The 72,089-nt window shown below is 40.5% G+C and overlaps 1 protein-coding gene, 1 long non-coding RNA gene and 1 pseudogene across 4 annotated transcripts in view; 1 reads left to right on the forward strand and 2 right to left on the reverse strand.

The window, feature by feature from the left end:
* Positions 1-30,579: 30,579 nt before the first annotated feature.
* LOC121979636 lies at positions 30,580-37,694 on the reverse strand (annotated as a pseudogene).
* Positions 37,695-38,258: 564 nt separating this feature from the next.
* LOC121980592 lies at positions 38,259-45,467 on the forward strand. Of its 3 annotated transcripts, none has more exons than XR_006111607.1 (6): positions 38,259-40,528; positions 41,828-42,674; positions 42,752-42,849; positions 43,645-43,723; positions 43,845-45,104; positions 45,183-45,467. It is a non-coding gene; the product is annotated as an uncharacterized LOC121980592 (long non-coding RNA). The 3 variants fall into 3 exon arrangements; XR_006111608.1 differs by having other exon boundaries at positions 42,583-42,674; XR_006111606.1 differs by lacking the exon at positions 38,259-40,528 and adding an exon at positions 41,124-41,731.
* Positions 45,468-71,632: 26,165 nt separating this feature from the next.
* The window catches only part of LOC121979637 (F-box protein At1g47056-like), a 2,067-nt gene continuing 1,610 nt past the window's right edge, over positions 71,633-72,089 (reverse strand). The window contains exon 2 of the mRNA XM_042531630.1: positions 71,633-72,089. This exon is cut by the window's right edge and continues 78 nt beyond it. Coding sequence (XP_042387564.1) covers positions 71,633-72,089 — 457 coding nt within the window.

A 72,089-nucleotide genomic window follows, 5' to 3' on the forward strand; every position in this document is an offset into this window, starting at 1 on the left:
CGGGCCACCCGTCCGGCTCGGGTATGGCGGTGGCATCTCCAAGCAATCGGGCGTTCCGGGAAGCAGTGAGGCACCAAAGGATATGGAAGAGCTTGTCCGATCGGGAGGAACAAGTCACCGCTCGGAATCATTACACAGAAGAGTAGCTGATCGAGCGGAGATGTCCTGGCCGAGCGGCTGCCACTGACACCAGACGCGGTCGACATGCGGATCGTATGACAGAAGCTTCTACTGGTTAGGTATGCCCTATTAAGGTATGTTGTTAGATACACTTTACTGATATGTTTTTCATTAGATATAGTAAGAGGATGTGACCACGAATATGTTGGAGAACGTGTCCAATTGGAGAACGTGCTCATGAACATATTTGAGAATGTGCACACGTCTCGAGAAGCATGTACGTCGCCCACTAGGGCTCTATATAAAGGGGGTCCATCACCAGAGGAGGTACGCGTTATCTACTGTTTACGCATAATTCGACTGTTGCTTCGCTTCTTCTCCATATTTCAGTGACTAACTTGAGCGTCGGAGGCCCAATGCCGGGGATCCCTTCCCTGGCTCTACACCGACGTTGTTTGTTTTGTAGAGCAAAGCGGAATCCATATCTGGTCGGCGAAGCCTCCACTCTCAGCTTTCCACTCACCCACTTTCAGACATGATCATTTTGGCGTCGTCTGTGGGAACTTAGCTTGTATCCAAAACGAGGAGATGGAAGACGCTGGATGACTCGCCACGGTGATGTTGACGCAAGAAGAGCTCAACAGATTGATACAAACCCGAGCTACGAAGATAGTGGAGCAACAACAACAACAGGTGTTGGCTAAGCGCCAAGCACAGGAGCCTGTAACATTAGTCATAGGTCGGGCGGTCGAATGAGTGGATCAAGCAGAACAAATATTCGCTCAGGAGCACCCCAATAAGTCGATCGACGCCTATAGGGAAGCCCCTAATACGTCAATCTCATTCCATCGAGTGCTATTCCGGACTCCATCAGAAGAGAGGTGTCGAGCGGATAGAGACCGACGATCTTCTTCGGATGATGTGCCGGTCTGGAGCGCACAAAAAAGAAAAGCGCCAAGGGAAGATGATTCATCGGAGAGGTTCAATCAACAGTTCTCATAAGGGATTTTGGATGACCCTTTGCCGAAACATTACACCCCACTAACGATCGTGGAATATAATGGAGTGGCTGACTCGGATGACCATTTGGTCAAGCTTGATAATGTAGCCACACCACACCGATACATGGATGGGGTGAAGTGTCGGGTCTTCCTCACCACGTTATTTGGATCGGCGCAATGTTGGTTCAAGCAATTGCCGAGCGGCTCGATCCACAGCTTCAAGGACTTTCGAGCAACCTTCCTACATCACTTCATCAGTAGTCACCGCCACCAGAAGACAAGCGTCAACTTGTTCACCCTGAAGCAAGGGCCCAAGGAAGCGCCGTGGTCCTACATCCAATGCTTTAATCAGGTGGCGATGGACATCCCGGTGGTCTCCTCGAACGTGTTGGTGAAGGCCTTCACCCAGGGACTCACAGAAGGGGAGTTCTTCTGATCACTCATTCGAAGGCTGCCATAAGACTTCAAACATCTTTAGAAGAAGGCCACAGAATACATTAACGTGGAAGAAGCACAAGCGACGAAAAAAGGGAGACGCCCGCCGAGCCAGCAACCGCATCTGATCAGAGGCCACCGAGCAGCCATCAAACTCCGAAGGGGCCCCGATCGAGTGGAGCCCAACCCCACTAAGAGCCAAGGGCACATGTCGTACAACATATGGTGGCTGGTCGCCCGAAGGCCACAAAAGCCAAGGAATGGACGCCACTCTTCTGCTCCTTCCACCAGTCGGCGACACACAACATGTAGGGCTGCTATGATCTGACGCAGATAGCTAGTAGACCAACCCCAAGGAGATATCGTGGTCAATCACCATCTCCTGATCGACGACACAGATGCCGATCTGCAGGGCAATGGGAGGAGGAAAGGAGGATGGCTGAGCCACATCATCAACCCCCACGAAGGAAGAACACAAGTCCCGCTCGAGCCTTTGCCAAGAGGATTAGACCATCGGAACGGGAGGAGGAGAACCTAAGTAACACCGCTTGGGGAGAAATAGAAATGATTGCCGATGGGGCTGACCGACGGTGATTCTAACTGAGCGAGGAGGTCGCACGCTCGACGACTCAAGATCCATGCTATCGGCTACAACAAGGAGAGGGTCGAAGGACCCAATATCAGTTTCGGCCCAAGAGATTTAGAGGGAGTGGAAATCCCTCATGATGATGTGTTGACCATCCGAGCGGTAATCACCAATTATATAATTCATCAAACTTTTGTTGATACAGGAAGTTTGGTGAATACCATATTCAAGAAGACGTTCGATCAGTTGCAAATTGACTGGAGTGAGCTGTTACCGATAACGGCCCCACTCTATGGTTTCATGGGCAATGAAGTGTTGCCGATCAGCCAGGCCAGGCTGGCTATATACTCAGAGAGGAGCCCCTGAAGAGAACAAGGACCATAAATTTTATTGTGGTGGGCGCGCCTTCAGCCTACAACGTCACCTTGGGCTGATCGACACTCAACGAGTTCTGCGCGGTGGTGTCCATGTACTGCTAGAAGATTAAATTTCTGGTGGATGATAAGGTGGCAGAAGTCAAAGGGGACCAGCTGGCTATTCAGCGATGCTACGTCGAGATGGTTAAGTTTGAGGCAAGGGCTGCTAGAAAAAACCTGCACCTGGAGGTGAATGCTATTACGGAGAAGCCTCCTACGCTGGTTTATGAAGCAAAGGAGGAGATCCAAATCCACCCCAGCCGGTCGGAAGCAACCACTTTCATTGCCGCCGATCTGGAGAGCAAGAAGAAGGCAAAGCTGTCCACCTGCCTTAGGTGAAACCATGACGTGTTCGACTGGTCGACCCATGAGCTCTCCGGACTCTCGCCGAACGTGGCTCAGCATGAGCTTCATGTCCAACCGGACGCTCGGTCAGTGAAGCAAAAGAAAAGGGACTTTAGTGAGGAGCAAAACCTGATCATCCGGGTGGAGATAGAGAAACTGCTGGAGGTCTATCATATACGGGAAGTCCAATTCCTGAGCTAGTTCACTAATGTGGTATTAGTCTCCAAGTCGGGCAACAAATGACGGGTCTGCATAAACTTTCATGATTTGAATAAGGCGTATCCAAAGGATTTCTATCCGTTGCCCAGGATAGATCAGATGGTGGATTGCACAGCGGGTTGTGAGCTGATTTGCATGCTCAACGTGTATCAGGGTTACCACTAAGTACCACTCGCCCGACAAGATCAGGAGAAGGTCAGCTTCATTATAGCCAATGGAACATACTGTTGGAGGATCTTGCGGCCGGCTAGAAGGGGGGTTGAATGGACGGCGCCCCCAATTACTTGCTTCCTACGTATTCGTTAGTGCGCAAGCGGAATAATACAATACAAATTACGAATACGAAAGCTAAAGATAAAGAAAAGAACAAGCAAACCAATGCACGTCAATATAACGTGGTTCGGAGATGATGCTCCTACTCCACAGCTGTCCGTAAGGTGGACGATCCCGATCCTTCGGTGGATTATCCCCCGACAAACTCCGGCTACTCAAGCAACTCCTTGTGGGTGGAGAAACCTCACCACAACACCAACCAAGAACACTTGGATACAAGAGACCTTGAGCACTTTGGTGACTACTAATTAGGCTTTAACCAAGTCTAATTTCGTCAACTTGGCCGGTCATCCCAAGCTCCTTCTTATAGAGCTTGGGGAAATCTGCCTTGCTGATTTGCCCGTTACCAGTCGACTGGTCCATGCACTAGTCGACTGGTGCCAGCCCAACGGCTCTCTCAACGGCTATCTACCAGTCGACTGGTCACAGGACCAGTCGACTGATCCCAGCCATTTCGGGCACAGAGAGCTTCTGTGCTCACCACCAGTCGACTGATCCCAGTATGAGTAGACTGGTACAACCCTATACCTAGGGTTCCCATCTCGAGTACATTTCTCTTAGCACTCAGATCGTCACGACTCACTTGACTCTTCTTTGCAGCTTTGACCTCTTGCCTTCAAGCTTACTTCCTTTGGCTCTCGTCCCTCGGATGCATCCAAGCCCGCGGCTCGTCCCCAATGCCATCCTTCGTGTATGCCTCGAAGTTGCTTCCCTCGGCCCTTGTCCTCGCTGCCTTGCCCACGGTCCCTCAGATGCTCCATCCTTCACCGGACCCGAAGCCGTCAACCTAAGTCACATGTGTCACCTGCAGTCCTGCACAACTCAAGTACACATATCAAACAACGAGGGTAAACCTAACTTAAACCCTTTGCCCAAACACCAAAACACATGGTCCCGCGGACCATTGGGATTACTCCAACAATCTCCCCCTTTTTGGTGTTTGACAATACGTTTAAGTTAGGGAAAACATATAGCAAATAAACATGTCAATAACAAATGGATTTACGTCGCCAAGGCTGCACACTTGGACTTACACCGCCGAATGGACTTACATTGCCAAGGCTACACACTTGGACTTACACCGCCGAATGGACTTACATTGCCAAGGCTATACACTTGGCAACCGCTGAAACAAAATGCAACATGCATTGGAACCTATCACAAGTCTCCCCCTACACCTAAGCTCCCCAATGAGTTAGGATTTTCCCACAGGGATTTTTAAGAACCTATCACAAGGCTCCCCCTACGCAAAGGCACTTTAGGTTTCCCAACTAAACCTTACTTCTCCCCCTTTGCCTAACATCCAAAAAGTTCTCCAACAATATACCAATTGATGAAAACTTATCATCCAAACTGACCCTAAACTCATGTATTTATCCCCCATGGATCTCATACATCTAAACGAGTTGACATGGTCAAGATCAGCGCTGGAAAACACTTTCAGGCTGGTATCAGTCGACTGCCCCAAGTGTCAGTCGACTGCCCCCTTCGACACAACCTTACAGAAGCATTCTGTGGTCGAAATCTACTGTTACCAGTCGATTGGTATCTGAACCAGTCGACTGGCATCCTATTTCTACAAAAATCAACCTTTTCAGGCCAACTTCAGAAATGCACCAGAAATTCCCTAGACCTCCAAAAATCCCCAAATTTTGTAGAGAGGTCTATTGTACCCTTGTCTACTTGGGAAAAATATATTACAAAATGTATCTATCACTAATCCCAAGATTGACATAAAATCTAAAACTAGCTAAATGGTTCAATTGAACCTTGACCTAAAGTCCTAGTTTTGGCTTCCTCTTGATGTATTTGCCCATACCAACCCATAATGCATCCCTATCATTGGTTTATATGGCATATATACATCCAAAACCAATTTTCATGTTATATGACCCCAAATGTCATATTTCTTGCATGAAACACAAACCTTGTGTGCCAAATCCCTAGGTTTAAGACTCAAGTCCGTCTCCAAACCATTTGGCACACTCCATGGCTCCTCTAGACTCCCAAGTAGTACCCACTTGAGATCCATTGGTCATGGGTCCCAATTTGACTCTTTGAGCTCCCCCTAGAGCTCTTAGCCTTAGCCACCTCCCTAGGTGACTTATCCACAATCGCTAGGCCACATCGGTGCACCTCCGGTGACACTTGACCTACGAACCTAACTTTCTTAACCTTTGACACCTTGTCCTTGGTTAATTTCCCCTTACCTTTAAATGGCTTTCCCTTTCCATTTATTGGCTTCTCCTTACTATAGTCATATGCAACCCTAGCATACGACTTTCCCTTAGCATTGGAGACACTAGATCGGTATCTTAGACCCGATCTATCATTGTTGGGTCTTTGACTACCCAACACCATACCCAAACCCTTAGATCCAACATTGAATCTTTCTAGGGATTTCTTCAATTTATCAAGCTTTGCCTTCAACGCTTGATTTTTCCTTTCTAGGTTCCTAAACCTAGAGTCAACATGTCCACTATGCACATTCCTAGACCTACCCATTTTTCTAGGCATATGTCTCTCCTTCCTGGGATTAATGCTTTGGGTCTCCTTAGGTCTACAATTTCTAGAATTATCATGAATTGGTCTCCTAGGGTTATGATCTACAATTATCCTATTCCTATCATGATATTTAAATCCAAAATTATGCATGGGTAAATAATAGCAATTATTCCTAGCATGCATGGAGGAATTTAAATTTGACTTCAAATTTAAACTAGGGTTTACCTCCCTTACCCTTAAAGCTCCCCCTTGATTTGAGCTCCTCTTCTTCTTCTCCCATTTCTTTAGATGTGCAAGCTTCTTGATTTCCCCCTTTTGGGGGCATTTGTTGTGGTAGTGTCCCTTCTCCCCACACGTGAAGCACACAATGCGCAATCTCCTCCTTTGGGCTTCTTCATTCCTACAACCCTTGTTAGTGTTTAAATTAATTTGAATGGGTTTAGGATTTACCTCTTTCTTACCTAATGGACACCTACTCTTGTAGTGTCCTTTTTCATTGCAACCGAAGCAAATTATGTTGTTCTTTGACTTCACTTCGGTGGAGGTGCTTGCTATGTTGACTTCCAAGACTTCTTCTTCTTCACTTGTCTTGGAATCTTCTTCAATTCTTGAGGATGTAGATGATGCCTCATCTTCCTTCTCCTCCTCAGATGTTGAGCGTGACTCAACTTCCGTTTGCTCCACCTCCTCTTCTTGAGCTACTAAGCCCATCTCCTTGGGCTCCGCATCCGATTGGTCCTTCTTCTCCTCTTGGACCACTTCATCAATTTCTTCGGACTTTTCTTCTTCTTCTTCTTCTTCTTCTTCTTGTGTAGGCATAGGCTCTTCCCATTTAACCTTCTTTATCTTGCTCCACAAATCGTGGGTGTTCTCATATTTACCTACACGATTCACAACATTATTAGGCAACATATCAATTAAAATTGATATTATCTTTGATTTTGCCTTTGATCGTGAGATTTGCTCCTCCGTCCAATGTCGTGGTCGGAGCTTCTTCCCTTTCTTGTCTCTAGGGACTTCGAACGGGTCTTTAATCACCATCATGGTGTCCTAATCCATGTCGAAGAAGATCTCCATCTTCATCATCCAATATGTGATGTCCCCAAGGCTTCCTCCTTCAAACTTTAGAGGTTCAATTAAGCCGGTCATCTTGTGCTTCCTTGGCGGTTAGTCCAACGGAGAGCGTCCTCGCTCTGATACCACTTGTTGGAGGATTTTGTGGGCGGCTAGAAGAGGGGTTGAATGGACGGCGCCCCCAATTACTTGCTTCCTACGTATTCGTTAGTGTGCAAGCGGAATAATACAATACAAATTACGAATACGAAAGCTAAAGACAAAGAAAAGAACAAGCAAACCAATGCACGTCAATGTAACGTGGTTCGGAGATGATGCTTCTACTCCACGACTGTCCGTAAGGTGGACGATCCCAATCCTTCGGTGGATTAGCCCCTGGCAAACTCCGGCTACTCAAGCAACTCCTTGTGGGTGGAGAAACCTCACCACAACACCAACCAAGAACACTTGGACACAAGAGACCTTGAGCACTTTGGTGACTACTAATTAGGCTTTAACCAAGTATAATTTCGTCAACTTGGTCGGCCATCCCAAGCTCCTTCTTATGGAGCTTGGGGAAATCAGCCTTGCTGATTTGCCCGTTACCAGTCGACTAGTCCATGCACCAGTCGACTGGTGCTAGCCCAACGACTCTCTCAACGGCTATCTACCAGTCGACTGGTCACAGGACCAGTCGACTGATCCCAGCCATTTCGGGCACAGAGAATTTCTGTGCTCACCACCAGTCGACTGATCCCAGTATCAGTCGACTGGTACAACCCTATACCTAGGGTTCCCATCCCAAGTACATTTCTCTCAGCACTCGGTCCTTCACAACTCACTTGACTCTTCTTTGCAGCTTTGACCTCTTGCCTTCAAACTTACTTCCTTTGGCTCTCATCCCTCGGATGCATCCAAGCCCGCGACTCATCCCCAATGCCATCCTTCGCGTATGCCTCGAAGTTACTTCCCTCAACCCTTGTCCTCGCTGCCTTGTCCACGGTCCCTCGGATGCTCCATCCTTCACCGGACCCGAAGACGTCGACCTGAGTCACATGTGTCACCTGTAGTCCTGCACAACTCAAGTACACATATCAAATAACGAGGGTAACCCTAACTTAAACCCTTTGCCCAAACACCAAAACACATGGTCCCGTGGACCATTGGGATTGCTCCAACACATACTACTACAACATCATGTCATTCGGTCTAAAGAACGTCGGCGCCACCTATCAGAGGCCGATGAGCAAGGTGTTCCGATGGTAGATCAGCCGTAATATGGAGATATATGTTGATAATATCTTAATAAAGTCCCTCTGATCTATCGACCTTTGTGCAGATAACAATGAGACCTGCCAAACTCTGAGGAACTATGGAATAAAGCTAAACCCAAAAAAATGGCTATTCGGCACAAAGAGCGGTCGATTCCTAGGTTATATCGTCACCGAGAGGGGGATCGAGGCAAATCCGAGCAAGGTGAAGGAGCTACAAGACATGCCTCCTCCGTGCAGCTTGAAGGAGGCCTAACGATTGACCGGATGGATCACAACATTGTCCAGATTCATATCCAAGTCATCTGACCAAGCCTACCATTCTTCAAGGTGTTGGGTCGAGCGACAAAATTCCAGTGGGATGCAAAGTGCGACCAGGCGTTGGAAGAGCTCAAGGAGTATCTTAACTTCTTTCACGTATTATCTAAGCTGAGCGCTGGGGAGCTACTCTGGATCTACCTGTCGTCCACCGAGTATGCGATTGGCTCGACATTAGTTAAGCAGAACAACCATGAATAATAATTCATGTATTTTTTAAGCCATATATTAAAAGATGTCGAGTCCCACTACACTAGTCTTGAAAGTTAGCTTATGCATTGGTACTTGCCGCTCGTAGACTTCGCCCATACTTCCTCGCACATCTGCTCTTCGTGATGACCAACAACACCTTAGGGAGAGTCCTCCTTAACTCGGAGGTGTCCAGACAGCTGATCAAATAGACAACTGAACTAAGTGAATTCGACATTCAATACCAGCCCCGAACTGTGATTAAAGCTCAGGCTTTGGCTAATTTCATCACAAAAGTCCAAAACGTCAAGACAGAATCAACTTGGAGAATATATATTGACGGGCCATCCACTCTGCAGGGTAGCGGGATTAGCATCCTACTCATTTCACCATGAGAAGACTGGATGCAACTTTCTATTCGGCTGGATTATCGTGCCACCAACAACAAAGCCGAATATGAAGTCTTGAGAGTTGGCTTACAAGCAACATGACATGTCGGAGCCACAAAAGTCCTCATTCACTCAGACTCTTAGTTGGCCTCCCAACAGCTATCGAGGACATTCGAGATTAGCAGCTTCCGACTCAAGTTATATACAGAAGCCTTCGAGAAACTGAAGGAAAATTTTCAAGAAGTCATTATACAGAAGATCCCCCAATCGGATAATCAAACAATGGACGAACTGGTTAAGTTAGCTAGTTCATTATCACAGGTTGTGATAAGCCAACTGATCAAATAGGTTTCACTGGTGGCGCACATCGATCGTATGGAGGGGATAGTCTCCCCGAGTGACTGGAGGACACTGTTGGTTGAGTTCCTCCGATTAGGTAGTGCACCGGTCGATCCAGAGGCATCTCGACTACTAAAAAAGAGAGTCATACGATTCACCTTGATTGGAGACTAGCTTTATAAGAGATCTTTCTCGAGAACGCTGCTCAAATGTGTGGGCCCAGAGGACATGGAGTATATACTCCAAGAAGTACATTATGGCTCCTGTAGAAGTCATCCGAGCGGTCGTTCGCTGGCCCGAAAGATTCTCTTGGTTGGATATTTTTGGCCCACGCTCCAAGAGGATGCCACTCGGATAGTAGCTAGCTGCTTGTCCTGCCAAAGGTATCACAACATCCCGCATCAATCGACCGAGGAGATGAAGATATCCACAATGTCTTGCCTGTTCGACCAATGGGGAATGGACATCATGGGGCCGTTTCCCATGGCAATCGGTCAGCACAGATTCCTACTCATCGCAGTGGACTATTTCTTAAAGTGGATAGAGGTCGAGCCACTGGCAAAGATAAGTGAGCTGATGGTCATCAAATTCATCTAGCAGAATATCTTGTGTCCTTTCGGCATCCCCCACCATCTCTTCTCGGATAACGAAAGGCAATTTATCAATCGGAGGATCAGGGAGTGGTGTGAAGGCTATGGCATTCGGTAGGCCTTTACCTCAGTGGCCTACCCCCAAAGTAAAGGCCGGGTGGAAGTCACAAATCGGGAGATCCTCAGAGGTCTGCAGGCTTGGCTCGACCACACTGGAGGGAGTTGGGTCAGTGAGCTCCTAAGTATCCTATGGGAACTTCGCATGACTCCAAAAGAGGCTATCGACATAACACCATTTCAGTTGGTGTATGGAGGTGAAGTAGCGGCCCCGTGTGGAGTCCGATCGGGTACAACTCTACGACGGAGGGAACATTGAGAGGAGGCTAATAGAGCTTGACTTGGTGGACGAGGGGAGGGATAAGGTCGTCGTTAGACTGTTGGCATACCAGCAGTGGATGAGGCAGAACTACAACTGAAGGGTGATCCCGAGATCCTTTCAGGTCGGCGATCTGGTGTGGAAAAGAGTAAAGTCAGTCGGAAACGTCACCAAGCTCAAAGCTCCATGGGGAGGCCCCTTCATGGTAGTGCAAAAGCTCTGCTCAAGATCATACTACTTGCAGGACGAAAATGGCAGACAGCTTGAGTGGCCATGGAGCGCAAACCATCTCTAACCCTAGAAGACCGGATGAGAGGTGCGCAAGTGAATATTGATGTAATCTGTATGTGTGTCTTCTTGATGCAGAACAAATATTAATAAAATCACAAGTATTCTAAACTCTTAAGCCGATCGACCAAGTTAAAAGTCGAGCGACGACTATAAACTCCTGTCTACGCAATGCGACCATCGAGCGATGACGTTAAACCCCAGTCTATACCAACCGTCGAGCAGCGACATTAAACTCTTGTCTACATCAGCTGTTGAGCGGCGACGTTAAACCCAGTCTATACCGACCATCGAGCGGTGACGTTAAACTCTTGTCTATATTAGTAGTCGAGCGGTGATCTTAAACCCATGTTTATATCATTCAACCATCGAGTGACAACGTTAAACTCTTGTCTACATTAGCAGTTGAGCGGTGACCTTAAACCCATGTTTACATCATTTAACTATTGAGCGGTAACATTAAACTCTTATCTACATCAGTGGTCGAGCACCGACCTTAAACCCATGTCTACGTCATTCAACAGTCAAACGACGACCTTAAACTCATGTCTATGTCATTCAACGATAGAGCGGTGACCTTAAGCCCATGTTTACGTCATTCAACGGTCAAGTGGAGACCTTAAACCCATGTCTATGTCATTCAAAAGTTGAGCGGCGATATTAAACCCGAGATTTCGACAAAAAATAGTGTATATCCTAAATTGATCGATGGGCTATGAAAATGTAAGTCGATCCGAAAAGCAAATGCCGAACGGTGACACGGAGATGAATAAACAAGAAAAACTCGCCGAATGGGGAATTATGCATTAACACTTGCGAAAATTCTTACAAGCTCTAGAAGGGCAATACAAAATAAGGAAAAACTCGCATGAATAGGATCACTCAATATAATCCAAACAATCGTCAGGCAGTGACTCGACCATCTTGTCTCGGCTGATGACCTTGTTTGTCAGCGTGGTCGAAATGTAGTCGCCGCCCTTCAGTTGGTCGAGCGCCCTGTCAATCATAAGGTTGAAAAGGTAGAGTGCTCAATCGGTGACCTTGTCATTAAAGGCGTCCGGTGGAGGTAGGCCCTCTTCATTTGCTCGAATCTGCTAGATTCAACTCCCTAATAAGTCTCTAGGGCCGCTCGGGAGGTCTCCAACTCCACCTTCAACATCGTCAACTCCTCATCCTTCGCAGTGAGCTAGGTCTTTACGGTAGTTTGCTGAACTTCTTGACCCTCCCGCTCGGCCTTCAGTGCGGCTTCAAACTCCTTCAAGTTTTGCTCCAGGAGCCAAGCCTCCATGTTTTTGATCTCCAAGTCTTCGATGGCTCGGAGCTTCCAGGTGTTGGCTGAGTGGACCTTAGACTTGAAGGTACTAGCCTGTTTATTTAGCCAAGACAACAAGGTGGCCTGCTCGGCGCTTTTTCCCCTCTCTACCTCCAACTGCTCGGAGCTCTTATTCAGATTGGCTCTTAATTGAGCAATCTCAGCGCTCATCTGCTCCAGCTGCGCCTAAGAAGTAGACGATTGACCGTTCGGAGTACGTAGCTGCTGGACTTCATGCTCCAAGTAGGTAAGCCTTTGGCACATGGCCAGACTCTCTACCTAATACTGTAGTACACCGGGACATTATGACGGCTAAACAGAAATAAATAGGTACACATGAGGGATAATTACCCCAGTGGACATCTGGCTATGACTATTGGTGAGAGCCCAAGGAGGCATGACCACCATACAAGCCCGGGTATTGGCCCATATCTGTGCGAACGCCCCTTGAATAATTATTTGGTGCTCGGGGGTCTGGGATGCGGCATCATCGGAGTCGCGCAACTCGTCTATTGGCAAATGGATGGCTGCCGTTATGTGGAACTGGCCGCTCGGGTCAGATGGGGTGGAGGTCACTCGGCCGACAGACTGAGATGCATATGCCGGTCGGATGCGTGATTTCTAGGTCGCTGGCAAAGAGGGAGGCGGTATGAAAGTGACCAGCGGCACACAAATGGTTCCTTGTGGCAGTCCGGACAAGGACGACATTCGATCAGATGAAATCAAAGTATGGAGGATGGCAACCGTTTGTTCGGGAGGAGCAGGTGTAGAGGTCTCACCGTTCTCGGATGGAGGGCGTAAGCTAGCTTGGGTTGGAGTCTGCATAGCAGAAGTAGCAGATTGGGAGGCAACCTCCGTGCGGCTCCTCTTCCAGCTTATCAGAGGTTCCCCAGAAGAGGTCGACTCTGAGGTTGCGTCGACTAGAAGCGCCGAAGACCGCCCTGGTGGGAGATTTGCTATACCAGCTGCCCCACTGCCAGCTGTCTGGTTGGCTCCTCCTTCACTCACCTGCAACGATGCTCCCTTGCTTTTGCCCAGTGGATCCTCTTGGGAGCCGACCGGCTGTAAGCCTTGGCTCTCCAACTTGGCCATGGTCGTAGCGTTTATCTCTATTTCGTCGAGCTTGCATTTGCTAGCCATACGACCATGCAACATGATTCAGGCTGCAAAAGAAAGAGAAAATTAGTTAGATTCAAAGGTTAGGAGAAGAAAGAGCATACCTAGATTGGTCGGGAGCTTCGTACGAATCGGGCTCAAGCCAAACACATAAAGGATGCCTTGCAGCAACAACTTGTGAATATGGTACTTCTGGCCAGCCAAACTTGAGGTTGTGTGGAGGTAATCTGATTGGCTCTTGTACTTTTTGAGCGACAGGGGGTTCGCCACTTTCAGGTGCCAGCCGGTCGGGAAATCTAGCCTCTCAGGAAAGCAAACGAAAAAATAGTAGTCCTTCCAATATTTATTGGAGGATGACATCTTATCGAAGAAAACCAAGCCCACTAGGGCTTGGAATAGAAAGGTTTCTCGCTAGAACAATTTAGGATAATAGAAGTAGTGGAAGAGCTGAGGGGTCAAAAGAATGTTGTGCAGGCAGAACAGGACGACGACCCTGCACATCAGCCTAAAGGAGTTCGTGACTAACTGGTGGAGAGAAATACAAAAATATTTACAGACTACGAAAAAGAAAGGGTGGATAGGAAACCTTAAACCGGTGGTGAACTGATCCCTAATGAAACATACATAACCTATTGGCGGTTCATTTTGCCGGTTGGTAAAAGATGGAAGAGTGATTTGATAGTCAGATGGAATTTCGTAAGCGGCTCTCAAACTCTCAGTGTCATCACTATCGAACCTGGACTCGGTGGAGTTGTACCAGAGCCCTGAGATGGAGACGAGGGGATGTGAGGAGCTTGCCATCGAAAATGAAGAGATCAAAGAAGTGAAACGAAAAGATTCGATTGAAAGGAGGAGGAAGCTTACAAAGAAGATAGCCGAAGAGGAAGAAGAAATGGAGCGTCGCTGGGGAGCTTGAAGACAAAGGTACGCGAAATGAAGGAGACGGCGTCGTATGTGAGGCTTATAAACCTCAAAGCTGATCGACCTGGGTCGTCCGATCTAGGGTTACGAAAAACTAGGAGAAAATCCAGCCGTTGAATTCGAAAAGTCACCTGTCACGTCATCAATGGATATTCGCCTGTCACGTAAAACGTATGGTGACAGAAAGTGGGACGCGTGGCGCCCAGTCACCAGAAGACATTTAATGAAGCTTAATCAAAGGGTATGACTATAGAGATATGTCCGATGCGGTGTGTGCTAAAACACTTTTCGTAAACATACGCAGTGGAAAATAAAATAATAATAATTCCTAAATTATTACATTACACGCACCACAGGCATACAAGGATACAACATGCCAAATATAATCATACAATTAAATTTTTACGAAAAGTAAATTTAAGCTAGGTGTACCTTACTAATGACTTGTAATGAGAAGGGCATCGACATTGTCGAACCTCGCCTCTATTCGTATCCACGTCGAGCTCCTCAAGACAACTCCTTGAGTACAAGCCTCTCCTTCTGAAGTTACTAGCCACGAGCGAAGAAGATAGATCAAGAGGAAGAGGAAAAGAAGCACACAATGAAGAGATTTCTTCCTTGTGGTGGTCACAGCAACAAGGAGAAGGGCTTCCCCTTGTTGGCGACGACAAAGAGAGTGGGGAGAGGGAGAGGAGAAGAGAAATTGAGTTAAGATTTTTCAAAAACCTTACAAGCCAATTATTGATCTCATGTGTATAATTTTCTCTTAACCATATTAATATATAGCCCTCATTAATGAGTTGGATTAGAAAGTCCAAATCCAACCCATTATCCCTTAATCAAAAATTAGTCCATTAACCCCTTGGTTTGGTTCACAACTAAACCAAGTTGGTTCATGACTAATTCATGATTAAACCAAATATGGTCCAACTCTTCCATAAGAGATGTGGCTCATCCGCGCTTCCATTTCGACAAATATTTCTATATTTGTCTTATGTATGGTCCAACCAAACATTTATCTCTTAATCTAAAAATCTTATTCTTTAACTTGTTTTACGTCTTTTAGAGACTCGTTAGTGCGTGTGACCCAATAGGTTACCGATTTATCTTCGTCATCCATAATTAATTACTTAATTATAGAACGATCATGAGTGGCAGCTAGTAGTACATCATGATCCCCAATTAGTCAGAAAATCATAGTTGATCTTAGAATTAATTCTAAATCCTTCAGCAGCTACAGTGAGTTGTGTCTCGTTCCTTTCACTCGTCTTATACCCACTTGGTTCAGGACATGGTCTTTATGTCTTGTCCCCACTAGGCTAACTACGTCACACTTAGCCCAAGTAATACTTCCTCATTTTGAGGATTCAAATTACTCGTACATGTATACAAGAGTCTTGCACTCTTAACATGTGATACTTTGACCAAAGACTTTGAGTAATAATCTTAACGAGTGGTCATAGGATATACGTCTCCTCACAAGGAGCAGTGAATCCTCTGTGGGCTATCCAAACACATTCGGGTACTTCAACTTATACCCAATAATCCTAGGTCCACACCTCAATGAGATGTGGAAGTATAAGTCTCCATGACCAAGATGACTTGTATACCTCAAGTTGAAGAAAACTTGCACTCGTGCTGAAGCAATAACTTTATAGACATATCTATATATATGTAGTGAATCATATGAAGTCTTACAATGAGTCACTCCAATGAACTAGTTACCATAACCAGTATCCACGTTTAACTCTCGACATCCAATGCCTCCAGCCAGTGAGAAGGCAGCTACTTGGATGAACCAAGGAGTATAACCCATTGCTAGTCTTACAGAATTGATGATGCCTGAATGCATCAATTCGACGACTAGGGAAATTTCAATATATTTATAATTGCATATGTAGAGATAATTACTAGTTGCGATCCAATCACAAATTCTCTCATGTTATGAATTATATTATGGGAATTTAGTAAATGAGTTTAAGACAATCAAACATATAATATGCACTCAAATAGTGAATTTATACTTATCAAATAAATAGAAAAAATCATAAGACGATTGCCTTAGGACACTCTTAAATTCTAACACTCCCACTTGGCCTAAAGCCAATCACCATGGTGTCCTAAACCGTAAGCATAGACGTGACTCTCAAACTTGATTTGTGGTAGAGACTTTGGCAAAGGATATGCTAGATTCCTTTCAGTGGAAATTTCCTTGAGTTGTATTTCTTTCCTACTAATGATCTCCATGATCAAATGATAATAGCAAAGTACATGTTTTGATCGCTGATGAGACTTTGGTTCCTTTGCTTGCACAATGGCTCTAGTGTTGTCACAGTAAATAGGTAATGCTTCAACAATGGATGGAACCACTCCAAGTTCAATAACGAACTTCTTGATCCAAACCGCTTCCTTTGCTGCTTCCAAAGCTGCAATGTATTCCACCTCATAAGTATAATCTGCAACAGTATCTTTTTTGGAACTTTTCCAACTAACTGCGCCTCCATTTAATATAAATATGAATCCAGACTGGGACTTGGAGTCATCCTTGTCCGTCTAGAAACTAGCATATGTATATCCGCATATGGTCATATCACCATCTCCATAAACTAGAACATATCCTTAGTTTTTCTTAAGTATTTAAGGATCATCTTGATAGCCACCCAATAATTCATTCTTGGATCAGACTAGTATCTGCTCGTAACACTCAGAGAATATGATACATTGGGTCTTGTACATAACATAGCATACATGATAGATTCTATTGCGAACGCATAAGGTATCTTATCTATGCAAATCCTCTCATCTTCTGTGTGTGGGCACATAGACTTTGAAAGTTGAATTCCATGCCTCATAGTTATGAAACTTTTCTTGGATTTAGACATGCTAAACCATTTTAGCACTCTATCTATATATGTCGACTGTGAATGACCAAGCAACCTTTTCGATCTATCACTATATGTTTTCATCCCGAGGATGTAAGTTGCTTCTCCCATGTCTTTCATGGAGAATGTATTGGACAACCAAATTTAACTAACTATAGAACTGGCACATCATTTCCTATAAGTAATATGTTATCAATATATAATATTAAAAATATGACTACACTCCCACTAACCTTTTGATACACACAAGGTTCATCTGAATTTTGTGAGAAATCAAACTATTTGATCGCCTCATCAAAATGGATAATCCAACTCCTGGATGCTTGCTTTAGTCCATAAATGGACCGTTGAAGCTGGCATACTTTATTCTTGTTGACAGATGTGAAGCCTTCGAGTTGTGTCATATACATATCCTCGAGCAGATTTCCATTAAGAAAATCCATTTTCACATCCATCTGTCATATCTCATAATCATGATGAGCTGATATGGCCAGGAGTATCCGAATGGATTTAAGTATGGTCATAGGTGAAAAAGTTATCATAGTCAATGCCTTGCCTTTGACGATAGTCTTTCGCCACCAACCTTGCCTTGTAGGTAATAATATTACCATCCATGTCAGTTTTTTTTCTTGAAACCCCATTTGCACCCTATAGGCGTAATACCTTCAGGTGGGTCCACCAAGTTCCAAACTTGGTTTTCATACATGAAATTCATTTCTGACTTCATGGATGTAAGCTACTTGTCATTTTCTGAACTATTCAGAGTCTCTTCATAATCAGTAGGTTCCTCATCCTCAAAGAGTAACACATCATTCAATTATCTTATAAGAGATCCATATCTCTCAGGAATATTGCGTGCCCTACCTGATCTACGAGAAGGTTGTGTCATAATCGGTTGTGGTTCTTGACTAGGCATCTTATTAGTGTTTATTAGAGTCTCTTGAATTTTATCAAGTTCAATCATACTCCCACTTGCTTCCTGTAAGAGAAATTCTTTCTCTAGGAAGGTAGTATGTCTTGAAACAAACACTTTGTTGGTGCAACATCCCCTGGGTCAAGGTCAACCAGTTTAACTAAGCTTGAGTTGACTCAAGCTTGAGTCCAGATATTTAGATTTTGATGTTTGACAATACATGGAGATTGCAAGTGCAATCATTCAATTGGATAGATTGTTGGAGCAATTCCCCTCTGATCAAGGTTTGACCAGGTTGATGTGAAGAAGAGTCAAGTAGGTTAAGGTTGACTGGATACTTGACTGGAAAGCTCTGGTGAGTGAATCTAGGTAGATTGAAAGTCTTGGTGAGTGAAGTTAGGTAGATTGAAAGACCTAGTGAGTGAAACTAGGCAGTTGGAAATCCTGGTGAGTGAAGTCAGGTGAAAGACCTAGTGAGTGAAGCTAGGCAATTGTAAAATACCTAGTGAGTGAAGCTAGGCAGTTGAAAAATCCTGGTGAGTAAAACTAGGTGAAAGTCCTGGTGAGTGAAGCCAGGCAGGTAGAAGTCCCGGTGAGTGAAGTCGGGCAATGGAAAGACCTGGTGTGTGAAGCCAAGCACGTGGAAATCTAGGTAGGTCAAGGTTGACTGGACACCTGGCGTTGGAAAGTCCAAGTAGGTCATAGGATTGATCGGATACTTGACACGTGAAAATCTAGGTGGGTCAATGTTGATCGGACACCTGGTGTTGGGAAGTCCAAGTAGGTCAAAGGGTTGACTGGATACTTGGCACAAGGAAATTCAGATGGGTTAAGGATGACCGGGCATCTGGTGGAAGGAAGTCCAAGTGGATCATGGAGGACCGGACACTTGGCACGAGACGGTAAGTCCAAGTGGATCAAGGTTGATCAGACACTTGACAGGAGGAGAAAAGTCCAAGTGGGTCAAAGGATTGATTGAACACTTGGTGAAGAAGTCCCAACAGGTCAAGGTTGATCGAATGTTGGAATTGGGAACCTTAGACTTGAGTTAAGCAAGTCCAAGGGAGGCCAATCTATCAACCAATCGATTGGACTGTAGTCCAATCGATCAGTCGATCGATTGGCTGTGTGCGCGATCGAAGGTTGGCCCAATCAATCGATGGATCGATTGGGAAGCAAAATCGTACACACAGAAGCTTACCCAATCGATCAGCCGATTGATTAGGCACCACCAATCGATCGGTCGATTGGGGAGCTGGAAATCATGCGAAGTCGTGATAGAGGCTGAATCAATCGGGCAATCGATTCAGGGCTTTTCTAGTAAGCATAGAGGCACTCTGAATCGATCAACCGATCGATTCAAGCCTCCCCAATCGATTTATCAATCGATTGGGATGTGACCATTGTGAAGGAAGCGTCGAGTTTAAAGTCATCTTCCTCGTAGTGACTCCGACAACTCTTCTCCACTATTTTCTCATGACTCTCACAGGTTTTCTCCGCTAGTTCTTGAAGCGTCTTGGAGTAAAGTGTTGTTGCATTTTCTAAGGTCAAGAGGCATTCCACAAGAAGAAGAAGCTAGGGTTAGGGTTTTATATTGTAAATCTTGTAAGAGTTTACCTATATTTGCTTCCTTTTTCTTTCTTCTTATATTGAGAGTTTGTACAAGGTTTCTCCACCTTCGGTAGTTACCAAAAATGAGTGTTTTTTATAGTAGAGTGTGTGTCGCGTGTGGATCCTTGGATTAGTCACCTCTTCTTAAGGTGGATACCAAGTAAATCCTAGTGTTAGCATTGTGAGTCTTGTTTCTTGTTCATTTCGCTGCACATCATCACCAAGAAGCAAGCAACCGGAGCGCAATGAGCTACTCACCCGCCCCTCCTCCTCTAGCAATCAACCCTAACACACTTTTTATTCCAAGGGATGATAGAATTGGTAACCCTTAGTTTCCTTAGGGTATCCAATAAATAAACACTTATCAGACTTGGCGTCCAACTTATCTGATATAGTCCTCTTCATATAAGCAGAACATCCCCATATCTTCAAATAAGATATGAGAGATTTCTTACTAGTCTATACCTTATATGGAGTAGTTGAGATTGCCTTCATCGGAACTCTGTTTAGCAAGTAAACAGTTGTCATGAGTGCATAACCCCAAAAGGTCTTGGGAAGATCTGCACGATTCATCATTAATCTAACCATGTCTAACAAGATTCGATTACGTCTTTCCGATACACCATTATGTTGGGCCATATAAGGTGAAGTCTATTGAGACAATATACATTATCCCTTAGATAATTTAGAAACTCTTGGCTTAAATATTCACCACCTCGATCAAATCAAAGTATCTTAATATTTTTACCAAGTTATTTTTCTACTTCACTTTTGAATTCTCTAAACTTTTCAAAGGCTTCAGACTTGTGTTTCATTAGATACACATACCCATAATGAGAGTGATCATCAATGAAAGTAATGAAGTAGTTATAACCTCCTAATGCATGAGTTATCATTGGTCCACATACATCGGTATGTACGAGCCCAAGTAACTCATCAACTTGTTCACCCTTTCGAGAAAAAGGTAACTTTGTCATCTTACCTTTTAAACATGAATCACATGTATCAAATATATCTAATTCAAATAATTTGAGAACTGCAATTTTTTGCAATTCGAACATACGTTTCTTGCTTATATGGCCAAGACGACAATACCACGAGTAAGAGGTTAATTGATTATCTATTCAGGTGTATTTATTGCTCTTTTTGATATTGAGTACTTCACTAGATATATCTAATGCATAAATGTCATTGTATAAAGTTCCAGTGCCATAAAGAACGTCATTTAATGTTATATAACAACAATTGGTATTACCTAACAAATTAGAAATTTTTTTAAAAATAGAATATTTATTAAAATTTTAGAAAATTCCAGAAATTATAATTTTTAAATTAATAGAATATTTCTAAATTTAATATTTCTAAAACTATATCAAAAAATTTTTAAAAAAAATTTCCTAACAATTTAGGAATCTTTCCAAAAATAAAAAATCTTAATAATTTCAGAAAAAATTCTAAAATTAATTACAACACAAATTACGAACTATAAAATAATTTTATGATCATGTCGAATCACGATCAGGCTCTGATACCATTGTAGGGATATGTCCAATGCGATGTGTGCTAAAACATATTTCATAAATATACGCAGCGGAAAATAAAACAATAATAATTTCTAAATTGTTGCGTCACATGCACCACACACATACAAGGATGCAACATGCCAAACATGATCGCATAATTAAATTTTTATGGAAAGTAAGTTTACGCTAGGTGTACCTGACGGATGACCTATAACGAGAAGGGCATCAATCGTAGCGACGTTGTCGAACCTTGCCTCTATTCGTCTCTACGCCGAGCTCCTCAAGACAACTCTTTGAGTACAAGACTCTCCTTCGGAAGTTACTAGCCACAAGCGAAGCAGAGGGATCAAGAGGAAGAGGAAAAGAAGCAAACAAGGAAGAGATTTCTTTCTTATGGTGGTCATGGCAACAAGGGGAAGGACTTCCCCTTGTTGGCAACAACAAAGAGAGAGGGGAGAGGGAGAGGGAAGAGAAATTGGGTTAAGGTTTTCCAAAAACCTTACAAGCCAATTAATGATCTAATGTGTATAATTTTCTCTTAACTATATCAATATATAGCCCTCATTAATAAGTTGGATTAGAAAGCCCAAATCCAACTCATTATCCCTTAACCAAAAATTAGCTCATTAACCCTTGGTTTGATTCACAACTAAACCAAATTGGTTCATGACTAATTCATGATTAAACCAAATATAGTCCAACTCTTCCATAAGAGATGTGGCCCATCTGTGCTTTCATTGCGACAAATATTTCCATATTTATCTTATGTATAGTCTAACCAAACATTTATCTTTTTATCTAAGAATCCTATTCTTTAACTTGTTTTATGTCTTTTTGAAACTCGTTAGTGCGTGTCACCCAATAGGTTCCCGGTTTATCTTGGTCATCTATAATTAATTACTTAATTATAGAATAATCAAGAATGGCACCTAGTAGTACATCATGATCCTCAATTAGTCGAAAAACCATAGTTGATCTTAGAATTAATTCTAAACCCTTCAGCAGCTACAATGAGTCGTGCCTTGTTCCTTTCACTCTTCTTATACACACTTAGTTTAGGACATGGTCTTTGTGTCTTGTCCCCACTAAGCTGACTATGTCACACCTAGACCAAGTAATACTTTCTTATTCTACGGATTCAAATTACTCGTACATGTATACAAGAGTCTCGCACTCTTAACATGTGATGCTTTGGTCAAAAATTTTGAGCAATAATCCTAACGAGTGACCATAGGGTATATGTCTCCTCGCAAGGAATGGTGAATCCTCTAGGGCTATCCAAACACCTTTGGGCACTTCAACTTATTCCCAATCATCCCAGGTCCATGCCTCAATGAGATGCTTGCTTAAGATGTCAAAGTATAAGTCTTTATGACCAAGATGACTTGTATATCTCAAGTTGAAGGAAACTTGCACTTGTGTTGCAGTAAGAACTTCATAGACATATCTATATATGTAGTGAACTATATGAAGTCTTACAACTCCAATGAACTAGTTACCATAATTAGCATCCACGTTTAACTCTCGACATCCAATGTCTCCAGCCAGTGAGAAAATAGTTGCTTGGCCGAACCATGGAGTATAACCCGTGCTAGTTTTACAGAATTGATGATGTCTAAATACATCAATTCAACGACTAGGGAAATTTCAATATATTCATAATTGCACATGTAGAGATAATCACTAGTTGCAATCCAATCACAAATTCTCTCATGCTATGAATTATATTACAGACATTCAGTAAATGAGTTTAAGACAATTAAACATATAATATGCACTCAAATAGTGAATCTATATTTATTAAATAAATAGAAAAACTCGTAAGGTGATTGCCTTAGGACATCCCTCGACCATAATGATCAGAGATTTGCACGATTTTTGAGAAATTTAGATGATGTCAACCGAGACCACACTCACCCAAGGAAGCACAAGGAGAACTTTTGCCAAAATATTCCTGCCTATCATCCCGATCATCATAGATAACGGGTCACAGGACTGAACATCCTATGCACCATCTGCCCTAGCCATGGCCCGAGAGAGATAGAGGCTCAACCCGGTAAAATAAAGCCAAATGGCGTGGTCTTGTGGGTCAAGCAGTGATTAGGGATCATGCACAGTTTGATCAGACGTAGAAACCACCGAGGGCACAACCTATCCAGTTAGTTGGACTTGCAGCTTTCTTCGACTAAACTTGAGGGGGAGACTTGTAATGCAACGATGAGAAGGAGCCCACTTGGCACGGGTCAACTACCACGGTGGAGGTCAAAGTCAAGGTGGTCAATGCTAGGGCTCAAAAAGGCTCGTCCGCGTCGCCCGAGTGGAAGGTGACTGCATTGGCTGACCAGATACACTAGTGCCCAGCCGGCAGGAGACTCATCCGAGCAGACCACCCATTCGAGCATCGGGTGTTCCGGGAAGCAGTGAGGCACTAAAGGGTATGGAAGAGCTTGTCCAATATGGAGGGTCAAGTCACCACTCACCACTCGGAATCATTATATAGAAGAGTAGCCGAAGCTGATCGAGCGAAGATGTCCTAGCCGAGCAGTTGCCGCTGACATCAAGCGTGGTCGACAGGCGGATCGTACGACACAAGCTTCTACTACTTAGGCATGCCCTGTTAAGATATGTTGTCAGACACACTTTACTGAAAGGTCTTTTCATCAGACATAGTAAGAGGATGTGGCCATGAACATGTTGGAAAACGTGTCTAATTAGAGAATGTGCCCACGAACATATCAAAGATCGTGCCTAAGCCTCGAGGACTGTGTACGTCGCCCACCAGGGCTCTATATAAAGGGGGTCCATCACCGGCTGAGGTACGCATTATTTACTATTTGCACATAATTCTACTATTTCTTCGCTTCTTCTCCACATTCCAACGATTGACTTGAGTGTCGGAGGGCCAACGTCGGGGACCTCTTCCCTGGCTCGGCACTGATGTTATTTGTTTCGGAGAGAAATCCACATCTGGTCAGCGAAGCCTCCACTCCTAGCTTTCCACTCGCCCGTTTTAGGATATAATCAATTATTATTATTATTATTATTATTATTATTATTATTATTATTATTATTATTATATGTCATATTTAATATTTCCATTATTAGTTAAATAATTTGTATAAATAATCCCTTTGGCTTTACCAATAAGATTATCCAGAAATAATTATTTTCTATTTCTTTTATTTCTATCATGATATCAGAGTCATGATCCTTTATACCTATTTCTTCTTTTCGTCTCTCCTTCGTTTCGACATAAGAACAAAAAAAAGGAAAAGGGTTTTCCTTTTCTCTGTCGCCCACCACCTCTGAGGCTTGCTGATGCCAGCCTCCTTCTCTAGCTTATCTCGTGGCTCTAAACTTGGATCGTCGAACAACAAGGAAGGGCAGGTGGAAATTTTATTTCCCCATAATTGCTTGTTGCAGCACCCGCCGCCACCTCTTGCTACCCACCGCCAGCAACTATTGACCACTGGTAAGTTGTCTGTCGGTCAACACAACGCGGAGCACAGAAGCCCCGGCTGAAGCTCGCACCACCGCCCAACCAAGAAGTTGTGGGCTCCTTATGCAGCCACTGCCCGAGAAAATCCAGCCAAGGGAGTGCCTGGACATCTTTATTGTTTTGCCACCACTATTGATCAACAAGGAAAGATCTCCTTATGTCGTTGGACAGTAAGGTTCCAGCGCCAAAAATTATTTCCAGCTGCTAAAAATTGTTCTAGTAAGCTACAATAGCAAACTCCAGCCAATTTTCCCCTTTTTTCTATTCGTGAGTAGTAGTCTGGAGAAGCCAAGTGACGAATTATTTATTTTCGATGTTAGATACTCAACGATGTCAAGATAACCAAAAGCAAAGTTTAAATCGATGTCAAATTTGTCACATCATTGGTTATACTGGTATTCATTACTTTAGAAGATTTGATTGGTCTTATAGTCAAAGAAAATGTCAAATTTATCTTAGAGTTGAACATATTGGTATTCAATATCCTAAAAGATTTGACTCAAATGTTGTTGGTGGTACTGCAGCATTAGGATAACAAACTATTTCACAAGGAGAACCTACATCTTCAAATCGACCACCACCTTCTTGGTAATCTACAGCTCAGTCATCTCATTCTGGGGCATTCTTACTTTCTATCTCTCCTAATATAGTTTCATCAACTCTTGAGAACATAGGATGACATCCAAATTATGGAGTAACTCATCATGTTACATCGTAATATGATATTCTCATAGAAGCTTTGCCTTATCATGGGCTCGACATGGTACAAATAGGTATTGGCTTAGGTTTACAAATTACTCACCTTGGAAACATACCCTTTCACTTATGTGGTCAAACTTTTCGTATGCGTAATACTCTTTATGTTTCTTCTATCACCAAAAACTTACTTTCTGTGCGTCAATTTGCTCTTGATAATAATGTGTTCTTTGAATTTCATCCTCATCATTATCTTGTGAAGGATCTCACAATAGGAACTATTCTTCTCTGAGGAAACATTAAAGATGACCTCTATCATCTTCAACCCACCTATACTAATGCTTCTGTTGGAGAACACACTAATAAATTTTTTGTCACGCACGTCTTGGTCATTCTTCTCTATGTTTTGTTCAGAATATTATTAATTAGTATGGTTTACTAATTTCATTAGCCTTCTCATCTCATTTATGTGAAGCTTGCATGAAAGCAAAATCTCATAAATTACCTTTTATGTCTTCTATTCACACCTCTAGTTTTCCTTTAGATATTATTCACTCTGATGTATAGGGTCCTACTCCTATTCTATCTAATTAAGATTTTCTTTATTATGTTATTTTTATTGACAATTTTAGCAAGTTTACTTGGATTTTTCCTATGAAAAGAAAATCTTATCTCTTTGATATTTTTTGTCATTTTCAAAAGCATGTTGAGCATTTTTTTAATCGTAAAATACTCTCTCTTAATTCTAATTGAGGAGGAGAGTATCAAGCCCTTCATCGTCATCTTATCTCCTCAGGTACTTTCATCGAGTCTCTTGTCCTCATACTTCTGAACAAAATGGATTCGCTGAGAGGAAACATCTTTATATAATTGAAACTATCTTAGCCCTTCTTAATCATGCCTCAGTATACCTTATCAATCGCTTGCTCACTTCATTTCTTCAAAACAAAAGCCCCTTGGAAAGACTTTATAATTACTCTATAGATTTCTCATTCTTCTGTATCTTTAGTTGCACATGTTATCTTAGGTTGAGACCTTACTCTAAACATAAGTTAAACCCTCTGTCTCTTCAATGTGTTTTCCTTGGTTATAGTAATTTACATCATGAGTATCATTACCTACATATATATCAACTAGCAGATATATATTTCTCAACATGTTACTTTTGATGAGTCCCTTTTCCCATTTGCAGTTGTCCCTTAAATAATCAAGGCACCTTTTTTATTTCCCCTAATAGTATACTAGAAGTCTCACAGGTTGCTCCAACAAGACATACTCAAAATCCAAGGGAAGATGGAATTTTGGGCTCTGCTCCATCTCCACCAAATCTTACAGACTTAACATCTAGCAATGTTCCACTCTTTAGTTCTAATTCCCATTAATCTAACCACTCATCTCCGAGTAGTTCCAATGATGATACTCCTCATCGTATGCTTCCTTTAAGCAAGATTTATGCTCGACGTTCACCAGTTTCCATCCAATATCCTCTTCCATGGGATCTAATTACTTCTTCAAGTTTTGTTGAATCAACTAGCTTTACACAAGCAATCAAAGACCCAAATTGGCATGCTACAATGGCTACATAATTTGATGCTCTTCTCCCTAATGAAATATGGACCTTAGTTTCTCGTACTCTATCTATGAATATTGTGGGCTCTAAACGAGTTTACTGAATCAAGTGTAACATAGATAGATCCATTGAACGTTACAAAGCTCACCTTATTACAAAAGGTTTTAGTCAACAACGAGATATTGACTTCAATGATACATTCAGTCCAGTCATCAAAATTATAACCATCATATTGTTACTATCTATAGCTATTAGCTCCAATTGGTCGATACCACAATTAGATGTTTCTAATACTTCACAGTCAACTTGAAGAAACTATATTTATGAAGCAACCACTAGGTTTCATCCACTAGCAACTTTCAACACATATTTGTTTAATTCAGAAATCTATATATGGTATTCGACAAGCACCTCATGCGTGGTTTCATCGTCTATCTAATTGGCTTCACATTCAGTATATTTTGGGGTCAAAAACTGACTGTTCAGACAACTTTCAATTTCTTATGTCTCTACAGAAGATCAAATTGTTGATATATTTAACAAGCCATTATTTAGACAACATTTTACCAAGTTAGCAATTAAACTCAACGTTTAGGCACTTCCATTGAGTTTGTCGAGGGTAATAATAACAAAGAAAGTAGTTACAAAAAATAATCTCGAATTAATTTAATCAATCGAAATTTATAATATTTAATATTGTAATCAAAGATCAACAACAAAGATAATATTTTCAAATTTTATTATTATTATTATTATTATTATTATTATTATATGTCATATTTAATGTTTTTATTATTAGTTAAATAATTTGTATAAATAAATTTTGACTTCACCAATACGATTATCCAAAATTTATCATTTTCTATTTCCTATTATTTTTATCAGCCACCACTTGAGAGAATATGTATTCTGATTAGGGGTGAGCATTTAATTTGGCAAACCAACCAACTCATTTATACCGACCCAAATCGAACAAAAAATCGATCAAATAGAATAAAAATCAACTTGAAAAATAATGAACCCAACCAAGTCCGGTTCGGAAGCAGTTTACTGTTTCAAAAAAAATTGCGGATAACTGAACCAAACCGTTGTAAAACACCCTGCTGTAAAACACATACCCTGCTGTAAAACACGAACACCCTAAATGAGGACCTCTGAAGCAAAACCACGCGGACGAAGGATGAACTAAAGCTGAAGTGTCAAACTTCTGAATCAACCAAGCAGCAAGCCTCGTCGTGGGACTGGTCAATTGGGACTTGGGACTTGGGGCGTACTCGAGTGCTCGACGCATGCCCTCTGTTACTATGAAGATTGAAGAACACAAGAAATAATTGAATGAAGTCGACGCCTACAAAAGGAATGAAGTCGACACCTCTGTTATGCGTCTTCTTTCTGGTCGAAACCCCTAGGTAAGCACTTCTAGCAGACTTAGTTCACTAATTAAACTTTTGTTGATGATTCTTTATTCTTAGAGACTAACATTGAATCATGTTTAATTGTTTACTTTCTAGGTTGGTTTTGTCTATGTGTAGTTGGCTTTGGAATTTCAGTAAGATCAAAATCTTGAATTTAAGGCAAGTAAGTACTTTGTTGTAGTAGTTGTTTTCTTTAACAAAATAGATGTATTTGAATTAATGACATATAGTTTCTTATCACTAACTAGTCCATATACATGGCTTGAATGGTCCTTTTTTGTTGTTGTTATCATCACACTTGGAAAAGACTTATGTAAAGCAGAACCTCTTCTATGTCATTGAGATTATGAGTAGCCTTTTGTGTGATATTCCTTTTGTCCTTCATTTGGGGCACTGCATTATTTAAAAAATAAATGAACAATAGTTTGATGCTTCGAGAACATATTAATCTTCATTGGAACATATTTATCTTCATTGCATTATTTTTGTTAGTTGTTATTAATTTGTTTATAGTTATATTTGTTTTAGGAACTTAGGATTATATTGGAAATGGATAGTCAAAATACTTCACAACCTTTGATAATAATTGAGTTTGTTGGTGGTGAGTCATCATCTAAAATTGTATAAACTCAAAGTGAATATGTTATTGAGCCTCAAAGTCAAACACATGTTGAAGTAAAACCCATGTCTGTCAATGATAATGAAAAGGGGAAAAAGGGTAAAAACTCTCTTGTGTGGGATCATTTCAAAAAGTTAGAAGCCACTAGTTCAAAAGGTCTGAGGGCTACATATAATTACTGTGGGAAGGATTACGCATGTGCTTCTAAAAAAGATGGAACTAGCAACATGTGGATGCATTTAAAAGTTCAATGTAAAACATCCCCTTTTAAGACTAATACTATGGATAAAAATCATAAAGTCCTTTCTTTTGATGCAATAAAGGGTGATGATGCTTCACAAACATTAAAAGCATTTGCATATAATCTTGAAATATGCAGATGAGAGTTAGCATCAATGATTATGACGAATGAGTTTTCCTTTAGAATAGTACAAGGAGAAGAGTTTAAAAGGTTTTGTCAAGCAATGAAGCCAAAGTTTGTCATTCCTTCTTGACATTCAGTTGCTAGAGATTGCATGAGGATATAAGTGGAAGAAAAAGAAAAACTAAGAAATGTATTAAAGTCTCAACGTCTTTGCTTCACGACAGACACTTGGACATCTATACAAAATATTAATTATATGGTTTTAACCGGACACTAGATAGATGGTGAATGGAATTTGCATAAAAGAATTTTGAACTTTTGTCAAGTTAATAATCACTCCGGTATGGCAATAGGGAATATAGTAGGAAATTGTTTGTTAGATTGGGGCATTGAAAACATTTTATGCTTGACAATCGATAATGTCAGTTCAAATGATATTGCCATTACTCACCTAAAAAAGTTGATAAAAGATTGGGAGTCAAATGTTCTGAACAATGAGTTCATTCATGTGAGATGCAATGCTCACATTTTGAATTTAATTGTTAGAGAAGGATTGAAGGACCATAATGAATCTATTATGAAAATTCGAAATGCCATTCATTATGTTAGATCTTCTCCTGCTAGATTGTTGAGTTTCAAAAAGATTGCTGAGAGATTGAAAATTTTTACACAGAAGATGGTGTGTTTGGATGTTCTAACTAGATGGAACTCAACATATTTGATGCTAGAATCAGAAGAAAGGTTTGAAAAAGTTTTTGAAAGATTAGAAGAAGAAAGAAGCTCAAAATATCTTGACTTTTTTATGGAAGAAATCCAAGACAATTCTATGTTCCCTGATGATACAGTTGGGAAAAGAAAGAGGAAAAGGAACATAGGACCCAGAGAAAATTGATTGGCAAAATGCTCGAACATTGATGAGGTTTTTAAATATTTTCTATAAAGTTACTATGTTGTTCTCGAGTTCTTTAAAAGTGACTTCCAATTTTTTTTTCATAAACTCATGACTATTCAAATGATGTTAAGTCAAATGTGTAGAAATGAAGACATTATGATTAGTAACATGGCGAAAGGAATGACACAAAAATTTAATAAATATTGAGGAGAATTTAAGAGAACCAATTTTCTATTGTATATTGCAGTGGTTTTGGATCCTCATTATAAAATGAAATATGTTAAATTCTGTTTTGACAATATTTATGACTCTTCCATAGTAGCTAACAAGAGGAATAAGATTAAGGAATTGTTAATGAGATTATATCATCATTATGCTAGAAAGTTTTTTACTCCAATAATCAAACCAACTCAATCACCCTAATTCTAATGACTCCAAAATTCCATCCTCGTCACCGCGCGCCTACTTTTACATCATGTAGGGATCCCATCACCGTTGTTGTTCTCTTGGACTACAACTGTTTCGACAACGATGAGGCTCCCCTGCTTGTCATCCGGCTCCCGGTCGATGGCCTCTAAGTTCACTGACAGATGGTCGCACCTGCTCTCCATCAGCCGCTCCGCGCACTCCGGAGTCACCCCGGCGCATCACTTCAGCTTGACCTTGACCAACTTGGAGCACCCGGTGGCAAAGTATTCCATGCCCTGGTCGGAAATAGGGCACTCTTTGATGCACAGCTTCTTCAGCGGCGAACACTTGGTCGCGATGCAGGAGATCTCAGCGTCCCCAATAGTTTCACTGTCGCAGAGAGCGAGACGTTCCAGGAGACGCAGTTGGTCGCAGGGAGCTCCAAGCTCCGGATTGAAGTATTGACATCGACGAGAACAGGCTCTTGGAGACCGGTGCACCGTTGGGCCACAGTGGCTAGGCCCTCACCATTGATGTGGTCTGCCTTCCATCCGTCGACATGGAGTTTGCGGAGGCGGGGGCAGCTTTCAGCCACAGCGACAAGCCCGATGCCATGCACTCTGGCATCTTGACGAGGTGGAGGAACTCGAGGTCGACGTAGGTGGATAGGGGGATGAGGCCATAGTCGCTCACCTGAAGTCGTTCGAGGTGTAGCTCGGTGTTGACGAGTGGCTCATATTTGGATGAAGGGATATCATGGAAGAAAAATCTGTTAAGATTTTTCGTAATAAAATTCTGTTAAGATTTTATATAACAGAATTTTGTTATATTTTTCATAACAAATTCTGTTACGATTTTACCGGGTCTGGGGGTTTAGCAGTATTTATAGGGATCATTGTAAACCCATTGTAGATCAGACAACACAAGAATCATTAGATGTGATTCTCTTGTGTAGAAGAGAATTCTAATAAAGCTTCGGCCGTTTTGTGGAGTAGGCAAGTCGCCGAACCACGGTAACTCTTTTTCTTTCTCTTCTTCTTCTCCTTCCTGGTGTTTGCTCTCTTTTGTGCGTCTTTGTCTTGTTGTTCCGCGCGATCTCTTTTCTCTCTTCCTCTTCTTCCCGGTTAAGAAAGGTTGAGAGGTATTGCTCTCTTTGCACAACAATTGGTATCGAGTCGATGTTTTGTGGATTTCTTCAACATGTCGGGACGACTCATCAAGTTTGATATGGTGAAGTTTGACTGAACCGAAACTTTGGATTATGGCAGGAGAGGGTCAAGGACTTGTTGGTGCAACAAGGCATGGTGAAGGCGCTAGGAGAAAGAAAACCGGAAAGCATGGAGAAATCAGATTGGGAAGAACTTCAGGCAAAGGCAGTAGCAACAATCAGGCTTTGTCTTACGGATGACGTGATGTACCATGTCATGGACGAGGAGTCACCGGTGACAGTTTGGCAAAAGCTGGAAAGCCGGTACATGTCAAAATCATTGACAAACAAGCTGTATCTCAAGCAGAAATTATTCGAGCTGAAGATGACAGAAGGAACCGATCTGAGCCAGCACATCAACGTATTCAACCAGATTGTAAGTGATTTGAAGCGGATTGATGTGAAGATCGAAGACGAAGACAAGGCGCTGATGTTGTTGAATTCTCTACCTTCATCTCCTACGTACGAGAATTTGGTTACTACTTTGATGTGGGGTAAGGAAACTCTCAAATTGGAGGAGATCACAAGTGCGTTGCTAGGTTTTCACCAAAGGAAGAAAACAAGCGATGAAATTTCTCAAGGAGAAGGACTTGTGGTAAATAGCAACCAAGAGCGTGGTAGGAGCAAATCTCGACATGGATATGACAACAACAACAAGACTTGTTCTAAGTCGAGAAGGAAGAAGGTGATCACGTGCTACAAATGTGGAGGTAAAGGTCATATCAAGAGAAATTGTCCAGAGATAAAGAAATATGTTGCAGAGAACAAAAGTAGTTCGGCAAAGTCTGCAAACATAGTTGAAGAAGAAAATTCAGAAAGCGGTGATGGAGATATGCTATCAGTTATGTCAAGTTCGGAGCAGCTGACGGATGCATGGATTTTAGACTCTGCATGTTCATATCACATGACTCCAAACAAGGATTGGTTTGACAGCTATAGGGCAGTGGATTCTGGTTCAGTGTTGATGAGAAACGATGCATCATGCAAGGTTATCGGCATAGGGAATGTCAGAATCAAGATGTTTGATGGTGTGATCAGAACTTTATGTGATGTTAGATATATACCAGAGCTAAGGAAGAACTTGATCTCACTAGGCACACTGGATGGTATTGGTTGTAATTACAAATCAGTAAGCGGGGTGATGAAAGTCAGAAAGGGAGCTCTGACGGTAATGAAAGGACAAAAGGTAGCAGGAAACATCTACAAGTTGATAGGGACTACAGTTGTAGGTGGAGTCGCCTCGGTGGAGTCTGAATCAGATAGTACTGTCTTGTGGCATATGCGGCTAGGGCATATGGGTGAACGTGGGATGCTAGAACTTCACAAGAGAGATTTGTTGAAGGGTGTCAAAACGTGCAAGCTTGAATTCTGCAAATTCTGTGTTCTTGGGAAACAGAGCAAAGTGCAATTTAAGACGGCAACAAACAAGACGGAGGGGATTCTGGACTACGTACATACGGATCTCTGGGGACCGGCCAGTGTAGCATCACGTGGAGGGCACTTGTATTTTGTGAGTTTTACTGATGATTTCTCACGAAAGGTATGGGTATACTTTATGCGTCACAAGTCGAAACTTTTGCAAAGTTTAAATTGTGGAAAACTGAAGTAGAGAACGGACTGGAAGGAAGATCAAATGCCTTAGGTCGATACAGGGACGGAGTACACAGATTTTAAGTTTCAGGAATTCTGTGAGCAGCATGGGATAATGAGGCACTTCTCGGTTCGCAGGACACCTCAGCAGAATGGGGTAGCGGAAAGGTTGAACAGGACAATCATTGAGAAGGCAAGATGTCTCAGGCTGAATGCAGGGCTTGCAAAGAATTTCTGGGCGGAAGCAGTTAACATGGCATGTTATCTCATTAATAGATCACCAAGGCAGCACTAGAAGGCAAAGTATCAGAGGAAGTATGGACAGGGAATCAAGTAGAATACTCTCATCTTCGAGTTTTTGGATGTCCAGCCTATATGCACATATCTAGTGAGGAAAGATCAAAGTTGGATGCAAAGTCAAAGCAATGCATTTTTCTGGGCTATCAGAAAGGAGTTAAAGGCTTCAAGCTTTGGGATCCTAAGGCAAACAAGGTGGTGATCAGCAGAGATGTGGTGTTTGACGAGAAAGCTATGTTACAACGTACTCAGGAAGAAGGAAAGGAAACACCACAAAGCAACAAAGAGAAAGATATTGTGCAGGTGGAGCTAGAGACTCATGACTTCGATGATTCTAGCTCAGAGCACATGGAGCATCGCACTATAGCTAGTGGTAGAACGAGACGAGTCGTAAAACCACCCACTAGATACGGATTCGAAGACTTGGTATCTTATGCACTTACCACTAGTAGCGGAGACCCTACATCTTTTCAGGAGGCAATACATAGCTCTGAAAAGGACAGGTGGACGGGTGCTATGGCAGAGGAGATGGAGTCATTGCATAAGAATCAAACGTGGGATCTAGTGGAACTTCCTGAAGGAGAGAAAGCTATAGGGTGCAAGTGGATATTCAAGAAGAAAGAAGCAATGTCAGAGGGAGAAGAAGTGAAGTTTAAGGCTCGGTTGGTAGCAAAGGGGTATTCACAAAGAAAGGGGATTGACTATGAAGAAATTTTCTCTCCAGTGGTAAGACATACGTCAATTAGAGCGGTATTGGCTTTGGTGGCACATCACGATTTGTATTTGGAGCAAATGGATGTGAAGACGGCATTTCTTCATGGAAATTTTGGAGGAGCAGATTTTTATGTCACAACCTGAGGGATTTAGTCAGTCCAGACAAGAGCAGTTGGTTTGTAAGTTGAAGAAATCGCTCTATGGACTGAAACAATCTCCTAGGCAATGGTACAAACGTTTTGATTCATACATGATTCAAAACGGATATAGGAGATGTGAGTATGACTGCTGCATATATGTGAAGGGCCTTGAAGATGAATCACTGATTTTCTTACTACTATACGTAGATGACATACTCATTGTTGCGAAGAAGATGAGAGAGGTTGACAAATTGAAGAGGCTACTGAGCAAGGAATTTGACATGAAAGATTTGGGAGAGGCCAAGAAGATTCTTGGGATAGAGATTCACAGGAATAGAGTTGCAGGGAGATTATGGTTGTCTCAACGTAGCTATGTGGAGAAGGTGTTGGATAGGTTCAACATGAAGAATGCAAAGTCGGTGAGCACACCCCTGGCGCATCACTTCAAGTTATCCAGTACACAGTGTCCAAAGACGGATGACGAGATCCAAGAGATGTCAAAGGTTCCTTATGCCAGTGCAGTTGGTTGTCTGATGTATGCCATGGTTTGCACGAGACCAGATTTGGCGCAAGCAGTTAGTATGGTAAGCAAGTTTCTCTCAAATCCTGGTCGACCACATTGGGATGCAGTGAAATGGATTTTCAGATACTTGAGAAATACAACTAATTATGGCATCATGTTCAAGAGACAACCGGAAGATCCTTTAGTTGTTGGGTACGTAGATGCAGACTATGCAGAGATTTAGATAACAGAGGTCTACTCAGGATACGTATTCACCGTGGCAGGAGGACCTATTTGTTGGAAATCTATGATACAATCTATTGTTGCATTGTCTACTACGGAATCCGAGTACATGGCAGCAATTGAAGCAATGAAGGAAGCTTTATGGCTTATGGGGTTGGTTAGAGAACTGGGTGTTCAGCAAGGTGGAGTCAAGTTGTTATGCGATAGTCAGAGTGCTATCTATTTGGCGAATAATTAGGTGTATCATGCGAGAACCAAACACATTGATGTGAGGTTTCACAAGATCAGAGAGTTGATTGCTTCTGGGGAAATTCAACTTGAGAAGGTTCACACTGCAGATAATGTTGCAGACATATTGACAAAGCCGGTGACCACAGAGAAGTTTAAGCATTGCTTGAACTTGATCCATATCTCTAGATGCTAGAGGAAGGAAGCCCTGACCCAGAGATCCGAGTGGAGTTTTGTCCAGATATTCGTATTCTTCGAAGGGTGAATATTCGCCAAGGTGGAGATTGTTAACGAGTGGCTCATATTTGGATGAAGGGATATCATGGAAGAAAAATCATAAGATTTTTCGTAATAAAATTCTGTTAAGATTTTATATAACAGAATTTTGTTATGTTTTTCATAACAAATTCTGTTACGATTTTACCGGGTCTGGGGGTTTAGCAGTATTTATAGGGATCATTGTAAACCCATTGTAGATCAGACAACACAATAATCATTAGATGTGATTCTCTTGTGTAGAAGAGAATTCTAATAAAGCTTCGGCCGTTTTGTGGAGTAGGCAAGTCGCCGAACCACGGTAACTCTTTTTCTTTCTCTTCTTCTTCTCCTTCCTGGTGTTTGCTCTCTTTTGTGCGTCTTTGTCTTGTTGTTCCGCGCGATCTCTTTTCTCTCTTCCTCTTCTTCCGCGGTTAAGAAAGGTTGAGAGGTATTGCCCTCTCTTTGCACAACACTCGGTTAGCCCGGGCACCAGGGCCGGCCCTGGAGGAGGGCCACACTGGGCGATGGCCCTGAGCCCAGAATTTAGGAGGGCCCAAATTTTTTTTTAAAGTATTATGTATTATAGCCATATAGTTGGGGTCTTGGGTAGTTGGACCCAAATTCATATTTCAGAACCTTTTGATATTGTCTTTTCCTTTTATCCTTTTAGGTTGCAATTTGCAAAGTGGTAAACAAATGAAAAATTAGGGATTTAGGGTTGCCATGAAACAATTGGAAGGTATAATCTTATTTTTTGAAAAATATAGGCATGATGGTTTTGTTGCAAGTTTGACTATGCATCATATATTAATATAGAACCAATATTTACAAGAAAGCATCATATTTTTAGGAAAAAATAATTTAATGAAAGAGAGGACGATGAAGTTTCACTATTAGAGTCCTTTAGAATTGATTATTTTGTTGTTGTTGTGGGTATGACGATTGCTTCTTTAAAATGTAGATTTAAGCAAATGAAAACTTTTGAAAATATATTTGGTTTTTTATTTGATTCAAAAATGTTAAGAACTTTGGATGATGATGACTTACGAAAATATTGTGTCAATCTAAAATCTACTCTAACTCATAACAACTCATCAGATGTTAAGTTAAATGATTTATTTACCGAATTAAAAAATATTACAAATAACTTTACCAAATGTAGTAATATCTACAATTGATATTTTTGAATTTGTTTAAAGTATAAATTGTTATCCAAATGTTGCAATTACTTATAGAATCTTGTTGACTATGCCTGTTATGGTAGCATCAGCTGAAAGGAGTTTTTTAAAATTAAAATTATTGAAAACATATATGAGATCATCAATGTCACAATAAAAATTAAATGGATTGATAATTTTATGTATTGAAAAAGATATTTTGAAAAATATTGAAACTGATAATATTATAGATGATTTTACAAATAGAAATACTAGAAGAAATCGTTATAGATGAATTGTATATTATTAAAAATTTATTTTGAACCTCATTTTATTTTTTTGCCCTGGGCCTCCTGAGTCGAAGGACCGAGCCTGCTAGGCACTTGGCCATCCATGGCTTCCAGGAGAGCGTCCCAATCTCCGAAGCAGCAATTAAGCTTCAACGTCTTGAGGTAAGGGGAGTTGGCAATGAGAGGCAAAAAGCATTGGTTGTTATTGTAAGATATCAGAAAATTTAAATAATAATGTTATTTGGGAAATATCCTTATAAAATTTTTCCGAAATTTTAGGAATTTTCTGGGAATTTTTCAGAGCTCGTACGACGGATTTTGTGGGGACGAATTTACGGGTTCGGATAAAGCCTGTTTGAGATACCCATTTAAGTGAGGAAATATTAATATATAAATTCGTTTCCTTTATTTTTCTTCCCCCAACCCCCATCGCCGACCCGAACTTCTTCCCTGCGATTTCCCAATCCTTTCTTCTTCCCCTCTTTCTCTGTTCTCTCTCGCGGACGAATCGGAGGGGGCGGGAGCAGAGCTTCTCCTTCTGCGATCATCTTCATTCGCCGGAGCTTGCTGGAGCACGACGGAAGCGGCGGACTCCAGGTCTTCTTCGATCGAGGAGTCTCTGTTTCAAGAGTTTCTTGCGTCGATCATCGATGGCAAATGGCAGCGGCGATCATCGGTGTCGCTTGAGGAGGAAGCTTCCTGAGCTCAGATCCGGCTAACGCCCTTCATTTCCGGGCTATAGACACTCGCGTCTCCTTGCGTCGATCACTGATGCTACTGGATCGAGCGAGATCCACTCGATCGCTTGTGTGAATGGGCAATTAGGGCTTCAAGGGTAAGCTGTAAGGACCCATGAGTGAAATTAAGGAATTTATTTATGAAAATATCTAAGGTCACACAAGTGCTAATTAAAGAATTAACTTATAAAATATTCTATGAAATTTTAGAAATTTTTCAGAATTTCAAATAAACTTGTATGACATCATTTAAGGGGATCGAACCCTTAAGATTAAGGGAAACAAATGAAACCCTAGTTAAGTTAGGAACTGGTTACCCTAAGTTACCGCTCTTAACCTAAGATTAAGAATTTATCTATGTATATAACTTAGCCTCACCGATTCCTCACTCATTGCCCGACCGAAATCACCGTCCCTTTCTCCTCCTCGCCTCTTAGTCCCGACGAAACCCTCGGCGGTGCTTTGAGATCCGACCAGGACACACCTCAGCAGGCGATTCTCCTCTAAGGACGACGCGATCGGAAGTGGAATCTGGCAACCTTCTTCCCGCCGGCGCTAACCTGGAACGAGGGCTTCGGAGATAACACGCGGAAGGGAAAGGCAAGTTCATATCACTATGATTTTGTGAAATCCACAAGGTAGGGGAGAGTAGCATAGAAGGTTTAGAAGTGCTCACCGATGAGGTTTGCTTGATCAGATGGTCTGTGAATCCATGTTCTGTGATGATTCTTGCTTCGCCGGTGGTTTCCCTCAGGTTTTCTCATGGGAATTGGGGATCAAGCATTGAGGGAGGATTTAGGTTTCGGTGTTTTGATGCTTTACTATCGAGAATTGTCGTTTGATTTCTTTTGGGGATGGGTTTCTCTTCCATAAAGTTCTGTTTTGCTTTGAGGATTTATTGAAGATCTTGCTTGGCTCACATGATTTTCTTGCTAGCTTTCGCCGATATACTTTGTTCAATGAAGTTTATGGATAATGAAATTGTCTGTCATGATTTTCGTAGCGTTCATCTGGCTGTAGATGAATTTGGGATTTGATTTCTTCCATGATGTTAATGAAGCGAGTTCTGGATGTTATCTGTTTGTGTATATGTCTGACCGAGATGTATTTAGTGGAATGAGTTTCGTTTTGAGTTCTGTAAAACCTTGGGCTGGGTTCTGGTCCCTGTGAAGTCTTCCGGACGATTTTGAGGATGATCTGTGTTCTCCTTGGGTACTCAAGAGTTTCGGTTGGACGGTTGGTTTACGATTTTCCTCGTTATTCTATTGTTCTAAATGTAAGCTGATCTGTTCTTAGAATCGATGTGGTTTTGGGATGAATATCCACGTGAATTGTTTCTTGTTGACTTGCTCCTTGTATGAGATTCGATTTCATGATGAGGATTTTGTTGTTGGAGCTTGCTTTTCAGAAGATTGTCTTGCCTCTCGTAGTTGTTTAGTTTTTGGTGGCAGGAATTGGTTGATAGGGTCTGAAATTACTTTAATATATTCAGTAGTATTGTAATTGGAATAGATATTGGTTTTTGTTTTTTTTCTGCAATCGGTCATTTAATGTTGATGTCCTTTCCTTTAGTTCTTTAAGACGAGCATGGTTAATAAATGGATGGAGATAGTTTCGGATAGTTATTGTTCTTTTGTGTTGGCTTGGGATTTTGGTTGGGTTCTCGTGGAATTGACAACAATATAATGATTCGGTTTGAGGTGTACTGGTTTTACTTGTGAAGGTTTTGATTCCTGTCTCTCCTAAACAGATTTAGTGGATGTGTATCAATTTCAAGTTTATTTTTATGATTTACTGATGTGATTGGGACTTTGTAGGGGATTGACTCAGTTTCCTTCTAATTATTGTAGTTTGCTGTAGTTTAAGTTTTTTTATGCCAATTTTAATACTTGTGAGCTATTCTCTAGTTTTGTTATGTAAGAGATGAATTCTTCTTTTCAGTAGCTTATTTACTTTATGCATGAAATGGGCTCTGATTGGGTTTTTGTGAAATTCTATGTCTAAAGAATGAATAATGTATTCAACTGTTATAGGAATGATGAATATGGAAAGAATGACAGGAATATGCTAAGAAATAAGTGACTGGAATTTATTATGATTATATAAACCTATGTAGCTAATTGGATGAATATGAGCATATGTGGTAGTAATACGGGATGGGTGACCCGGGATGAGCTCCGGGGAGGGCCTATCCAAACTTGACTGATATGGTTAGCTTCGGCTATATGACTGGATGCATGTTCTCTACGAGGTACCTCTAGGTTCATGGGACTGTTGACTGGCTCTAATTGTGGTTACCGGATATGTGACATATTCACCTTAGTAGCTACGTAGGATCACTGTTGCGTGTTATATCTCTCTATTATATGTGGCATATCGTACTTGAGTTGTGTTATGGTTTCTTTAAAAGGCTTCTAGTTGCTATTTTTACTACCTTATGGATATCCTCATGTTCACATTGGTCTGTACTTGCTGGGTCGTAGACTCACCACATTTATATCACATGTGAGGATGACTTCCAGGATATGCCGGAAGGCCCACGGGCGGAGTAGACGAGGAGGCGGGATGGACGCATGGTACTGTCCGTTATCCGGCAGTGCGGAGCATACTGGATTCACTGCAAGAGTTATTTTCATTTCTTTATCATTCGGGTAGGGAATGTTTGAGGAGTTTTTGTTCATATCGATAAACATATGTTGATACGGTCATATCCATGGGTTATGAAAATTTCTTTGTTGGTACTGCATTACGATCATTCAAATAGTAGTTGACGAGAGAGATTGGTAAAAAAAAAAACTGGGGATGTTTCATAAGCAATTGAACCTTCTTTCTCGCTGTGGTTGCGTTCTTGCTGCAATCCATGCCCTAGATCCATCGTCGGCACTTTGCCCCTTTGGATCATTGGTGCTGGATTTTTACCCTATCAAATCTTAATCCTCATTTTTCTTTGTGGCTGAATTAGGTCACGGATTGGAGACGTGGAGATCAGTGAGTTGTGCTTGGGTTGTAGGGCAGAGACTACATGTGTTGATGTTTGATCAGTAGTCTTCCTGCTTGATTCCTTCTTGATCCGAATTATGGAGAGGAATCCAGCACCTTCACTACAACAAAAATGTTAAACAACAACACCACAAAGACAACGATTTTAGAAGAAACTGTTGTAAATTTGGTAAAAGACAACGGTTTTATCTAAAACCGTTGTCTTTGAGCTCCCACAAAATACAAAAGACAATAGTTTTATGAAAACTGTTGTCGTTGAGTAATGTTTTTTTAAATCAACAACACATTTTACAACGGTTATCTAAAACCGTTGTCTTTAAGCGCTTTTCTAAGGGCTACGACAACAGTTTATTAAAATTGTTGTCTTTGACTTTATTTTTTCGCTGTTTTTCCCTCTCTCTGAAAAAAATTTGGCGCCGTGTTTTCCCCCTTAGCCTTCTTGAACCCTTATCCATTTTTATTTCCATCTCCCCATATGATCTCTTCACGCTCCTGCTGCCGAAACCCTAAGCATCTTCATTCAACCCCTCTATGGCAAACCCCTCTCTACGAATTGTTAAGTAGAGAGGAGTTGGAGGAAGGTGATGAGTTCGTTCACTAAAACATGTGCCAATGACGGGAACTTGCCTGACCTTGTTTGCTAGCTTAACTGCGTCTAGGGCATGGTCGACGCTCTTGGTGGAAGCGTCATCAGGTTCATGTCCCCCTTTGCCTCTTTCCTTTGCTTACTCGTTAGGGTTTCATCTTACTTGCTTCCTCATGAGGATGTTGTGGTCGAGATCTCCGAACATGAACTTGTCATCATTGTGGAGGAGTTTGGTTGCCTTCTGGCCAGGGTGTACTTGAAGCGTGAGGTACCCTAATCGATGAAAAACAAATTAAAATATGCTTCTTTTGGTGTAAACTTTGATGTTTACTGGGATTAAAATGCTAGCTTTGTTTCTCGGCAGTTGTTTCTTGCATACTAGTATGCAACAGAAGGACGACAAAGGTTCGACGTGATCTTGGGGCTCTTCCTCGATTGCCTCAACATCTTTTCCACTCTTGGGCATTCCCCTGCCATCGAAATCAGTTACCCTGGTCTGGACATGCAACTACTTTTGAAGTAAGCTTCTTCTTTCTTTTGATTGTGTATCTGTAAAGCTAAATCCACTGCTGCAGAGGTTAGATTGGGAAGGTATGTGTAAATTCATCCAAGCAGTTTGTGTTCTGTCTCTATAAATTCATTGTTTGTTGAATTCTATTGGGTACTCTTGTGATCTCTACATTACTGTGCTAAAAAACGAGTGTTCTTTCTTTAGGTGCACTGTAGTTGGACTCCTCCTTGTTCTTTGCAGGTTGAAGTGTAGTTGTCTGATAAGTATAGTTGTCTGATAAGTTATATTCATTGAATCAACAAGTGAGAAAGAGGAGTTCAATGAAATCCTACATAGCATAATAAAATTGTTGCGTGCACTTATTGCTCCATCCGCCATTAATATATGATAACATGGGTTCAAGAGACAAATCTTAGCTTCCTTTTTTTTATAAAAAAAATGTTAACTTCCTTAATTGTTATCATCCTGTTATTTGTTCCTATGACCTTTATTTTCTCTCAAGTGCTGCCTAGTCACCTACGCATGTTATATCGTTTGCATGGTATTTAATGTTATTCATGTCTTTGATAAGTGATACTAGCTATTTTATATGTGCTAATCAATCCCAGAAAGAGTGTGAGTACCTTATTGAATTAGCAAAGCCTCACATGCAGAAGTCAACAATTGTAGATAGTGTGACATGTTGGAGTAAAGATAGCAGGTTTATATTTTATTTCCCTATCTCTTTTATCACCTGGCTGCTAGTTAATCATCTTAAAGTGTAACAATGTCTTCCAGGGTGCGGACAAGTGTTGGCATGTTTCATAGAAGAGGACAAGACAAAATCATCCGAACAATTGAGAAGAGAATAGCAGACTTTTCCTTCATACAGATGGGTGTGTATTTAGTATGTTATATGAACTGAAGAATCATGCCTATTGGTTTATAGTATTTCAGGATGTGTTAGATTCTGGTTTATACAAAATTATTTTTCTATGTTGCTATCTGTAAACACTGACATATATCAGACCATTGCTCCTCTTAATTTCTCCATATTATGTGAATTATAACTAGACTTCAAAAATAACCAGTTATCTTGACTATTTATTACAAATTGGTATCTTGGTTCACCTTGACTCTGCTTTCATCTGTGTATTTACTAGTTACATAGTATATCTGAATTTACACTTTTTCCTGAACATACTCACAACTTTACTCTCTTAGATTGATTTTATTTTATTTTTTAAATCTATTTCATCCAGCTTTACTCACAATTTGGTATCTGAATTGTTCATGCTAAATGAGATATTTGATCCAGCTTCATAGAAAGTATTTGTTATGCAACTTTTTGTCAATCTTAAAAATGTGGATTCTTTCTAAAAGGGTTCTCATTTGAAGACATCAAAGTAATCATTATTAGTATATGAATTCGATATGGTGTTTGCTTTAATGTCTGCCGAGTAAATTCATTCGTGAAGAATTTAGGTTTCTAATGTATGAATGCTATTTGGTAGGAGAGGAAAATGATGCATTTGACATTTACATAGCATTCTATTGATAATAAATGGGAAAAAAAATCAACATGATTTTCTTTTCATTCTGTGGTTATCAAACATTGTTATTTCTAGTTGAGGGGATAATGACCTTGTTTTGGATGTTTTTATCTTCTAATATATGTTTATACTTTGTAGGTTCTATTGACAAAGTTTCTTAGCGTGCCACCAACGTTCCAAGTAACATCAAATGTTGTCCAGAATTTGACAATTACAAGTAAATTCACTCAACAATCTATATTTTTTTATCTATTTTTTTCATAATTAATTAAATGCATTAGTTGAACATAACAGTTAAAATAGACTTATAAAGAACATGTTGTTCTTATTTGAAGCAGAAATTCTTATGCGCATGTTGATCCTTGTTACTAGTGTTGTCAAGCACTAACATTGCAAAATAGTGTGACAACTGACAATCAAGACTACATGGAATAGTATCATCCTCAAAGGTACACACACTTGCTGTATAAGGATATGGTCAGTAAAATTATAAAGTTGCAACCATTAGCCATATCACTAAAAATTGGCAAGATATCAAAAATTTACACTTCCAACTTCATATAGCATTAGTATTATGCATTGAAATTGATAATAAAAAAATATAAGTAGATTAACAGCTAGGGTTGTTTTTCTTTAAATTATTAATTTCCTTGTCCTGAGTCCAATTACTCTCAACTTCCCAAACTAAATCAAGTAAATGACAAGAAGTTCTATTATTTTCTTAATATTGTTTATTTGTCATATGTTAGTAAATTGAGGACTCACAATGTTCTTCATTAATTATTGTTAATGCAAACTAGTATGGTTAACCTAAAATTGGAGCAATAACAAAGAGTGTCTGCAACTCTTCCATCCTTCAACTTGACTGATGTTACCTGTTAATAACAAAGAGTATCTGCATCGAGCACTCTTCCATCCTTCAACTTGACTGATGTTACCTGTTAATAACAAAGAGTATCATCTAATTCCTGACAAAACAAAACACACACTGCTAAAGAATAAAAACATACATCCCCATTGGTGTCAGAATTAAATCTGATGACTAGTGTGCCCTTGTCTATTTTGACTCCCTTGTTTGCATAATAAGCTTCATAGAAAGCAGCGATATCTGGAGTAAATAGCCTCGGCACTGCATGAAGGAAGAGAGATTAAGGATCCTGTGACACGGTAATTGACAAGTCTCTTATATTTGTTGCTTGGGTAGAATTAACCAAAGATAATTCTTTCGGACCATGTACTTCTGCATATATGGTGTTAACTTTGATTTTGTTAAAGAGAGATAGGGAGAAGTTAAAGGATATAGGCAATGGACATACTGTACCAGGGTTCAGGATACACCATAGTGACATCAAAGTTGTTAATCTTCGTAACGGCACTAAGTTCAAGCCCAATGTATCCACCTCCAACAATGACAGCCTTCCCGTTCTTCTTTGCTTGGATGGCCGCCACAAGCTTGTCAACATCATCAATTTCCCTCAGATACAATATATTTTTAGCATCAGCTCCAGGAGTACCAAAATCAGAGAGATTTATGACCTACAAATGTCATGTTACAAAATCAATAATAGAACATTGTCAACAATCACCCTATTCTTCAGGTAAGATATATAGATAGACTTTTATTTTTTAAATTTTCTTGTATACCTGTGCTATCAATGCTGTTTTCTTACATATAGAACTACAATGAACGGAAAGAAAGGTAGCAGTATTCAGATCGACATTTGCCTGGCGCCAAACGCAACACCACAATCAGAAAGCATGAAGAAATCTACCAAGGATCATAATGGCAAAGTCGCAATACCAATGAGGAAATTGATGATGGAAGTGTGGGAGTTTGCCAAAGAGGACACAGACAGGGTGACTTTTCCCTCAAGGTTGGCTTGGCTTGCCTCCTCGTCTCCCTTCTCATTCTCATCCAACCACCTTATCAAGTCTTCGGCACCAACTTCATATTAGAAAAGGTTGGTATGAAAAAATAAGCAAGTGAGAAAGTGGAGTCCAATGAAATCCTACAAGTTGAAGATTGTGATGGGACTTGGGTTGATAATAATTAAGTGCAACCCTACATGGCATGAACCACCATTAAAAGTTTCTAGTCTTTTGGCTATTGTTCATTAGTTGTAAATAGAGTTTATTTGTTTATTTGTATTGGGATAAATTTTATTTGAACATGAGATATGTTTCTTCTTTCGTAATTGTAATTCTTGTATAACTAACATTTTAAATGATATTGATGTGGGGAATATTCTTTCTTGATTATATGATTCTTTATTATATATTTAAATTAAAATCTGATATATTGGTATTAAAAGATAATAATTTAAAAGACAACGGTTTCAAATTGTTATTGTTGTCTATCACCCTCAAAGATAACGGTTAAAAACCGTTGTCGTAGCCCCAAAAACAATTGTAACTGGCAGAAAATGCTCTAAATAACAACGGTTTTAAACCGTTGTCTTTTAATTCAAAGACAACAGTTTAAAACCGTTGCAAAACTGTTGTCTTTTCATTCAAAGACAACGGTTTAAAACCGTTGTCGTAGCCCCCCACTTTTAACAACACTGCTAATTACAACGGTTTTAAAGGCCTACGACAATGGTTTTTAACCATTGTCTTTTAATGTTTTTGTTGTAGTGATTGCTGTTCTGTGAACTTTCTGGTTCCGACAGCAAACCCATCAAGCAGCCATAATAGTTGTAATTTGAGATAAGGAGTAGGAATTAGGGATAATTGGATTACTAGATGATTAGTTGAATGTAGGTAATTGATCTTAGTTGTAGATCATAGTGTAATTTGGTTATTTTAGATGGTTATGCATGTTGTAGATGAAATAGGTTTATGGATTGATTTAGGTATGATTTGATTATATGATTATGTGTAGTTTTGATTAGAGTTATATTTAGTTGTTTATGTGTAGAATTATTTAGTTTTGAATTAATCTAATGGAATGATGAGGGTTAAGGTAATTAACCCTAATCAACCGTTGGATTTCTAATCTAATGGGTGATTAGGGATTAGGCAACTAACCCTAATTGACCGTTAGATTTAATTAGGTAAGTTGTGATTGTGTTGATTAGGGTTTTGCTCTAACTAAGTTTTAGAGATTTTATTTAGCTATTCATTTGGATTTAGATTGTTTGACGCAGGACTCTGATTCGAGACGGACATCTCGACTTTGGATTTGGATTGATACCACCTTCTATTTGAGACGGGTACCCTTTGACTTATCTTGTTGATAGTGTCTTATGATATGTGCAGTTTATATATACTTACTAGTGTTGGTAGTTAGTAGTCCCCTAGTTTAGTTTAGTTGATACCTGATATATGCTTCTACTGATACCTACTATACCTTAGTCTAGGATGCTTTTCTTTCTTGCTATGCTTATCTGTGTTCATAGAGATAGAACTAATTATTGTGCTTCTCTCTATACTGGATTAGTAGATTGACATGTTGGATATATGATGTTGGATTCATGTGATTTATTATCCTTGTTATATATGTGTTGATCTCTTTGGCACCTACATATATGGAGGAGGATATGTTTAGGTATGGCATATTGTAGTCGCATGCACCATATCGCATGATTGCATGCTGGGTGATTGACAACTCCATTATTGTTGAAGTCGTCGGTCGGCTACATGGGCCTGCACACAACATGATCACTGCTTGGGTAGTGGCACAGCACTCAGGGTGTGCATGGTAGGTTGCTCGGTGGTGCTCCTCTAGGACGCTCATGGGTAGTGTGATTGCAGCGTGGTAGCACGTCGGGGTCCGTCCCCGTCATTGTGTACCGGGAGATGAGAGCATTGCACTCCCTTACTATGATTTGAGGTAGGAGGATAGGTGTACTCCGACAGCATCCCATCCACTCGGTCACTCATTAGGGGTAGTGACGGCAGAGTGCACGGTGTCACAGCCCTACCCACTTGGTCTCACCATCGTGTGTGAGATGGTTGATTGGCGTCAGGGGTGACCAGGACATGTCATTGCATCATATGCACATATTGCATTTATTGTGATTGTTGCATATTGGATGATGCATTTTAGTGACTGCATATGATTGACATGCATACAGGATACATTCTTTTACTCTGACTATTTTTACCTGTGTATGTTCACAGTTACAGCTCAGAGGATTTGCAGGTGAGTACAGTTTATTCCAAATATTCATTTCTTATTATTCTTGCTGTAAACTATATTACATGCTTCTTGTTATTTATTACAGTTTATTCAGCTATACATACATGTTATACTGTTAGGAGACTGTACTGTAGGCTCTATGGTTTAGGAGACTGTACTATAGATTATTGCTGGTAGTTATATGTCGTTGTACATATCTATTGGATTACCTGCTGAGTTCTTTGGACTCACACTGTTATATTACTATTTTTCAAGTTGAGGTCGTCGGGAGATATTCCAGTCGCTAGCTCCCCTTGTCGCGAGAATTTACTGTTGTTGATTTCTGTTATTGTTTCTATGCATATGCCGGTGATGTGGGATTTTTGTACTTGGAATTTATGTTGACTTTTGGGTTTGTTACTCTTGTTTTCCGCAATGGATATTTTCATTACTTCATGGATTATGTTAGTCTTCGTTGTAGTGGAGTACGAGGTTTTATATATATCTACGATGATTCTTATATCGTCTTTCTAATTATGGATGGTTCATATTACATTGTGTGGAATGTTGATATTAACTGTGTGGTTTGTTTATTATTTGTGTTGTATTGTTCCGACCGTGTGGGCCGAGGATTAGATATATGTATTCTGGATTCATATTGTCACCCGGACAGGGGTGATGCTGTCGAAATTTCTTCTGGCAGGGACTACCTGGGGCGTGACAATTTATTGAGCTCACTTGGCTACCAGGATTCATAAACTCTAGTACTTAACCTGGAGGTGTAGAGTTCAATTTCTGGGGAAGGCAAAAATCCACTGGCCAGGGGTGAAAAGACCTAGTGAGTAACGCCACGGTCGAGTGTCGTCGGTCGACGACATAAGGAGACACCAATTGGGATGCCAGTTGGGCCGCCTAAGGAGCCAAGGGGTCGGGTCGTTACAATTATAGAGATCCTCAAGGCACACAGAGCTTAGAGTAAAAGAGAATTACCAGAATTGACTGAATAAAATTATCAAATCAAATTAGTATTTAGATTATTCTAATAATTCTGTTATGATTATTAGAATAATTTTTAGAATTATTCTTAGAATAATTCTATTATTTATTAATTGGTCAATTGACTAAATAATTTTTAAACATTATATATTGTATTATCCTTAGGGAAAATATCAATGAACAATAGATTTTATTGCTCTCATATTATTTCCTGCTCTCTCCCTATTCTTCTTTTTACATGGTATCACCATCTCTTTTTATCTTCCCTCAACTTCTTGAGGTGGAGATCCAATAAATGGTGAACTCTTTAAATTTTTTTCCCCTCAAGCCTCTTCTTCTTTTCTACGTATTTTAATTTTATTGTTCTTCTCTGTGTTCTTCCTCTGCCAACCCCTTTATTTCCCTTTCCTCTTCCTTAATCTCTGTGTTTCACTTCCACAAAAAAAAAAGGTTTCCTTAACGATTTTGTTTCTGTGGTTTTTCTCCATGGTCGTCAACCACAAGGTAGAAGCTCTTTCTTGTGACGTCGTCCGACAACTGTCGTCGGACAAGTTATTTTTACTTTAAATGTCAAATACTCAACAACATCAAAGAGGCGAAAAGTAAAGTTCAGACCGATGTCAGATTTGTCACATCGTTGGTCATACTGGAAATATATTCCCTAAAAGACTTGATTGGTCTAGGGTAAAATATAAAATTTTTCTCAAAAATGGACATTTTGTTATTCAATGTTCTAGTCCATTTGACTTAAATTTCATTGATGATCCTACAACCTCAAGACAACCATCTATTTCACAAGTATATCCTAAAGTCCTCTCATCTGTGCCTACTTGTGATAAAACCCTAGAATTTTCATCTATTGATTGGTATATTGACACTAGAGCAACTCATCATGTCACATCAGATTATAATATCTTTAAAGATGTAATGTCATATTATAACTCAAATACAGTTCAAGTAGGCGATGGTTTAGATTTGCGAATTGCTAATCTTGGAAACATATATGTTCATTTATCTAATCGAGCTTTTCACATGCGCAATGTCTTTTATGTTCCATCTATTACTAAAAATTTACTTTCTACATGTCAATTTTGTCTTGATAACAATGCCATTTTTGAGTTTCATCATAATCATTATCTTATAAAAGATAGAGGAACAAATGCTATTGTGTTTTATGGGAGAATCAAAAATGGCCTCTACTATCTTCAGAGTTCTTCAATCAAATCTTTTGTTGGTGAACGCACAAATAAACCAGCTTGGCATGCTCGACTTGGTCATCCTTCCCTCCATATTGTTCATTCAATCACCAATAGGTATGGTTTACCTACTTATATTACCTCCTCTCCATCTCATTCATATAGGGTCTGCATGGAATCTAAAAGTCATAAACTACCTTTCTCTTCATCTATCATGTTTTTAATTTTCCACTTGAAATAATCCATTCTGATCTTTAGGGCGCTACACCTATTTTGTCTAATCAAGGTTTCCAATATTATGTTACCTTCATTGATCATTTTAGTAAATATACTTGGCTCTATCCTATTGTCAACGTTCCGCAAGTGTATGGATACGTCGTCAGTAATAAAGAAAGATATTGTATCCACAGGGACTGGTTATAACCACTAAAGATATCTCAACACGAATTACCTAAACAACTAATCAGTTGATTTATAAAACTAAGTGCAACTATGAAAAGTAAAATATAGAAGTAAAAACATAGAAACAAGGATAAAGTCTATGATAAAAGGATGTTTTAGGAGTTTTGGTTTCTTTGTATTATTATTCAATGTAAATGATCTACCAAATCTTATTCCTCAATTGTGCATCATTTGTAGAAGATTGTTGATTCTCTCTTGCAATAGACAACCGGCCTAGGACTAAAGTATATACCTAATGTGATCAATTAGGAATAATTCCTATGATGTCCTTACACGGGCTTGCCTGTCATGTGCGCCCCTCAGATAATCAACATAGAACTTCATTACTTCTCAACCATATCAAAATATAAAAGATTAATGCATACAATCTATCCTATCTCCTTGATTGACCTTATTTCACCTTCAAGACTATCCCTCAATCATTCTTACATAGGCTTGTCTATCACGTGCGTCCCTCAGATAATCAAACGAGGAAATACCTCTACAAGATACTCAAACATTCAATCAAGTATGGTAATTAAGGTCAATCGCAACAATCCACACAAGATCAAATAGATACAAACAAGACAAAATCATAGAAATAGGAAATTGGAAAATCCACAAGAGTTTACATCAAATCATATACAAATTAATACTCCCTCGATCCTAGAACAAAGAGATCTAATCCATAGAACAAGAAAAGAAACTCAAAGACAAGAAGATCCTAAGCATTTTGATCCCAAAATCCAAGAAAAGAAAGGGAAGAAAAGCTTATCTACGATGAAGAACGGTCTTCGGATCCAATCCTCATTCTCGGAGTCGATTTGTTGAAGATCTGCCCTTAGATCGCCGGAAAATCCCTCCAAGAAGGTGAGGAATCACCCAAATCTTGTTCTCTCCCAAAAGGGAGAACTCCCTCTTTAAATGATGAAAGAAACCCTTATATAGAGCAGAGTTTTTGGGCACCACACGACCCCGAGACCAGGCCGTGTGTGAGACACGACCAAGGTCATTCTCTTCGCTGCCCTCTCACACGGCCGTGTGATGCATACTGTCGTAACATGTTCTACCACTGCCACCCTTACACGGCTGTGTAGATCTACACGACCTGTGTTGCCTCCAGCTCTGGAACTCATGCACGACCGTGTCTGGGACACGGTCAGAGCTTGTTTGGCTTCTGGGAAAATTGCACGACCGTGTCTGGGACACAACCATGTACTGCTCTAGCTCTGGAAGGCTTGCACGATCGTGTTTGGGACACGGCCATGTACTGCTTTGGCTCTGCAAGGCTTGCATGAGTGAGCATCACCCCACGACCTAGGTCAATCTACCAGACATGGTCGTGTGACACTCCAAGATGGTGTCTTCCTCCTTTCGTTAGCTTACAGATTTGGCCTCGATCACAAATTCTTCTCTAAATATGACTCCTACATACAGAAAATGCACAAAAAGTAGATCTCCGAAAAAGAAGAGTAAATATGCTAAAAGCAAAGCTGGAAGTACGAAAATGCATAGATAAAGCATGCGCAAAATATGTGAATGTGCGTCAAGACATGCTAAACAAGTGTATACAATCTACGCACATCACACCCTCAGACTTAAACTTTTGCTTGTCCTCAAGAAAAATACCGCAATCTTAATTCATATGCTCTACAATGCATTCATAATCCCTAATGTACTTTCCTAACTGTATCAAAAAGAGTCATTAACAAGCATAATCATGGAAACAAGTCAAGTATGGCTCAAGCATAAGTCTCTTGTGCACATGCAAAAAGTGACCCAAACTTTTCAAATTTCAATCTATGTCCTAGTCAAGTCGTCATCCAGATGAATTCCTAATGTTTCCAGTGATAGGCACTTACCTGTCGCACACTTGGTTCATATTTCTCAATCAACCCAGGGTCTCAAAGGCATGCTCAATCTCAAGAGAAGCTAAGCAGTCATTTTCCCAGTAACCTAAGTCGGTCTCAAAGGGATGACTTGCCAGATTCCACTCACAACAACTATTTTTTATATCCCTTATTCACTTTTTTCACTTTTTTATATAAGTATTTGCATTGTGCAAAACTTATTTACAAATGTACTTTTAGCACAAATATTGGGATATTTTGATTTTTTTTCAAATGAGCTTACATGATTTGAGCATCATCTAGTAACCAAAATGAAGTTTGAGAAATCACCATAGAAACCAAGTACTAAACAAACAAGATGAATCATGACTATTTCAATGATATCAACTATCCAAGCTCAAGTATAGTGAAGGTAAGATCCTTAAGGTCAAGCCAAATTTCAAACTTATCTCCATATGATACTTAGCTTATTTCATGCTACTCAAGATAGAGAAAAGAAATACACTAGACATACTACTAGCATCATTTAAAACATCATGAATTAAGATAATAAACGTGCTAACATTTTTACTGAAAGACAAGAAAGCACATAAGTGAAGTTTGATGTTCTCAAGATGTATGCCATAAGGTTTTTAAAAAAATAGTCAAATGACTATCAAAACAATCCAAGCAAAACAAGAACAAATGCAAAACAAAACAGAAAATGCAAAAAATTTTAGGTTTTCAAACCACCCCCCCCCCCCCCCCCCCCCACAGACTTAAACTTTTCATCGTCCCGATGAAATCAATATGGTGGAGGAGGTGGTAATTCAGGAAATTCAGGAAGGGGAACGGGAAAGGCATTAATAAACCATCTTACTTCATCTCTAAAAAACTTATGATATTCAAACAATTTATCTATATCATCCTGCAAAAATTTCATAAAGCCACTAAAATCTTCATTAAATTCCATTTGAGCTTTGTAAGAATTCATAATTCTAGAAATATTTTCACACAATTCTCTCTCACTTTTAAAATATTCTTGTAATTTTTTAAATTGTTCCTCTTCCATGCATTCTTTACTTGTAAGAAAATTGCTAGTCGAGTCTAAATCGTTATGAATATTGTCCAAAACAGAATGAAGTTCTTTGAAATTAAAACTATGAACATCACGACTAACCAAAGGAACATTTCTTGAAACAAAAGTTGACAACAATTTAGAATGTTGACTTGCTCATTTTAACCGCCAATTTTCCTTAATATGAATGGTAGTGAGATCATAATTGGACAATCTTAATGGGAAATTGTTCTTAATAAGGAGACTATATCCATGTTCTTCACGCCTTATCATCTTTGTTTTTAAACATGAATTCAAGTCTAATCTACAAAAATTATCAATCATTTCTAATTCACTTAAATCACACCCTAACACCAAAGCTATTTGAGTTAACAATACTCCTAAAATAATAGGTGTAGTAGAATCTAATTTTCCCAATTTTACCAAATGCTTAAGAAAGAAATAATCAAAATTAATTGCAACATTTTCAACCATTTCCCATAAACAATACAAGTCCACAAGTCTTACTAACCCCTCTTTATCCTCTCTCCCAAATATAGTATTTTTCATAACTAAATAAACATATCTAAAAATGGGATTAATAATATGAGGAGCTCTAGAATTATGGGGGTTAAAATGTGTTTGTTCAGAAATTTGTTGCCAAAAACATGAATTCACAAATTTAGGTAAGATCATACACACACCATCCTTTGGCAATTCATAACAAATATTAAAATCACTTAACGTCCATTCATAATCTTCATTAAGTAATTGAAATTTTAGTTTCCCCCCGCCTTGAACATTATCAACTGTTATAGAGCTCAAAAATTTGAAAATAATTCTAGGATAAGTAGGGTATTTCATATTCATTAACTCACTCCAACCTATTGTTCCAAATAACCAATCTATATCATCCTTAAACCCCAATGTATCCAAAGTTGTATCATCCACAAATTTAGTACTCAAAAGAGGGTGTCTACATAAAGAAAAATATCTAAGTTGTTGTTCATTACTAGAAAAAATGATACCAAAGTTATTAGAGATACCTTTGAAGCAAGAGTTTCTTTCTTTCGTTGCGACCATCTTTTCCTTCCCTTTTCTTGTGGGTGGAATCTCCTTGATCACATTTTCCATGGTAGAAGAGATTAAGCTTTAAAGGAAGAATGAGAGGAATAGATTAGAAGAGGTAGTTTAAAACCCTAGAGATAGGGAAATGAGAAAGGAAGAGAAAGAAGAAAGGGATGTGCGGCGAGCACGGCCGTGTGTTGCCCGCACCCCCGTGCCCTAACCCCTTTTAAGGGTATTAACTGGGTCGTGTGTTACCACACGGCCAACTTTACTTCTTATTCACACAGTCGTGTTTGGGACACGACCATAACCATCTTCGTCTCGGGTGAATTTGCACGGGCGTGCCAATTGGCACGGCTACAGCCATCTCCTCCTCGAATGAATTTGCACGGTCGTGTGTGAGATACAGCCGCATCATTTTCCTTCTCGGGAAATCTCGCACGGCAGTGTTGGATGACACGGGCAGTGCAGATTTTTCCTCCGGGTCGTTACACGACTGTGTGTGGGACACGGTCAAGACTCTTTCCTCCTCTGGAATCACTACACGGCCGTGTATGGTACACGGTCGGGCAATTTCTCTTCTCGGGTGACCTTACACGGCCATGTCTTGTAGACACGGCCCTAGCATCCCCCTTCTCTGCAAGATTACCTGGTCGTGTATAACACACGGTCAAGCTCTGTTTTGCTCCCAAAGAATAATTTCACTCCTTGCTTCTCCAACACTTCCATGCCCATGAAGAAGTCATGGCCAGCTCATGGAAGCAAAATTTTAATTTGAAATCAAAAGTAAAAACAAGTTTAAAAGTACTAACAATAAAATGAAAATTGAAACTGAAAATACTAAAAGAACCCTTTGGTTGCCTCCAAAGAAGTGCTTGTTTAGGGTCTTTAGCTCGACCAATATGATCATTCCTCTCTTTTTCTCGCCCATGGAGGGCAGATGTATTTCTCATTTTTGTTGGGAGGCATTCTCCCAACATCTTCCACCAAAGTATACTCCTTATTTGGTGGCCTCCCATGAGGATGGAAATTCCATTCCTCAAGTTTGTAAATATTTGCCCTGCTACAAACATTTAAAAGAGAAGAGACATGGTTAGAGGCATTAGATAAATCATATTCCAACCTTTCCTTACCAATCACCAAAGAAAATTTATGGTTTTTAACGTCAATAATAGCTCTAGTTGTAGCAAGGAATGGTCTTCCCAATGTGATAGGACTTTTTAGATCCTCCTCCATGTCAAGTACTACAAAATCTGTGGGAATTATACTCCCACCTACCTCTACTGGCACGTCCTCAACTATATCCATAGGGTACCTGCAGGAATGGTCAACTAGTTGCAATGCCATAGTAGTAAGTTTAAAGTTTCTGAGACCTAATTTATTACAAATAGAATAAGGAATGAGGCTAACACTTGCCCTAAATCACAAAAAGCTTTCTCAATAAATTTAGCTCCTATGTTGCAAGGAATATAAAAGCTTCCTGGATCCTTTAGCTTTGGGGAAATGTTCTTTTTAAAAAGAGCACTACATTCCTCCGTAAGTGCTATGGTCTCTATGTCTCCTCTTCTTTTCTTACTTGACATGATGTCCTTCAAGAATTTGGCAAACTTGGGTATTTGTAAGATTGCATCAATGAGAGGAACTTCAACACACATCTCTTTGAATTTCTCCAAGAATTTGCCAAACTCTTCATCCTTATTGAGCATAACAAGTCTATGAGGAAAAGGAACTACTTGACTTTATAAGCAAAGTGGAAGAGTCTTTTCAACCTTAGCGATACTCTCCTCATCTTCTCGAACCTGAATAGGTTCTTGTGTTGAAGGAGAGAGCTCTTCTTCAAAATTCATCCCTTTTTGAGCAGTCACTTAGGGATCTCCCAAGATCCGTCCGCTCCTAAGTTTAATTCAACTGCAGTGCTCCATAGGATTAACATCAGGTTTTCCAAGAAGTTGTCCTGGTGCTCTAGAAGATGAAGAAGCTAATTGAGCAATCTGGCTATCTTGAATCTTTCGATGTTTTTCATAATTATCCATTCTCTGAGTAAGCTTCAAAATATCTTGCTTCATTTTATTCTAATTTGACATAATTTATTCAAACATCTTTTCAATTTTAGACATTGGAAAGCCTTGAAAAGATTGTTATTGTTGAAAATTCGGTTGCCCAGACTGAAAATTAGGTCTTGACCCCATAGATGGTCCTTGGTCTTGATTATTTCTATAAGAAAAATTGGGATGACTATTCCACCCAGGGTTGTATGTATTTGAGTACAGGTTGTTTTGTCTCTGATTAAACCCCATGATTGCATCACATTGCTCCAATTGATTGATTTGTGCAGAGATAGCTCCCAAAGGACATGAGTCACTAGAGTGATCAGAACTTCCACATACTTCACAAGTAGATACAATGGCATTGACCGCATTTGAATTAGCTCCCATGCTTTCTAATTTCTTTGTAAGAGCATCCAGTTTTGCAGCCATTAAAGTAACTACATCAACGTCAAACTTTCCTGACGCTTTTGTTGGGTTTACATAAGAATAGCCACCACTTCTCTCATTTGCCCATTGATGATGATTTTGTGCTACACTTTCAATTATTTCCTCAGCTTCATCTAGGATTTTATTCATGAGTGCCCCTCCAGCAGCTAAATCTAAGGACACCTTAGTATGATAATTAATGCCATTATAGAATGTGTGTAACACTAGCCACTTCTCCAAGCCATGATGTGGGCATTGTCTGAGCATATTATTATATCTAACCCAAGCTTCAAATAAAGATTCTGAGTTAGCTTGTTTGAAACTTGTAATAAGATTCCTCATATGAATCGTTTTACTAGGCGGATAGAATTTGTCCAGAAATTGTTGCTCGCATTATTCCCATGTGGTGATGCTATTTGGAGCTAAAGAGTTTAACCATTGCTTAGCTCTGTCTCTTAAAGAAAACCCAAATAATAATAAACGCACTGCTTCAGAAGGAACACCATTCATTTTTATTGTACCACATATCTCATAGAAGACCTCCAAGTGTTTATTTGGGTCCTTATGCGGTCCTCCACCAAACTGATTCTACTGCACCATAGAAATAATAGCCAGTTTGATCTCAAAATTATTTACTTCAACAGAAGGTCTTGAAATGCTAGATCGAAACCCTCTAGAATAAGGTGTTGCATAATCCTTTAATGGTCTATTTTCCATGCTTGAATGTTCTTGTTCTTCTTGATGTCTTTGTGAAGTTCTTCTTCTATGAAATGTTCTGTCTATTTCAGGGTCTAGAGGAAGAAGTTCTCCTGTAAAGTTAGATCTTCGCATACACAAGAACAAGATTGCAAGATATATTTACAAAAGAAAAGTAGAAAGAAATTTAAATCAAAAGAAAAACAGAGAAAAGCTAGACTAGAATGCTAGAAATCAAGAATGCAGAATTAGAATTAGAATTAGAATTAGAATTAGAATTGCAACAAAACAAATTGTCAAGAAGTAGAAAAATATGCAAAAATTATGAAAACAGAATTCTAAAGATTAGTTACAACTTTTCTAATGAAAAGAAAAGTAATGTTTAGTCTAACTCAATTGATAATCTCTAATGTTATAAGTGCAGTCCCCGGCAACAGCGCCAAAAACTTATTAATATTCCGCAAGTGTAAGGATACGTCATCAGTAATAAAGAAAGATATTGTATCCACAGGGACTGGTTATAACCACTAAAGATATCTCAACAAGAATTAGCTAAACAACTAATCAATTGATTTATAAAACTAAGTGCAACTATGAAAAGTAAAACATAGAAGTAAAACATAGAAATAGGGATAAGGGCTATGATAAAAGGATGTTCTAGGAGTTTTGGTTTCTTTGTAATATTATTCAATGTAAATGATCTACCAAATCTTATTCCTCAATTGTGCATCATTTGTAGAAGATTGTCGATTCTCTCTTGCAATAGACAACCGGCCTAGGACTAAAGTTTATATCTAATGCGATCAATTAGGAATGATTCCTATGATGTCCTTACACGGGCTTGCCTATCACGTGCGTCCCTTGGATAATCAACATAGAAATTCATTACTTCTCAACCATATCAAGATATAAAAGATTAATGCATACAATCTATCCTATCTCCTTGAATGACCTTATTTCACCTTCAAGATTATCCCTCAATCGTCCTTACATGGGCTTGTCTATCACGTACGTCCCTCGGATAATCGAATGAGGAATTACCTCTACAAGATCCACAAGATACTCAAACATTCAATCAAGTATGGTAATTAAGTCCAATCGCAACAATCCACACAAGATCAAATAGATACAAACAAGACAAAATCATAGGAATAGGAAATTTGCAAATCTACAAGAGTTTACATCAAATCATATTACAAATACTCCCTCCATCCTAGAACAAAGAGATCTAATCCATAGAACAAGAAAAGAACCCCAAAGACAAGAAGATCCTAAGCATCTTGATCCCAAAATCCAAGAAGAGAAAGGGAAGAAAAGCTTATCTACGATGAAGAATGGTCTTCGGATCCAATCCTCGTTCCCGGAATTGATTCATTGAAGATCTGTCCTTAGATCATCGAAAAATCCCTCCAAGAAGGTGAGGAATCACCCAAATCTTGTTCTCTCCCAAAAGGGAGAACTCCCCCTTCAAATGATGAAAGAAACCCTTATATAGAGCAGAGATTTTGGGCACCACACGGCCCCGAGATCAGGCCATGTGTGAGACACAGCCTAGGTCATTCTCTTCGTTGCCCTCTCACACGGTCGTGTGATGCACACGGTCGTGACATGTTCTGCCACTGCCACCCTTGCACGGTCGTGTAGATCTACACGGCCTGTGCTGCCTCCAGCTCTGGAACTCATGCACGGTCGTGTCTGGGACACGACCATGTACTGCTCTAGCTCTGGAAGACTTACACGGTCATGTCTGGGACACGGCCATGTGTTGCTTTGGCTCTGCAAGGCTTGCATGGGTGAGCATCACCACACGGCCTAGGTTAATCTACCAGACATGGTCATGTGGCACTCCAAGATGGTGTCTTCCTCCTTTCATTAGCTTGTAGATTTGGCCTCGATCACAAATTCTTCTTCAAATACGACTCCTGCGTACAGAAAATGCACAAAAAGTAGATCTTCGAATAAAAAGAGTAAATATGCTAAAAGCAAAGCTGGAAGTACGAAAATACATAGATAAAGCATGCGCAAAATATGTGAATGTTCGTCAAAACATGCTAAACAAGTGTATACAATCTAGGCACATTACCTATGAGAAGGAAATCTAATTTATTTGATATATTCTATAATTTTCAAATTCAAGTTGAATGATATTTTAATTATAAAATACTCTCTTTTCATTATGATTGGGGAGGCGAATATCAAGCTCCCTATCATCATCTTGTCTCTTGTGGAATTGTTCATTGAGTTTTTTGTCCTCACACTCTAGAACCAAATGACTCCGTTGAGAGAAAACATAGAAATATAGTTGAAACTGCCTTAGCTCTTCTTCATCATGCATCGGTTCCGCGTAAATTTTGGGATGAAGCTATTAGCACTGTAGTATATCTTATAAATTGACTTCCTACTCCATTTCTCAATCATAAGTGTCCTTTTGAAAAACTTTATAATCAAACCCCCTATTACACTTTCCTTTGAATTTTTGGTTACGCATGTTATCTATGGTTATGCCCCTATTCTAAAAACAAACTTGACTCTCGTTCACTATAATGTGTTTTCTTGGTTATAGCAATTTGGGTCATGGTTATCGTTGCATGCATATATCAACAGGACAAATTTATATTTTAGGACATGTTACTTTTGATGAGTCTCTATTCCCTTTTTTGGTATCTTCTTCGATCTCTCCTCCAGATACAAGTGGCACCTTCTTGATGCCACCTAATATTGTCAGAAGTGATGGCATCCTAGGTCCTGCTCCGGAACTCTTTAATAACTCTCCTATACCATCAGAATCACCTTAGGTTGCTGCTCCAATCTTGGAAGCCTCGCTGGTCAAAAATAATATGCTCTCTAGTTCTGGATCCTCAGATAATGCAAGTCCATCATCTACATCACCATGTCAGCCTACTTCCTCGTTGCCATCAACAAATGATTCAAATGATAATGCTCCTCGCCGCATGCTTCCCATTAGTGACATTTATGAGCATTGCCCACCAAATGCAACTCGATATCCCCTTCCACGAGCTCTAGTAGTCTCTTCAAAATCTATTGAACCAACTTGTTTTACACAAGCAAGCAAGGATCCAAACTGGCGTAGTGCAATGGCTACAGAATTTGATGCACTTCTTTGAAATGGAACATGGAGTCTAGTTCCACACACTCCCTCAATGAATGTTGTGGGCTCTAAATAGGTATTTCGTCTTAAGCATCGAGCTGTTGGTTCTCTTGAACGACACAAAACTCGACTTGTAGCTAAAGGATTTAGTCAACAACCAGGTATTGACTTTAATGATACTTTTAGCCCAGTCATCAAAATTATATCTGTCAGATTATTATTATTAATAGTTGTTAGTTCTAATTGGTCTGCATGACAATTGGATATTTCAAATGCGTTTCTCCATGGTCATTTTGAGGAAACTGTATTTATGGAGCAACCACCTGGGTTTATTCATCCATAATTTCCATCTCATGTTTGCCAACGAAAGAAATCCTTATATGGTCTTCGACAAGCTCCTCATGTATAATTTCATCGACTATCTAATTGGTTACAAGCTTAAGGATTTTCTGGATCAAAGACTGACTTGTCTCTATTTCACAAATATAATGATGGATCTATGATATTTTTTCTTATTTATGTGGATGGCATTCTGATAACCGGCAATGATCACAAGGGTATCACAACTTTATTAAGTTTTCTCAATCAAGAATTTCCTACTCGAGATTTAGGTATTGCTCATTTTTTTCTTAGTATTGAGCTTATTCCACATGAGGATGGTTATCTTCTCTCTTAGAGCAAATACATTACTGGACTTCTTCAAAGAGCCAAAATGGATGGAGCACGTTCGGTCTCTACACCAATTGGTATAAACAACTCTCTAACTTCATCCTCTCCTGCTCTGTCTGATTCATAGATTTATAGAGGTATTGTTGGAGCCTTACAATATGTCACTATCACACGCCCTGATATTATTTTTGTTGTAAATCATGCTTGTCAATTCATGCATGCTCCAACTGAACAAAATTGAGATAATCTAAAAAGAATACTTCAATATCTCAAAGGTACTATTCTATATGATCTTCTTTTATATCGCCAATCGTCTCGAGATTTACATGCATATAGTGATGTGGATTGAGCAAATTCTCATGAAGATAGACGCTCTACTAGTGGATATGCAATATTTCTTGGATGAAATCTTATCTCATGGAATTCGAAAAAGCAACCTACAATATCTCGTTCAAGTACTGAGGTAGAATATAAATGTAACACCCATAAATTTCCTTTATTTTTACAAAGCGCAAAAAGAAATAGAAGAAGAGAAAAGAAATAAAAATATATGCATAAATGGCCCGAGCTAGGATTTGAACCCAAGACCTCTTGCTTGAAATTTGTTTAAGTAGCCATTAAGTGGTGGTAAAGCATCACATGAGCAATATGAAACAATTCCTTATATGTGGATTATGTGTGAAGAGACACTCCAATTTTCACTTAGTATAAAAGGGGTTGGATGAGATCAAAAACCTAATCTTCCGCCTCCTTTTTCCTCTCTAGCTGAATCCTCTTCTCCCTCCCTTCAAGTTTCGTCCAAGGAAACCTAGGGCTCGAAGTCTTAAACCTTTCAAAGGAGGGAATCTAAGGGAGAATTTCTCCCAAGGAGGTAGGACGCAAAAGGAGGGTGACTCGGAGATTAAGGCACACGAGGGAGGATTTTGGGGTCTTCCTTGCACCTTATACTCGTAAGATCTAGCGAAAGGAGGTAAGTACCTCTCACCTGCAGTATGAGTAGCTTCGTTAATACATGTTACGATATATTTTAAATGTGTTGCATATTAAAGGATATAGATGCTATGAGATGTAAGATACCCTGTAAAGTTTTGGGATTAAGAGGATGCTTAGATCATCTTGGTTTGCTTCGCATTAAGTTTTGGGACTAAGAAGTATAATCAAGTGCCTAAAGTGCTTCCCTATCAGTACGGGGCAATTAAGCACACATAAGGTGTTTGGTTAAATGCCAAGCAAGTGCAAGTACAAGAAATTAATAGTTAAAAGGAAGTATTTTACTTTAGAAAGACATGTACTAGACACAAGGTCCTTGGGTGGGCTCCTAGATCGCCCCTAGGCCACCTAGTAGTACCTTAATAGGTTCGGGATTAGCTACCTCGGATCTTATTAAGGATGCGCACAAAATGCTACAATGTCGGGCCCAAGCAAGTGAGTATTATTTTCACTATTACGTAATATAAAGTTTTTAAACTTCATGGTGTGTCTTAGTGGAAGTTTTCCTAAGTTGAGAATTTGAGTTACGTAGTACAGTAGTGATAAACTCAATAATATGCCAAGATGCCTGTTTTTATTTCGTTACTAGCATAGTTTTTAGTTGATGGCTTGCATGATAAACTGGTTTGAAAATACATGTCATGTACGTATTTCCGAAGTACGGTTTTAGTGTGAACTACTGACAAAATCATGTTTACAATGTTGCATTTTTCTTCAAGTAGTTTAAAAAGCATGTCTTCTTTTAATGTCTCATTTTGTGAGTAGATGGTAATTACTAAGCATCCTCTTATAGATTTGCATTTCCTTGTACTGCTGATAAAGGTAAAGGAAAGCTCGAGTAGGAGGAGGCAGCAGGAGCAGTGCTTGGGGGTGTATGTGTGTATGGTGGAACAATGGAAGGAGATCATAGAGTTTGTTATTATGGGGAACGTGTAGAACTTTAGTTTGTTTTCTTCTCTCCGTTTTATATAAGATACTGGCACTAATTGGTTTAGAATGAAATTGACGGCTTGGTAGAATTTGAATGGCAAGTGAAAGTGAAAAAGAGGAGAACAAGCTTTTCCAGTAGTGAAGGGGGATCCTCTGCATGGCCCATGGCACGGCCATGCGGGCTCGCACGGCCTTGCCCTTCCTCCTCTCGGCCAAGGTGACACTGTCGTGTGATTCCACACGATCGTGTGATTCCACACGATCGTGCCCTTCCTCCTCTCGGCCAAGGTGACACGGTCGTGTGATTCCATACGGTCGTGCCCTTTTTCCTCTCGGTCGAGGTGACACGGCCGTGTGGAATCACATGACCGGGCACCTCCTCCCTTCGGCCAATGCTACACAACCATGTGATTCCACACGATCGTGTCTCTCCTTCTCTCTACCGAAGTGACACGACCATGTGGGTTCACACGGCCGTGCCCCTTTCATCCTCTACCAAGGGTCACTGCCATGCGACCCTCGCACGGTCGTGCCTTGTGTTAGTTGGGAGTGCAATAGCTGTCAGGGCCACACAACCCAGACTCACCAGAAGCTTCAGACTCCCTTCGGCCCTACGTAGCTGCAAGTCATGTCCTACCAGTCATAACAGGTTAGAATAGATTTAAGGACTAAGCAGCATGTAACAGGTAAGAATGTCGAAAAAATTTGATACACGAGGAAAGAGTAACGTTACAGTTTGGTATGAGTAAGGGTGGACGTTACAGTTTGGTATCAGAGTAAGTTCCATCCTTCCATCACACACCTCAAGCATTAATCCTACAACTTCCAAGTAAGAAATTATCGTTTTCATAACTTTATGCATTTAGTTTTGTTATGATTATTAAGAATGCTTGTTAGGATTTAGCATGCTTATACATGGAAGTACTAATAATAGTAGATAATAATAACGATAGGCTGACGAAATATCTCACTGGTTGGTATATGGATATGTAGAATGGCTAGAGGATGACCGTCTAGATAGCCGAGAGTTAATGAACCTCAACCAGTAGAGAATGAGTCTGCACCCCCAACCCAACCTTCTAGAAGTAGTAGCTCAACTGCAAAGACAATTGGCGGAGCAGCAGTAGGTTATTGCCACCCTGACTGCTAATTAGCAAGCTCCTCCTGTTGTCCCATCGAAATCCACTATAGTGACACCTACTACAGTCAAAGTTCCATTAGTTACACCTGTAGCACCAACAAAAGTAGTGAGGTAAGAAGCGCACCTCATCTAGTGGCAAAAACTGAAACCAGAGAATTTCTCTGGCGCCAATGAACCATGGGATGCCCAGGCATGGTTCAAAACCCTAAAGAGCATAATGGAGCTACTGGACTGGCCGGAGGTAGAAAAGATTAAGTGCGCTTCCTTCTGCTTTACTGGTGACGAAAGAATGTGGCGGGAAAGGGTTAAGGCAAAATGAAAAGTGGATCAGATGACCTGGTCTGACTTCGAGACTGAGTTCTTCGAAGAGTTCTTCCATATGTGAGTCACGAATAAACATTATGACGAGTTCATAGAATTTTGACAAGGAAATTTATCGGTGGACGAAGCCGTGAAGAAATTTAATAGACTAGCTCGCTTATGCCCCGAGCTGGTCAGCATGGAACGAGAAAGGGTGAGACTAATGCTTAAGATGTTGAGGCCAGAGATAGCTCTGAATGTAGCAGGCGGAATAAATAGACCACAGACTACAGAAGATCTGATTAGTAGTCCCCTGATCACGGAGCATTACCTGAACAGCCTCAAGCAGCAGAAGCCAGTACAGATTGAGAACAAAGGTCAAGGGAGTTCTGGCACTCAGAAAACTCAGGGCTAAGGTTCAACCTGGAAGGGGAGCTCCAAGAGAAAGCAGTGGAGTAATAAGAAGGGAGGATCCATAAGCAAGCAGCCTAAGTATGCCACGTGTTCCATGTGTGGAAAGATGCATCCGGGAATCTGTCACAAGGGAACTAGTGGTTGTTATACGTGTGGTCAAGAGGGGCATATAGCCAAGTATTGCCCGACCAAGAGCAACTTACCTCCAGTACAACCTGTTCAGTATGGAGGCAACCAGGCGTAGTTACACCAGATGCAGGCCACGTTGGAGGGTCCTCAAATTAGCCAGGGCAGATTGGAGGCTCCACCAAGTGCTACTAATGCTCGAGTCTTCTCCCTTACCAGAGAGGAGGTAGCAAACGACTCCACAGTTGTCACAGGTCATATACGCATTTTTAATCTATATGCAACTGTGTTATTTGATACTGGGGCAACCCATTCGTTTGTTTCCATAGAATTTGCTAAAAGTATAGGTCTAGCCCCGGATGTCCTAAGCGGACAGTTCTTAACGACACTACCCTCGGGAGAGATAATGACATCTATGCACTGGCAATGTGTTGTGCTAGTCAAAATTTCAGATAGAGAACTATACAGTGATCTGATAATGCTAAACATGTCTGACTACGATGTTATTTTTGGGATGGACTTTCTGAGCAAGTATGGTGCTTCCATTGAGTGTCGTAAGCGAAGAGTCCTATTCTAACCTGAGGCAAATCCTAAGTTTGAGTTCATCGGAGAATCCAAGAAGAGGACCCAGAAATTCTTATTGGCCATAAAAGCTCAGAAAATGTTAGCCGATGGATGTACCAGGTTTCTAGCTCACGTAGTTAATACCCAACAAGAAAGAGACCAAAAGCTAGAGGAAGTTAGAGTTGTATGTGACTACCCAGAAGTGTTTCCGAATGAGTTGCCAGGCTTGGCTCCAGATAGGGAAATCGAATTTGAGATTGAACTTATCCCTGGTACCCATCCAATCTCAAAGGCACCCTACCGCATGGCTCCGGCAGAATTGAAAGAACTTCAGGGACAACTACAGGAGCTTCTTAACAAGGGTTTCATTCGCCCTAGTCACTCACCATGGGGAGCTCCGGTGTTGTTTGTAAAGAAGAAGGGCGGGTCCATGCGAATGTGTGTGGACTATCGAGCGTTGAACAAAGTAACCATTAAGAATAGATATCCCCTGCCTAGAATTGATGATCTGTTTGATCAGTTAAAGGGCGCCACGGTCTTTTCCAAGATAGATTTAAGGTCTGGATATCATCAAATGAAAGTGAAAGTGGATGATGTGCCGAAGACGGCATTCCGAACGAGGTATGGGCACTACGAGTTTATGGTTATGCCTTTTGGAGTGACGAACACTCCTGCCATTTTTATGGATCTGATGAATAGGGTATTCAAGCCATATCTGGACAAGTTTGTAATTATCTTCATAGACGATATCCTTATATACTCCAGAACTCAGGAGGAACATACTGAGCATCTAAAGATAGTATTACAAATTCTTCAGCAAAGCCAGTTGTACGCAAAGTTCTCCAAGTGCGAGTTCTGGCTCGAGCAAGTGTCCTTCCTAGGCCACATTATTTCCAAGGATGGGGTTATGGTAGACCCAACAAAAATAAAAGCTGTGAGTAACTGGAATAGACCTAAGAATGCTAGTAAAATTAGGAGTTTCCTTGGGTTAGCAGGCTATTACAGGAAATTTGTAGAAAACTTCTCCAGGATCGCCTCACCACTGACAGCACTTAGCAGAAAGAACCGAAAGTTTGAATGGACAGAGGATTGTGAGAAGAGTTTCACTAAACTGAAAGGGAGACTGACCAGTGCCCCAATCCTGACTCTCCCAGAGAATAACGAAAGCTTTGATATTTACAGTGATGATTCTAAATTGGGACTCGGGGTTGTACTGATGCAGAATGGCAAAGTCATTGCTTATGCCTCGAGACAACTCAAGGATTATGAGAAGAACTATCCTACTCATGACCTTGAGTTAGCAGCGGTAGTCTTCGCTCTCAAGATTTGGAGGCATTACTTATATGGAGCTCAGTGCAAGATTTGCACAGATCACCAGAGTCTGAAGTATTTCTTCACTCAAAAAGACCTGAACATGAGACAGCAGAGATGGCTTGAACTGGTCAAGGACTATGACTGTGAAATCCTCTATCATCCAGGGAAGGCGAACAAAGTGGTAGATGCACTAAGTAGGAAAGCTTGTGCCGCTCTATTGTCCTTATCTGCCATGGCCACTCCCCTCCAGAAAGAAATAGAAAATTTTGGGCTTGAAATCGTTACTGGGCAACTCTCCACTTTAACATTAGTGTCAACCCTACTTGATGAAATATAGAAAGGGCAAGATGAAGATTCTAATATTCAGAAGATCAAGCAGGGAATACAGGACGGAGAAATTGGGCAGTTCCGAGTTTCAAACGGTGGGATACTATATTATGGTGATCTCCTTTGTGTCCCTAATCAAGAAGAACTATGAAAGAAAATTCTAGACGAAGCACATGGAGCACCCTATGCAATGCATCCTGGTTCCACCAAGATGTATCAAGATTTAAAGGAACGCTTCTGGTGGTCTGGAATGAAAAGAGATATTGCAAGATATATCAATACCTGCATGACATGCCAACGGGTTAAAGAAGAACATTAGAGACCAAACAGAGTTCTGCAGCCTATCCAAATTTCATAATGGAAGTGGAAGGATATATCTATGGACTTCATAGTAGGACTACTCAGGACTACAAATGGATTCAATGCTATCTAGGTAATAGTGGGCAGATTGACCAACTCCGCTCATTTTCTAGCTATCAGAACATCCTACTCCATAGAACAATTAGCGCAACTGTATGTTAAAGAGATTATCAGATTGCATGGCATCCCCAAAACCATAATTTCTGATAGAGATGGTCGCTTCACTTCGCACTTCTGGGAGTGTATTCAGAGAGCTCTTGGCACTAAGCTACGGTTTAGCACAGCATTTCATCCTCAAATAGATGGGCAAACAGAATGAGTAAATCAAGTCCTGGAGGATATACTACGAGCTTGTGCCTTAGATTTCAAAGGGAGTTGGTGTTGATACCTATGCTTAGCAGAATTTACATATCAAGCTACTATCAAAATGACACCCTATAAGGCCCTATATGGGAGGAGATGTAGATCTCCTATATCCTGGTACGAAGGCGGTGAAAAGAGAGAAATGGGACTCCAGACGGATCTTATCGAGGACACCACCAAAGCTATTTAGAACATTCGCCAGAGGATAGAAACTGCTCAGAGCCGGCAGAAGAGCTATGCGGATGTGCGCCGTAGACCACTAGAATTTGATGTGGGGGATTTAGTGTTCCTCAAAGTTGCTCCTATAAAAGAAGTAATGAGGTTTGGAAATAAGGGAAAGTTGAGTCCACATTATGTGGGGTTGTATCGGATCACCAAAAGGGTTGGCAATGTAGCGTATGAGTTGGAACTACCTCAAGAAATGTCATCCATTCATAATGTATTTCATGTCTCAATGCTGAAAAAGCATGTTCCCAATGCAAATCAAATGATTGAGCCACAGACAAAACAAGTTCAAGAGAACCTCAGTTATGAAAGTTGACCTATTCAGATAATAGATCGAGAAGTTAAGAAGCTGAGGAACAAGGAGATATCGTTAGTGAAAGTGTTGTGGCAAGGACAATAGTATGAGGAGGCAACTTGGGAACGCGAGGATAATATAAGACAGAAGTATCCACACTTGTTCTAAGTTCGAGGACGAACTTTTTATATGGTATGGGGAATTGTAACACCCATAAATTTCCTTTATTTTTACAAAGCGCAAAAAGAAATAGAAGAATAGAAAAGAAATAAAAATATATGCATAAATGGCCCGGGCTAGGATTTAAACCCAAGACCTCTTGTTTGAAATTTGTTTAAGTAGCCATTAGGTGGTGGTAAAGCATCACATGAGCAATATGAAACAATTCCTTATATGTGGATTATGTGCGAAGAGACGCTCCAATTTCCACTTAGTATAAAAGGGGTTGGATGAGATCAAAAACCTAATCTTCCGCCTCCTTTTTCCTCTCTAGTCAAATCCTCTTCTCCCTCCCTTCAAGTTTCGGCCAAGGAAACCTAGGGCTCCAAGTCTTAAAGCTTTCAAAGGAGGGAATCTAAGAGAGAGTTACTCCCAAGGAGGAGGGATGCAAAAAAAGGGTGACTCGGAGATTAAGGCACACGAGGGAGGATTTTGGGGTCTTCCTTGCACCTTATAATCGTAAGATCTAGCGAAAGGAGATAAGTACCTCTCATCTACAGTATGAGTAGCTTCGTTAATACATGTTACGATATATTTTAAACGTGTTGCATGTTAAAGGAGATAGATGCTATAAGATGTAAGATACCCTGTAAAGTTTTGGGATTAAGAGCATGCTTAGATCATCTTGGTTTGCTTCCCATTAAGTTTTGGGATTAAGAAGTATAATCAAGTACCTAAAGTGCTTCCCTATCAGTACGGGGCAATTAAGCACACATAAGGTGTTTGGTTAAATGCCAAGCAAGTGCAAGTACAAGAAATTAATAGTTAATAGGAAGTATTTTACTTTAGAAAGACATGTACTGGACACAAGGTCCTTGGGTGGGCTCCTAGATCGCCCCTAGGCTCCTAGACCGCCTAGTAGTACCTTAATGGGCTCGGGATTAGCTACCTCAGATCTTATTAAGGATGCACGCAAAATGATACAATGCCGAGCCCAAGAGAGTGAGTATTATTTTTACTATTACGTAATATAAAGTTTTTAAACTTCATGGTGTGTCTTAGTGGAAGTTTTCCTAAGTTGTGAATTTGAGTTACGTAGTACAGCAGTGATAAACTCAATAATATGCCAAGATGCTTGTTTTTATTTCATTACTAGCATAATTTTTAGTTGATGGTTTGCATGATAAACTGGTTTGAAAATACATGCCATGTACGTATTTCCGAAGTATGGTTTTAGTGTGAACTACTAGCAAAAGCATGTTTACAATGTTGCATTTTTCTTCAAGTAGTTTAAAAAGCATGGCTTCTTTTAATATCTCATTTTGTGAGTAGATGGTACTTACTAAGCATCCTCTTATAGATTTGCATTTCCTTGTACTGCTGATAAAGGTAAAGGAAAGCTCGAGTAGGAGGAGGCAGCAGGAGCAGTGCTTGGGGGTGTATGTGTGTGTGGCGGAACAATGGAAAGAGATCAGAGAGTTTGTTACTATGGGGAACGTGTAGAACTTTAGTTTGTTTTCTTCTCTCTGTTTTATATAAGATACTGGCACTAATCGGTTTAGAATGAAATTGACGGCTTGGTAGAATTTGAATGGCAAGTGAAAGTGAAAAAGAGGAGAACAAGCTTTTCCGGTAGCGAAGGGGGATCCTCTGCACGGCCCATGGCACGGCCATGCGGGCTCACACGGCCTTGCCCTTCCTCATCTCGGCCAAGGTGACACGGTCGTGTGATTCCACACGGTCGTGCCCTTCCTCCTCTCGGCCAAGGTGACACGGTCGTATGATTCCACATGGTCGTGCCCTTTTTCCTCTCGACCGAGGTGACACGGTCGTGTGGAATCACACGGCTGGGCACCTCCTCCCTTCAGCCAATGCTACACTGTCATGTGATTCCACACGACCGTGTCTCTCCTTCTCTCTGCTGAAGTGACACGACTGTGTGGGTTTATACGGTCGTGCCCCTTTCATCCTCTATCAAGGATCACGGTCGTGCGACCCTCTCACGTCTGTGCCCTGTGTCAGTTGGGAGTGCAATAGCTGTCAAGGCCACACGACCCAGACTCACCAGAAGCTTCAGACTCCCTTCGGCCCTACATGGCTGCAAGTCATGTCCTACCAATCATAACAGATTAGAATATATTTAAGGACTAAGCAGCATTTAACAGGTAAGAATGCCGAAAAAATTAGATGTATGAGGAAAGAGTAACGTTTGTCCTGTAGCTTAAGGGTATGAGTAAGGGCGGGCGTTACAATAAAGCTATAGCAAATACAATGTCAGAAATTATTTGGCTTCAATCACTTCTCTCTGAACTTCATCTTGCATCAAATATTGCACCAAAAATTTGGTGCGATAATATTGGAGCAACATATCTCATAGCAAATCCAATCTTTTATGCTCATATAAAACATGTGGAAATTGATTTTCATTTTTTTCGTAAATGTGTGATAACTCAATAGTTATCCATCTCTTAAATTTGGTTGAAGATCAAATCGTTGATATCTTTACTAAGCCATTATCCAGACAACGTTTTAACAAGTTGACAAGCAAACTCAACACCAAAGATCTCTCGTTATGTTTGTCGGGGGGAGGGGGGGTAAAAGAGATAAAAGAGAATTACTAGAATTGACTGGATCAAATCACCAAATCAAATCAAATTAGTATTTGGATTATTCTAATAATTCTATTATAATTATTAGGATAATTCTTAGAATTATTCTTAGAATAATTTTGTTATTTATTAATTAGTCAATTAACCAAATACATTTTAAACATTATATATTATATTGTCCTTATGGCAAATATCAATGAATAATAGATTTTATTGCTCTCATATTATTTCTTGCTCTCTCTCTATTCTTCTTTTACATAGAGAGGTAGCGTCGGCATGGGGACCAGAGATGGCAGTGAGATCGTGGAGGTCGTGAAGGCGCTTTATAGAGAGCTCCTCGAGAAGGAGGCATCCTTAGAGAACAACGTTGATGCCCTTGGCACCGAAGCAGCAGGAGACGACTAATAGCTTGCGTAGGCCCAGGCAGTGACGTGAAACGGCAGCCATTCCAGCATCCGTGAGGTCATAGCAAGCTTGGAGCTTGAGGCTTAGGAGATTGGTGCACCGGGAAGCGATGAGCTCGAGGGTGTCATCGTCGATGCTTGCGGAGTGGCGGCTGCTACAGAGGATGAGGTTGGAGATGGCTTCGAAGCAGGAGAAGAGGGCTGGTGCAGCCTGGAGGAGCGAAGTGGGGGCTTGGAGGGAGAGGCGGGTGCAGAAGCATCCATCAGCTAGGAGCCATCGGCGGCAAACGAGGGAGCATATTCGGCGGTCGGTGGCGTCGAGGAAGTGGAAGACGAGGGCAAGGCATTCGTCGGGGAGCGTGGTGGTGACGTCTCTGGAGTGGGAGAGGATGAAGGAGTGGGAGGAG

Source organism: Zingiber officinale, chromosome 5A (genome assembly GCF_018446385.1).
Source record: "Zingiber officinale cultivar Zhangliang chromosome 5A, Zo_v1.1, whole genome shotgun sequence".
NCBI lineage: Eukaryota > Viridiplantae > Streptophyta > Magnoliopsida > Zingiberales > Zingiberaceae > Zingiber > Zingiber officinale.